The sequence below is a fragment of the Olea europaea genome, chromosome 1 (assembly GCF_002742605.1).
Source record: "Olea europaea var. sylvestris chromosome 1, O_europaea_v1, whole genome shotgun sequence".
In the NCBI taxonomy this organism is placed as follows: Eukaryota; Viridiplantae; Streptophyta; class Magnoliopsida; order Lamiales; family Oleaceae; genus Olea; species Olea europaea.
Genome location: NC_036237.1, coordinates 31,267,492 through 31,318,327, shown reverse-complemented (window position 1 = coordinate 31,318,327; position 50,836 = coordinate 31,267,492). Strand labels below are relative to the sequence as shown.

Sequence of the window (50,836 nt, the reverse complement as noted above, 5' to 3'; positions counted from 1 at the left end):
GGGGGGGTAACGAGTAATAATTTAGAAAATAGTTTAGTAATGTTACCTACTTATCTGAAGTTTGACACGATAATAATTGAAATGGATTCGTGACATGAAAGTAGTCGAGTCCATAGGCATAAAGTCATATGTACAAAAGGATCTGATCCTTCACTCAAAACGGTCCACGTAAAGGAAAAAAAAATTAATATTTTTTTTGACCGACTACAGCAATTGTGAGCAATAATCCAAAGCGACATATTCCACAAGCTGTCATCATGTACCCATTAGCTCATCTCTTGGACTAATGGTGAAGAAACTCTGTATAACATGTGCATGTGTTGGTGGCTCTATCAATCAAATTTCTCCAAGCTAAAAGTAAGGGTTACTTCTAAATATTGAAGAATCGTTTAGCGAATTTACGAGGACGTTGATCGTTCTACCTTAAAAGAGGGGGCAAAGTTAAGGTTTTTAGCTTGTTTGGACACTAGGGTGTTACAACGCGACTGGTGCTATGTTGACCTACGCTGTTTAAAGCAGTCAACAACTAGTGACATCTTGTGTAAAAATTTAGAACTAATTATTTTATTGAAAAACTTTTTTAATATAAGATAAACACAATCAATTTTGCGTTAATCATAAAATTTAAATTTATCTAGATACCAAACAGCAGTATCCATGGGATGGTGCAACCAAGTTAAATTGATTCAATACTAAAGAAATAGCCATCATATAATTATTAAAAGCTAGCAAGAAATTACATGGTGTTCTACCCAGCTTATAAGTCACTTTTTCTAGCTTATTGCACAAAAAAGGGGGAAAAAAAAGGCTTAAGAATCAATAATGAAGCACATAGACATTATACTCAACAGTAGCATCGCCAGTCTTGAGATCAAACGTATGTGTTCTTGCCTCAACATAGCCGCGAGCAAATCGGAAAAGCCCACTTCCTCCGATCACCGGCATCTCCCTCACTTTATTGAGAACTGCGTTCCTCCCCATTACTGTAATCGTACTTCCATTATATTTCCCCTCGTCAAATACAAAATTCATTGTCATCAAGAGCCCTAGTTCTTCTTGCGAAGCCAAAGCATAAAACCCTTGTGCTCTTCCAACCAATTTGGACTTCAATTCCGGGCCTACTGTTAGTGGATTATCAATCATACTCACTATGCCGAAACCACTGGATGCTAGAACACTGGAAGGTGGTTTAACGATTTGGATTGAAGTGGGTTTTTGCCCACTTAAAATATCGTGCCAATAAACTCGGAAATGGGTGAGTTTTTCCTTGCGAAATCCGAGCACCTTAGCATCAATTTCTGCCGCAAAATCATCCTGCAGTTTGCCGGAGACGGAAGAAAATAGAAGGGAGATGGTAAAGATATAGAAAAGTGCAGCCATGGAATTGGTTAGTGCTTTGTGTATCACCAGTAAAGGTAAGGATCAATGTATTGCACTTTCGTATATAAAGAATTTTATGAATTAATTGTTCAAGTGCTCACTGAACTTAGAGTGTGTTTGATTGATATGAAAAATATCACTTAGAAAAGAAAATATTTTCCATCTTTTGTGGAAAATAAAAACAACCTCTACCCAAGGAAAATATTTTCTTAAAAACAAGAAAAATTAGGCATATTTTCAAAAGTTGGAAAGTGTTTTCCACGAAAAAAAATAGCAATCAAACACTCTAAGTAGGAATTTGGGTGAAATACTAATATTTTCCATGGAAAATAAATATAATCAAACACACCCTTAGATTTATACTTTTTATTTAAAATGTCGAGTTTTGATCACTAAACTTAGATCTATATCTTTGATTACTCATTAAAATTTAAAATATCGAGTTTTGACTACTGAACTTTGAAAAATATTGTAAGTTACTCACTAGCATAATCAAAATTCGACATCTTTACTTCAATGAGCAATCGAAGATATAGACCTAAGTTCAATGATCAAAACACAACATTTTAAACTCAGTGACCAGTCAAAGATATGAACATAAATTTAATGACATTGAAACAATTAAGGCCCTGTTTGAGCTCCATTTTTACCTCATTAAAATGAAAAATATAATCGTTATTTATCACATCAAGCTACCATTTTTGAATTTCTATCTTTTGTGTGGGGCCCATAATAACTCTATTTTTCATTCTCATTTTACAAATAATGTGGCTCAAACGGGCTCTAACTCTTATTTTATACTTTTAAATGAAAAATTACACCATTGCATCCCAAACTATTTTTTAAGTACTTCTCCCTCACCATTAATTTGAAGAATGCTATATAGGCCCACTGAGATAGCAATCCCAATTTAGGTGGCATTGAATTATTGATTTAATGAAATGTGAAATTAAATAAGTTATTTAATGCTATCAATAAATTAATGACACATTACCGTCACCTAAACTGGAGTTACAATCACAGTGAAACTAAATAACATTACTCTTTAATTTTGTGGCCTCATTGACTTATTTCGCCACGCATTGGTCCGTATAGGGTAGTCTCTTCCATCATTTTGATCATTAAAATATCAAAGATCATGAAGTTTATCATACTTCTATGTAATATGTATAGAATGACTTATAATTAATTTTCTTATATCACGAACAAATATAAGATATTATCTAAATGACAAATGATTTGGTCGTCTGAAGATATAATCATTCTTGTTCTTGTACGATTATGTATATATAGGATCGGATGGTTTAACATTGTTATAAAATTAAAAAATGATGAAATGATAGTGTAAAAATATAGGTCGAACACTAAGATGTTACATGAATATTAAACTAATGGGTTAATTGTGCAATCTATTAAAAATTGACCAAGACCCACAACTCTTTTTGCTTTAGTGCGGTGGTAGTCATTCTTGATTTTGAATATTAATAAATGTGGGGGAAAAAATGTTAGGTAGTCTTCCGATTTTGTGGACTTTATAGTGTTATTTTTATTGGTTAATTAATGCCTAAAGAGGGAGAAAAAGGATCGTTGTGGGCCCTCCTAAATTTCTGCAATAATTGCAGAAATGGCACGTTTTATCGTTTGAAAAGTAATTTTCTTTTACATGGTCAAAAGATATAAAAATAAATAAATTATGGATGTATATGTAAAATCATTTTATTTAAGAAAATGTATGAATGAAAATAAATTAAATTTTAAAAAATAAAGATGGCGGAATAAAGATAAATCCAGTATCATCCAGGCAATTAACAATACAAAAGGGCACTAATAATTGGTACGAAAAGCCTTTTAATTATGTTGCTTAAGAGCAATACTTTTTTATATTTTATTTAATTCTAGACCAACTTTTTAATTTTAATAGAAATCTTGTCTAAAACAACAAATGGCGTGATCATATAAAAAAGAATAAGGACAAATTGTATTGAAGGTTCCGAATTTTTAAACCTTGTTACCATGAAGTCTTAAATCTTTGATTTTTAGTACTCGTGATTCTAAATATTTCAAACATTTGTGCTTGGTGTCCTTCTGTGACAGAAATTCGACTGTTAAAGGTTAAATTTCCCCAATTTGATTTAAAATAAATAAATTAAGAAATTAAACAATAAAAAACTCGAAAACAAAAACAATAAAGAAAAGGAAAAAAGAAATTGAAATTTTTTACTCAGAAATTGATATTTTAACATTTAAACTGTCAGTTTCCATCATAAAAGGACTTCAGACACAGAGGTTTACAAGATTTGAGACTCCGAGTGCTAGAAACCAAAGATTCAGGACCCATTATCGCAAGGTTCAAAAGTTCGAGACATTCAATGAAATTAGACCCAAAAAAAAAATTGGAAAATTCTCTGCCAAAATGCGCGTTAGCTGAACACCACGTGCTCCGTGTGGGCAACAAAGAGGAATGATTGACCACAACACACTTTTAAAAGTCTTCTTACACGCTTTTAAAACAATCTTGCATTGTACTCAAAACTTATGTGCCAAAAGCCTGTACAGAGCACGTTCAAGTATTCAACCACGCTTAGAGGTGTCCAAACACCATTAATTACTCGAATAAATCCCCGTGTATATGAGAAATATTCACTGGGGAATTACAGACCCCTCAAATGGGTCGGCCCCACTAGGGGTCCGATGCAATAAAAAATGGCAAAAAAAAAAAATAATAATAATAATAAAATAAAATAAAAATCGATCCCACCCATGTGAGACCCCTGTAAAAGGTTTGTAAGAATTGGGCATCCAACTCGGTTTTAATTACTCGGTTATTTATTCTTAAGCACAACTACATCAATCAGGTCGACCCAATTCTCACTTCTTTTTCGCATAAAAATGAGTTTGATAGTTAGAGATCAATAGTGTAATTGTCGATATTGAACTTACAGACTGAACCAATTCACCAATCCAGACAAAAACAACCCAATCCATACTTTTACAGAGCAAGTTCTTTTGACACTTCAACCAGGCTTGAGCATTTGTTTTAACTCTACCACGCAAGGTTAGTTGAGTTCTTCCCTCTTTAGTCCACATTACGGTATGAAGGGAGCTTTGAAAGTTGTATCATGTTGGTTCGTTACTTATGTTTATTTCGTTCTTTATGGCTGTTTATTTAGTGTAATAAATTCTTATATAAAAATCAAAAGATTTGCTTTTATTTATTTGACACTTCAACCAGGCTTGAGCATTTGTTTTAACTCTACCACGCAAGGTTAGTTGAGTTCTTCCCTCTTTAGTCCACATTATGGTATGAAGGTAGCTTTGAAAGTTGTATCATGTTGGTTCGTTACTTATGTTTATTTCGTTCTTTATGGCTGTTTATTTAGTATAATAAATTCTTATATAAAAATCAAAAGATTTGCTTTTATTGAATTTTATAAATAGGAAGATGTACAAAATACACGGTGTATATGCGTTTTATAAATTTATAATTTCCATTCCATATTTTGTATAATAGTTATGAATAGCACTCTGAAAATTATACAAAGATGTCATTATAAACTGATGAATAGATAATAATAATAATAATAATAATAATAATAATAATAATAATAATAATAATAATAATAATAAATAAATAAATAAATAAAATCACTGGAATAACAAATCGCATCTTATACATCTTTCCTTTAAAATATGTTTTTCTTTTTGTGTGAGATTTATAAAATGGAAAATGCTTAATGTACAACATTTGTATACAACAAGTTTCACAATCCTCTCACATGGAGGTGGGGGGGGGGGCCTACGATTAAAACAATCACGGGACCCATCCATGTTAAATGTGAGAGAGCTATGTAAAGTGTTGTAACATAGCACTTCTCTTATAAATCTTAGTAGTGTCATTTCCTAATTTTTTTACATAAAATTAATAAGAAATAAATTTATTTTTAATAACATATTAAAAATAAAGAAAATATTTCATTTGACTCTTTCAACATTGTAAAAATAAATAAATTTTAAATGCTATCTTCTAATTACATTGAATAAAAACTAAAAAACAATCAATTAGAATAGTTTTTTTTTTAGCCCTTATTTTTTTTAGTAAAAATTAATTTCTTATTTATCTTAAGAGCAAAACTAATATTGAGGGTAAAAACCCAAGGGAATCCAAAGGGAAAAAGCTGGGGGTGGGGGCTCAATCTGAAATAACGTTTAGGGGGAAAAGATGAGGAAGGTAGAACATGTAGCCGTTGGAAACAATTTGCCAGCTGTAGTTTTTGTTCTCATGTGAAGGTTGATACCTGTAAATTAGAGTGCAAAATTGACTCCAGTTTTAAAGATTCCATCCCAAAGAATAGAGAAAATATTTGGTGGGACGGTCCAATGTGAAACCATCACCTCATTGGATGGCCCACCTCACTCAATGAGGTATGGCCACCTCGAGACTTGGTGCTGATGGACCACTCAATAACGTGGTAGCCTTCCATTGGACAATCGCACTCATAAGGTGAGAATGGGTCACCCGATGAGATGATGACTCTCCATTGGACGATCGCACCACATCAAAGTTTTTCTCCAAAGAATAGGTTTATTTCCTCATCCCCTCTACATTATTTGAAAAAATGTGAAATAATGATTGCCCTAGACATTTGTTTTGCTCAAGTTTGTTTGATTTAGCAACTTAAAAATTATCAAGAATGCATGCATTATTTTATTGGTATCTATTGCAAATGAATTTTTCTTTCTGCTATGAAGCTTCATAGAAGAGAAGAATATAATAATAATAATAATAATAATAATAATAATAATAATAATAATATATAAATTTGTGCATAAAATAGAAATACAAAAATAAAAAAAAAATTAGTAAACGATGTAATGAAAAGGACTCGATTAAATGTTAATTTATTGAAGGATAAATGACTGAAAATGAAAATATAATAATAATTTACTTAAAATAAAATAATAATCTAATTTTAGAGAATAAAAAATAGTTCCCTAAAATGATATTACATGTTTTTATTTATATGGTAATTGCACAATTAAAACATGCCTTTAATAAATACACCAGAACTAAAAAATATTTTTAATAAATACATAAAAATTTTACAATTATAATTATAATTCAATAGAATATATATTTTTTAAAAAAGAATTATTATCCCTCATCTTCCTTATCTTTCTCCCACCAATTATTCCTGACCAACTTCCTACATCACTGGCTCAATAACAAGCCCGGTATTTTTTACGAGATAGATCCAAAGATGTCGGCAGGAATGACTGACAGTGATGAAATATCGAAGAAAATAATAGTTTTAGATATTCATCGTAAGTTATCTCTTTCAGAGGATTAAATATTTTTTATTAAATAACGTCTAGATGCAACACATAAAGAAGAAGGTTCATTAAAAAGTGGGATCGAAGCTCAAAAATATACTTTCTCGAAGTATCCATTTTCGGATAATTTTGTGTTTGTTTTGAATGGAAATGACACAAGGACCACACTTCAGGTACACGGACCCACCCGCCCCCTCACAAGGGGGTCGGGGCCCACGCGCGGGTCCCGATGTGGGACCTCGCCCCATGTGAGGGGCGAGGTGGGGTCGTGTACATGGGTGTGTACCAATGGCTTTTTCCAATGACACAATGAGCAAAACGTAGGTGCATTGCCCTCGATGTAAGAACCGTTTTGACCAAATTTCATAGTTTATGTCTCCAAAAATACCTTCATTTTTTTGTTGAATAATTTTGTTTAATTTAATAAATTTATGAATTTAATTTCACTTAGAATTAGTTATTATCTTTAATTCTCGTCGTTATCTAATAATTTAGTCATTATTCAAATTTTAATTATTGGTTTAGATATGAATTGTAAGTCTTAACGACGTTAGTGAAACATGATCATAACAAAGAGTCTTGAGAAGTTTCTCGAAATTGTTCCTTTTTTGGCATACACAAAATTATCCTTTCTTTTTTGGCATTCTTTCTCAAACTTGAGAATTTTTTAACAAGTTTCTTATTTTTGAATTTATGTTGTTCCCCGAAAAAATAAATTAGGAACCAGAACCGAGAATCGACTGGGTTCAATTCAGTTCTTGGATCCTGAGCTAGAATCGTGGGTACTCAAATGGAACCGATTTTTAAAAAAAAAGTTATTTACAATTTATAGACTGAGAAAACATATAAAACCTAAAAATCCTAAATTTAGTAATAATTAGTTTAAAACTTTAAATTCTAACCCTAAAAAATAAAATTGGCTCTTACTTTTTCACATCTCGCCTTACATCAGATTGTTGCATTTCAAAGTTTATTATATGTTAATGTTTACAATTTGATCTTTTTATAAATCAAAAATTTCAAACAGGTTGTGGTATAAGTTGATAAATTAAAGCGTTTATTTTTTGCAATTCAAATTTTTTACTTTCTTGTACTTTAGCGCCCGTTTGGCCCCCATTCTCATTCTTTTTTCTCTCTTATTTTCTACCACACAATCTTCTATAAAATAATTTTATACGTAGTTCAAAAACTTTTCATTATTTTTCAATCACATATTCTTAAAAAAAAATACTATTTCAACCATTAAAATTTAGCAAGAATAGAGGCCAAACAGGAGCTTAATAAACTTAAGTGATTTTTAAAATTTTTCATAACGCATGATAATTGAATTTAATATATTAATTGCTTGCACTGCATTGTACATTTTTGTTATCTTGAGTTCGTGGTTTTATATATATATATATATATTAGTCAAACAGAGTGAGTTCAATATATGGACCTTAATTTTTTGATACTATATTAATTATGTATTAATTAGTATTTTATATATTAGTTCGTTTTAAAAGTAGAAGAATTTAAGCATTAATCATAATTAAATTATATGCTTACCATGCATCTCTTATAAATTGAATAAGATTTTTTAAGAAAAATAATTTTTTCCTAAATTATAATTTCATTTTTGATCTTTATTTTATTTTCTCCTATTTTCGTGGTTTTTAGTATCCAATATTTTCCTCCTTGAAGATTTTTTAACTGAATTTTCTCCATTGCACAAATATTTTCGAGGCATCGTATTAGGTATATGTACCAAAAGTGTCCATATGAAATATTTATTAAATAAATGTATATAAAAATGTTATGGGTAGAACCGAAATTGAATCGAAACTAACGGTTCGGGTTCGGGTTTGGGTTTGGTTCCAGTATTTACAAAGACCTGAATGGTTCCATTTGCGAAGTACCTGAAGTATAATGGGTGGTTCCGGGATTTGAAATACCCGGACCAACCCACCCGATGCCCAGGCCTAAATTTTTCCCTAACATTATTTTCCATATTCCCATGTAAAAGGAAATTGATAAAAATAGCAATAAGGCGTAACATAGCTAACAATTTTTAGTACTCTACACTCTTTTAGTTTTAACACTTAGTGTTTGTTTGGTAAAGATTTTGATAATTGATTTTTTGACGATTAAAGATAAAGTAGGTCCTACCTGTGAGAAAATAATTCAAAAACGACAATTGAAATAGTGTAATAAAGGTCAAAAATTGATTTTAATTGGCTTTTATACTGTACCTAACAAGCTCTTATTATCTCATTTCTTGATCTACTAGTGCCTAGTGGACGCACACCCCAATTTCTTCATATATGTACATGAAGGGTGTAATTCTTTTGGTGTAATTCTTTTATTGCTCCAAAAAGTTATAATAATTTTAGTTTTTACTTTCATTATTTTACTCCTAACAGCGGCAATGTACTCTATTTCAATATTTACCCCAAAAAAATGTCAGTATTATGTGATTGACTTTCTATTTCTGTTCTAACCAATATTGAACTAATCATCTGAATATGATCACCTGCTATATAAGTATCTTGTAATACATCAAAAAAAAAAAAAAAAAAAAAAGTTAAACCCCAACCTTAAGGGCCCCCCACCCCCCCTCCNNNAAAAAAAAAAAAAAAAAAATTTTTTTTTTTTTTTTTTTTTTTTTTTTTTTTTTTTTTTTTTTTTTTTTTTTTTTTTTTTTTTTTTAAAAAAAAAAAAAAAAAAAAAAAAAAAAAAAGTTGAACCCCAACCTTAAGGGTCCCCCATCGCCTCTGCCCTGGAGTATCGTGAGGGAGGTAAATCGCAGGTTATGCTTCCAAGAGTATAGGGTGGAAGACTGCTTGTACACTTGCACTTACCCAAGAGTCAAATCCATATCTCAGGATTCGAACCCTTGACGAGGCAGCCTCAAGTAAAGTTGGATTTCTCCACCCTTCTCTTTTACCACTTGAAGATGTGCCTTGGGGGCTTGTGATACATATATATTACGCGTGGGAGAATATAACGAAACGATTTAATTATAGAAACGAGCCAAAATAGGAATGGAGGATAGTATCAAATATATGACATTATCATACATAAATAAAATCACACTAAGGTTAATTATACCATACCCTATTTACAAAAAGAGTTAAAATCTTGTATGTTGTTCACATACTATTATGCCCTATTTGGTCCTAAATTTTTAAAATTCATTGTTTTAAAAGTTATTTTCAATAACACATTTTGTCTTCTCAATAGAATAAATCCGAACATGATTCTATATATTTTCCTAATATTCAATGACACATTTATTTTACAAAACTTATCCCTGTTCGACAGAGATTAAAATATAGATTTTTATCAAAATCAAAGTTAACAATTAATTTTAACCACATATTTCATAGGACTCGCAACTTTTTCAGCAATATATTTTATTAACTTTTATCAAAATATGCTAAAGTTCTGATTTTAATATCTACGAAACGGGCTAAATTCTTAAAAAAAAAAAAAAAAAAAGTTCAACAAAATGGGGATATATACTGAAGCCCCGTTGTTTCCCATTATTTGGCTATTAAAATGAAAAATATGACTGTTATCCATCACATCAAGCCATCATATTTGAATTTTTATCTCTTGTGTGGAACCGTAACGACTATATTTTTCATTTTCATTCTTACATTAATGAGAAACAAATTGGCCCGAATAAATTTTGCTATATTTACACCATGATTGACAGTTTTCTTTACACTTTTCGACGTGACACGCAATTCTATTTTTTATTTTAACAACACTTATTCAAATCAATAGCCTCGATTTAAACAACTCAAATGGTTTCAAACTAGCTTAATTCATATCGAATATGACACGGTTGGTATGGATTAAAATCTAAAATTTTGATCTAAGACAAAGTTAACAATTAATTTCAACCATATATTTTACCTATTTCTATCGAAATATACTAAAAAATTAATTTTATTCCCGGCTTAAATGGAATTTCTGTCTTATAAATAGGCGCATCCATCACAAAATGAATATTGTGAGAGTTTCGACACAGTCGTTGCTGACAAGGTTCTCACCCTAGGTTTGGAAAATTCTACAAGTACAGGCAAAGTTTCACAAGGTAGGTACAGAATTTAAAAAAGTTGAGCTGGAGAGATGAAATGGCAGTGTAAAGTAAGAAAAGTATAAAAAAAAATGGAAAGGTCAATAACTGGGGCTAAAAGGCGGGCAACCCACACCATTTTCCCCCAAATAATCCCCAACCACTCCGTCGGCACCAGTCGTCTTCACTTCATCTCTGACCAACTTCCCGTCGCCTAGTGGTGGCAATGGGCCCGAGTAGTTCGCGGGCTCGTGGACTCGGCTCGCCTAAAACGAGCCACGAGCAGCTCGGGCTCGTAAAAAATGAGCCTGAGCAACGAGCCGAACCTATGAATTGATTGACGAGCCGCTCGCCGAGCAGCTACGAGCTCGGGCTCGTAGCTCGTCTTTTGACGAGCCCCAAGCCGGCTCGTGGCTCGTCCCAAAAAAAATTTTTTTTATTTCAGTGACCAGAACGATCACTGACAAAGTTCAGTGACCGTTCGGGCACTTTTGACCGAACGATCACTAAACTTTGTCAGCGACCGTTTTGGTCCTTGATATATTTTTTTTTTCAAATTTCATTTTCTTCCTATAAATACCCATCAATTACAACATTTTTTTCTTACCAAACTTACTATCAATCTCTTATTCTCTACTATACTCTCTACAACTCAATTATTATCAATATTATTCATTCATTCATTCTCATTTCTATACTCTTCTACATTTTATATTCATATCATTAAATTATAATCTTGATTTTACAATATAGTTTCTACACTACTACATAATCTTCATTCATTTCTCAATTCTACTTCACTTCTTTTTCTTCAACATTCAATTTCAATTAATCATAAAATGGATTCACGCTCATTTATTGAAAACTTGCTCGATGTCGGAGTCGGAAATGAAGCAAATGTGTCCCATAATCAATATGGGAATCAATATGCGAAAGAGTTCGCCGGTCTAAATGAAGTACCCATTCCAGAAAATATTAAAGATTACAATGTTCATGAAAGTAGTCATCAAATTAATTTGGATGACGTTGATGCTGAGGCTCCAATTGATTTGGAACAGGATGATGAACTTGTTATTGAAATTCTCGATGCAAGAGGGAAGAGAAAGGTAAAGAAGCATGCAAAATGTTGGGATCATTTTAGATTGGTTCAAACTGGTCGTATGGTCGATGGAATTCAAGAAACCAAAGCAGTATGTAAATACTGTCAACAACGATTGGCTCATCAAAAAGGCATTGGAACCACCCACCTCAACCGTCACTACAAAGCATGTACGGCCAAACATGGTCTCCTTCCTGCTGGTCAAACGCAGCTACAATTTGGTACTTTAGGCAGCGGTGCTACTACTACTACACCACTTAATACGTGGATGTATTCGGAGGAAAGAACTCGAACAGGAATGGTGAAGTACATTGCCGGATCTGAGTTGCCACTAGCACAAATGAACAACCAACATTTCGTTACATTTGTCAAAGAATGTCTTCAACCGAGGTACGCTGGGGTAAATCGAAATACTCTTCGTTCTGATACAATAGAATATTTTTTAAATGCAAAGAAAACATTGATTGTCGATTTAGAAAAATATGGGGGTGTAATATCTTTAACTTCGGATTTATGGGAAGGGATTAATAAAAGAGGTTATATGGCTGCAACTGCACACTATATAGACCCACTTTGGATCATACATAAAAAAATAATTGCTTTTAAAATTATTGAGTACCCACACAATGCTCCCAATATATTTGGTGCTATTATGAACGTTATTAGAGAATATAAATGCGAGAGTAAAATTCGTTCTTTTACGTTCGACAACGCTAATGTAAATAAGCCTGTTATCGAGAAATTGCAAAGAGTACTTCATCCTGAATTTGGTGATTTTTTATTTCATATTCGATGTGTATGTCATATTTTAAATTTAATAGTACAAAATGGTTTAAAACATGTTAAGGATGAAATTCAACGAATTAGGGATGCACTAATTTATATTACTATTTCACCTAGTAGAAAACAAGCATTTGAGGACTTTTGTGCCGAACATGGGATGTCGCATTCAAAAACTTTTATTAGTGACGTAGCGCATAGATGGAACTCCACATATTTATTGTTAAAATCATGTGAAGGTTTCGAACATTTAATTATTGAATTTTATAACAGTAGGCATTTTAGAGACGACGAGGAAACTGTTTTGATTGAGTCCGATTGGATTTTAGTTACTAAAATTAAACATTTTTTGAAAAGTTTTTATGATGCTACAAATATTTTGTCTGGTGTTTATTATCCTACTAGTTGTATGGTCCTTCAACGTCTTTATCTAGTTGCTAGGGCTTTTGATAGATGATAAGTATGTTTTTACACACTTATTTGGTTCACAAACATGACTTAAACATGGATAAAATGGTTGAATTGTGGCTTAATCCTATTAAATTCATGCAATGTAGGTATTTCAATGGAAATTGTGGAATTCAGCAGAAAAGAGTCGAAGAAGGACCAAAACGCAACAAATTAATAGTTCGAGGACCAAAGGTGCAAATATTGAGAAGTTGAGCTAAATGCAAAACGAGAGTAACAACATGTCGAGTATGAGCTTAAGGACAAAGCAAAACAATTGGAGGGAGAAAGTATTGAAGAGGGACTGAAATGAAGACAATTGAAAGTTGGAGGACTAAAGCGCAAATACTCGAAAGATGAGCCGAATGAGTGGCATGAGATTTGATGGTGCCAATCATCAATTGGAGGATAAAATTTGTTGAAAAGATGAAGAAATCGAAGAAAGAAGTCAAGAGAAGCAACAAGAGAGTTCAGGGACCAAAATGTAAGGACTGCATAGTTGGTTATATCTATGCGACCGCATAGTGTAACCATCTATGCGGTCGCATAGAAGGTTGCAGTGTACCATCTATGCGGTCGCATAGAAGGTTGCAGGGAATTCTAGAGGAAATTTTATTGTTCTATGCGACCGCATAGAAACCTTCTATGCGGTCGCATAGTTATACTTCGGGGCGTTTCTACAGTTTCCTTTTTTTCGAATCCAACTCTTTTTTAACCTAATTTGGACACGCTATACATACCCTAAAACACGTCCAGAATTAGGGTAGACGATTTTGGGAGCAAAGAGGCACACAATAACATCAAGATCCAAGAAATTATGCAAGAAGAATGAGGATTTCATGAAGATTGAAGATTTCAAGCATCAATTATAATAGGGTGATGTCTTCTCCTTTATTCAATTTTTGTAATTTTCTTCAAAACATGATAGGCTAATTTTTTATTTCATTGGGAGTCGATGAACCTTTGATTTTCTTATAAATTCCTATATTTCATGAGTTTAATATAAATTGTCTTTGGAACAAATTGTTTGATTTATATTATTTTGATTGAATCCATGATTTATTCGCCATTTATTATGTGATTGTGATGGTTTATTCTTTACATTCGAAAGAAGTAGAATAGACTCGATATATATAAATTGACATAGGGTCCGATAGGGGATAGAAATATACCCCTATACTTTATGCAGTTCGGTAATTGTTCATAGAATTTCATGCGTTTTTGTATGTTACATCATCCATAGAAATATAGGCTGATGATATGCAGAAATATATCTAATATATATCGAGAGAGTATATTAGATAGGCGTAGAAACATTGAATTGGCAATTTTCCATTGATTAATTGGATTTGTGAAATTAGGGTTTATAGAAATCAAATGGGGATTCGATATCCCAATGATTGCATTTCAATTTATTTCTATACATTAACTTCCAAAATTGCGTATTTACATTTTAATTGAGTTTTTGAGTCATTCAATTAGTGAAATTTCGAAATTAGGGCTTCCAATTTCGAAATTAGGGTTTTCTTCAAAATTAGGGTTTCAAATTGGGGGTTTCTTCCAAAATTAGGGCTTTTCACACTTAGACCAAATTTTCATTCAATTGGATTCGGTTAAGGTCACATTAGTTTAATTAGAGCTAATTCAATTCTTGTGGGAACGATACTTGGACTCATAGTCCATTTTACTACTTGTTAACGAACCGTACACTTTCAGTGGGTTTTAAAATTGAAAGAAATATTTGCGAACAATAGATTTAAAAATGACCCCGATTTTAGTTCAGTTATAAATGCCATGGAATTAAAGTTTAGAAAATATTGGGAAGACTTGCCCATGTTATTTCCATTAGCATGCATCATGGACCCCCAATATAATTTATCTGGTACTAAATTTATAATTGAGCGAATGTCAGAATCTTTAACTTTTAAAATACCTATTACCTATAGGAATTTGAAAGCAACTTTATCTGAAATGCATGTAATATATGCTTCACGAATGAGTACACAAGTTACTCGTGTACCCTTCGGCTCTACAAGTACTCCTCCCACTAATTTAGGAGATGAGGACGCTGAAATTTTAAATTTATTTGAAGGTATGAACTCATATAGATATGGTCAAATTGGAAATGCATATGATTCCTCCAGTCATAGTAGTTTGTCTTCTACTGCATGTACTAGACAAAATGCGTTGCCTGCTGAATTACTTGATTACTTTAATCATAATTGGCCTAGTAACAATGCACTAAGGAAAAATTCAGAAGAAGTAGTTGACTTCTGGCGAAAGTATGAACGCCGATGACCAATAGTTTTTGCAATGGCAAAAGATCTACTAACACCTCCGGTTAGCACTGTAGTTTCGGAATCTGCTTTTAGTGCAGAGTCTAGGTATCTCTCTGATGTTAGGAATCGACTAAAAGAAGATGTTTTGGAAGCATTAATGTGCGTGAAGGACTGGCAAGACGCTCATTTTCGACTGCAAAATAAATATGCCGAAATTGCATGTAGTCAAGTAAGTGATATTTAGTTTAATCATATTTATGACGAAATTTTATTTTAATACCTTTATAATTTAAAAAAAAAAAATTGTACATGTAATAAGTTGTTCGTGTACAATTTTTAACTCCGCCTATTCGAAATAAGAACTATTGAAGTAGCCGATCCCAAACCCGGATAAAGGAGGAGTGTTTATATTTTATTATTTTTATTATTTTAAAAATGAAAAATATTTGGAAAAATCATTTTACAATTTCTCATATCATATTTAATTTTATCATTTATAAAATAATGATTTTCAATCAATATGTTTTCTTCAAAATAAACTTGAAAATTAAAATATATTAAAATATATTAACTAAAAATTATTTATAACTTATAAGTAAAAAATTAAATTATAATTAAAAAAACTTATAAGTTATAAGTAAGTATTATTTATAAGATAAAATCATAAAAAAATACATTATAATTAAAATTACTTATAAATTATAACTTATAAGTTATTAGTAAAACATACTTTATCTAAATAAATTGTTTACGAAATAAAAATACTTATAAGATAAAAATTTATCAAAATTGTATTTTTTTAAAAAATATTTAGAAAGAAAACGTGTATAAAAAATTAAAAATTAAAAAAGGAGCTCATGGGCCGAGCTCGGCCCCACCCACGAGCCACGAGCTCGTGGGCCGAGCCGAGCTCGTTTTTTTTTGACGAGCCGAGCTCGGCTCGGGCTCGTTGCCCACGAGCTCGTTGGGCAACGAGCCCGAGCACGAGCCGAGCTCGTAGGGTAACAAGCCGAGCCGGCTCGGCCCATTGACATCGCTACCGTCGCCGATTGACTCAATAATCTTTGTCCTTTGCCATACTCTGTAACATCTATGTTTCTTTCGTTCCCACTGTTTTGCCTTAAATTCATCTCAAGTGTGGAGACCAACTCAATCCTTCATCAACCAACTACTTCAAATTGTCGAATTCCATAAACCCAAACAATAAAACCCAGATTTCTTAGTTACAACAAAATTAGAAGCATTAAAGATAGTGATTTTCCAAGTGGGTTACTCTTTGAATTTGACTTGCATTAAATGAAACAAACATGCCCAGATGGAGTAAATTTCCACAATTGCTTAAGTATTCAATGATTGAATTGCATTTAAGAAGTCATCAGGCAAATAAAAACCCCAGAGAAATGAAAATATCCACTTGGAATGAATCAATGAACTGCAACCTCCACTAAGAGGAACTCTGTCGTGGAAATTGGTAATAGGGACTGTTCCTAGACGTCCAAAGTCTTATGGCACTGTGAAGTTAGCACCATACTCAGTAAGACTGAAGTTTGACCAGAAAATCATCAAAAGTCAGGAACTGAAAGTGTTTTGAGCTGGACTTCATGTGAAAAATCGTGACCCAGAAACAGAAATCAAAGGGGATTTTGATTTTAGCTAAGTAAAAAGGATGTTATAATCACACATGCCGGCAATGGTGACTGCGGCATCCAGTTTTGAGTTCAAGTCGGAGGTTATGGGCCAAGGATGGAGATTATTGGGTCGATCGGTAGCCGGATGTTGGCCGAAGATGAAGTGAAGATGATTGGCGCCGACAGAACGACTGGCGATTATTTGGGGGAAATGGTTGAAAAATGCCAAATGTACAGGGCATTTTCTCACAAAGCATTTATAGGGACACATGAGAGTGGGCCCCATGTGAATATTTTATTGAGGTGGGCCACACTAATGTGTGTATTCTGTGAAGTACCTGTATGTTTTTTCTCTGTAAGTGTAGCACAATTTGAAATGGTTTGGGTTGCCAGCCTTTTAGCCCCAATTATTGTCCTTTCCATTTCTTTATTCTTTTCTTATTTTACACTGTAATTTCATCAATCCAGCTCAGCTTTTTAAAAATTTGTACCTACCTTGTGAAACTTTGCATGTACTTACAGTATTTTTTGATTTATTATTAGGGAAATGCTATGTGTACATATTGTACACAATGTATTACACCCTTTCACATGGATGGAGGGGGTGAGAGGGGTCGCTAATATTTTATTATGTGTGGGCCCTTCCGTGTGAGGGTTGCTTTAACCATCGTGTACCCCTAGCATTTTTCTTATTATTATTACTGCAAATCCACCACTCAAACAAACAAGTTGAACAAGGAATTCAATTTAACTCAAACAAAGAAGTTAAACAAGGAATTCAACGGTTCGAATTATTATACACACCCTGATTATCAATACAGGGAAGAAGATACTTTTGGATTTGGCGTAAATGGAAACATCAACAGAAGAGCCACGGCAAAAGCGCTCGCACCTCTACTACCAGGAATACTTATTCAATGGCTTGCAACTCTTCGTCTTTGTCTAACGACAACGAACCCAAAAAAAATCATGAATTCTATTTTTGTCTCCCTCCCTATATTTATTTTAATATATAATTTGCTTAGTTGTGCACATTAGCTACATGCAATTACTGTATTATTTTTCTTGATTTCATAAAATAGATTTTGTTAAATCGTTTGGTGAGGGGTGTTAATTGAATTTAGTGAGGCCTAGGGTTTTAGAAATGGGTTGATTGTGGTTACCTTGAATAAACTTTTTAATATAATTAATTTGGCTGTTCTTTTAATCGAAAATGGAGCAAAATTAGGTGTTTGATTACGTTTTATGAGTATTGAAATGAAATTTATGGTCTAAGTTTAGTGGTACGATAAAGACCAAAAAATGTTCAGTTTGTTTGGGTTATTTTTATTTTGGAAATTGGGTCAAATAACCCTTTCATAATACACTTTGCTATTTTAGCCTTTGACCAGAGTAAAAATTTTAACATAAACATTTTAAATTAAAATTAATAAACTATCTAAATTACCATTATTCAACACTACAGAATTTCCTCTCCCATTCCAAAATCGATTCAAACCCTAGATTGGCATTCAGTTCTTCTCTCTTGAGCGCCACAATCGGTTCCTCCCATTCGAATCGCCGACGCGAAATCAATATATTCAGCCCCATCCCTTCTTGTCTTCTTCCTTCACGGATTACGGAGTTCATACAGTATAGCGAATCATTATTGCCATTTTCGCGAGTTGGAGTCGCCCCTGCATAAGAGTTATTCACCAATTCAGTTCTAGGAACCAATATCTTACTGGGCTATCCATAGGTATGAAATTTCTAACGATATTTAGAGTTATTGACCCATAATTGCATAGGAAAACCATGGTATATAGTTTTTTTAGAATGTAATGAGTACTTGAGCAAAATCTTAATGTACTGCATTTATCATCAATATGTTGATTTATTAATATTACATTTTGAATTCCAGGGTCTCATTTCTTCTTTTGCCTCTCTATGACCCAAATTACTAGTCTCTGCTAACCTGGTTTTCAGAAAGGGTCTACTTAGATTAGATGAAAGGAGATTGAGGTAGGTTAGTTGCTTTGAAGATGGCAATTTCAGAAGAGGATGTCAAAAAAAAGCAGTAACAGAATTAGCAGAAAAAATTATGAAGACTAAGATAATCAAGACGTGGAAGATCATGGTAACTAATGTAGGTGTAAGAGCGCTAGTTAAATATGCCTCGAATGTCTAACTATAATATATATTTACTGCCAGTCTCTCCCTTCAATTTGTGCTATCAATATAATATCAATTTAGCTTCTGTCAAAGTGAACAGGAGACTCCAGTTGGACCTTTTTAGTAGGTTTTAAATGTTTGATAGCACATTATTATGGCCCCCTATTGGACCATGTTTCTCTATATATAACATCTGCAATGCTCATGAACTATTAATTCCAATTCAAAATAAGAAAATCCTTATGTTCCATAAACACTCAATGCACAAACTAGAAAGAGTTATTTTTAAGAAAATGTTATTCACAAATGGCAACATAGATTCATCTTGTTCGATATTCACAAATAGAATGTCATATTGGTTAGAAAATTTCGACCTATCCTATGATCGAGTGATTTATTAATGCAGCTCGCAAAAGGTGAAAATTTTGTATTTAGTAATATTAACTTTTGAATTCAAGTAAAATGGAATGCTTTAAAATTTTATATGTTTTGGGATTCAAAATGGTTCAATTACCTAAAGTTGCATCCAATTACTCGTAGCTCCTCTGTTTTCCCTAACTCTTGCCAAGCCTATTTATCTCGTTGAATGGAAAAATGGCTTCTTTGTATTGTTAGTGACAACTATTAATACATTGAAAAAGATTCTTATTCTACAATATGGACATTAGCTTTTTACGGGATGTCTCTTTAGACCTCAATCAAAAATCAAGTGGAAATTCATATTTGAAAGACCCCTACAGAATGGGTTTGAGACTTGCAGGTTCATAAATTTCTAATCACGCTTATAACTAGAAAGAATTTTAATGACAATTTCTTGTATTAAACCAATCAAAACCAAAGGTTAAACAATAAAGTGCAAAATCATCTTGAAAAAGGAAAGACTATCTTATACCTAAGTGTACCTTTTTGTACTTGGCATAGAATCATCATTGAGTTTATACCTAAGTGTACCTATTAATTTTTAGGGGGATTTGTTTCACTTAATATCTTATTTTTAATAAAATGTTTTCAAGTTTAATGTGAGTATGAAAATCCATACATTTCTATTGTTCACTTTCATTCTGAAATGCACTTATCATGAGTTTAGTAGTTATTTGGTTGGAGTATAGTTGGTTGAAAATTTGAAAGGAACAATAGTAATTCATAAACTATGCCATTTTAATGCTGTCATAATACTAGTTTATATTTTTACCATCATTGAATTCATGATCGAAAATAAAGTCCGGCCTTGATGAAATTTCACTCACACTGGAATATTATTCCTGGTTTCTCCCCTTCTATTTAGCTTTTTTTTTTTCTTTGAGTGCCAGGGGAAATGTGGATTTTCAATATGTTAATTATTAGGTAATTTCATTAATCTGTTTTAGAGTTTTCTATAGTTTATTGATCCAAATGTTCAGAAACTAAAATCTATGCGGAAACTTGAACATGGTTTTAGCGGAAACTTTTGATTGCAGCAAAATGATGGTGGTCAACTGAAATCTTCACGTCTTCTTTAGGAATTTTGAAAATGTCACCCTGCTATTTATGTAATTCTGAAAATGTCACCCTGCGTTTATGTAATTCTAAAAATGTCACCCTGTTGTTTATGTAATTTTGACAACTTAACATGATCATTTTATTTTTTCATTACAAAAATGGAACGCTCATTTGACTATGTGATTTCCATTGAACATAGAATTAAAGGCAGGCCTTCGTAAAAGTCTTCCCTTCAAAAACTTGACTATGTTCGGGAAATGTTAGATGATGTTCATCAAGAAATGTTGATGGAATCTTGTTTCGGACAACTTTATTGAATGAAGCGCATACCTCTTTCAGCATAGCTAGTCCACCAACTTGTAATGAGAATGATTGTAACAAAAAAAAATGAGATCTGGTTTTCAATTGGAGGTAAGCTAACACGATTTTCATTATACAAGTTCTCGTTGATAACGGGGTTGAGAGCAAGTGAGGAGCCTTCGTTGGAGCCCCATATTGTGACTAATGATAGATTGGTGAAGAAACACTTTAAAAAGTGCAAGAAAGGCATAACGGTGTACAATTTGAAGAAAGCTATTGAAAGTCACAAAGTGCGTACGGAAGACAAGTACAGGATTGAGCTTGTATATATTTTGGAAACGGTACTACTGCCCTAAGAAAACTACACATACAAAAATTTAGAACACTTGTCAATGATTGATGACCTAGAGGCTTTTAATAGTTATCCTTGGGGGAGAAAGGTGTTTGGGCGTACAATAGATGTATTCACGAGAGACTGGAGATCGTTGGTGAAATCATATTTGATAAATAATGAGAAATATCCATATTCAATTTATGGATTTCCACTCGCCTTGCAAGTAATGCTTTTAAAATTACAATTGATTATTCATTTTATTTAGATTGTAATATTTTGCATCTTATGCAGATTTGGGCCTATGAAATCATACCATCCATTGGACAAAGATATGGTGAGAATCTAGAGGAGGCTGACCTCCCCAGAATATGTCGATAGAATTCTTCTGAAATGACTAACTCCAAGGATATTGGTGCAAGTATAGGTGAGCCAATTGTAAGTAAATTTTAAATGTATATCAAAATATATAGTGTATTTTACGACAACTAAGTGAGCCTCTCATTTTTCATATAGATTGTTGTTCATTACACACTGAAACCTACGCCGGAAGAGGCGTCTAAAGCATTTTGGAGGGAGATTCAAGGATGAAGTAGAGGATCCAACAGTTGATGTCTTTGTGGATAAGGAAAATGTAGCATATTCGTCCATTCGTGTTGATTTTCCTTAGCAAACTTGCCAGTCTCCTAATGCCTCTACATATACTCGGGATCCATCTTCCTTTCATAGGCCACCTATTTCTCCATATGCTCATACATTTCATCTGGGGCCATCTACATCATATCCATTTCTTTATCCATCTAGAGATGAGTTTGCTTAGGAATTGAGAATGCAATTACTGCAAATGGTAGAGATTTTAGAAAGGAAAAATGAAGGGCGGATAAATGAGATGCGTTCTTACATAGACCAAAGGTTTGATTGTGTTACATCTTTGTGTAGACAAATTGATGAGAAGATACCATCTGTTGCAAAGTGGATTAAGAATTCTAACCCGTCAACAACACCTTACATATATCACTCTCCTCTTCGTAGTGGATTTATGAATGCTGGAGAGGCATGTGATGTAAATGAGGATCCACTTGTACATGTAGATGCTCAAAATGATGAGAAGGAAGATGACAATGAGCAGAGACAAGTGGAAGATTATGTGTTGCCAAATGAACCAGTTTTTGTTAAAGAAATAACGTCGCCCATAGATGGCATGGACCACAACAAGCAACTGATATGAATAACTGTCTAAATCCCGTTTAAGTGGAAAATGAGTAAAGAGAAGTAACAGATTTGTCAAATGATGATCAAACTCGTGTGGAAGAGAGAGATACCTGTGTACCGATGGATTCTGTATCTCATGGTGATGCAATGGAGTCCATCCCTACAGTGATGGAAGATGAGTCTCATGACTCAAGTCAGAATGGGCGCGGAATGAGAATCAAGAAAATGAAACTCATTCTTCAATCTTCGTTCACAAATCCGGAGAAGAGGAGGAAGCTTCACAATGTAAACGCATTTGACCCATTTCAAGAGCTAGATCCGACTAAGGCAGATGACTTAGAGAATTGGTTGGTTAATGCACCTGACAGGTAACTATTCTTACATTAATTATTTTTGTGAAGTTGAAATGCCCAGCTACCGTTTTGGGCTAAACAAACAGTGCTGCTGTCATTTTTATCATAAACTGACTTACAAATCTATTAGAATTGATCAAAATATCATCACAATGTAAATATTAAATTAACGATTGAAATTCATCCATCCATAACAAACATGAATGAACAAAAATGAACACGAAATGAGTAGACATAGTACCCATACATTTAAAACGACCAGATGCCGTTTTGGTCTAAACAAGCAATGCTGCTGTCTTTTTTAACCAGAAATTGACTTACAAATCAATCAAAATTTTTCAAAAAATATCACAATATAAAAATTAAATTAACAATTAACATCCATCCATCCATAACAAATGTGAATGAACAAAAATGAACAAAAAATAAGTAGAAATAGCACTCTTATATTTAAAACGACCAGATGTCGTTTTGGTCTGAACAAACAGTGATACTGTCATATTTATTAAAAATTTGTCTGAAGTGGCTATCATACTTTGTCAAACAACTATCACAATATATCAAAAATCATCATAATCTATTATAATTTCAAGATTAAGGTTAAACAAAAAATGTTCTATGCATTTGTCAACTAGTGTAGAGCATTTTTGCAAGTCAGACGATTATGGTCCCTTTGGCCACACCTGCTACATTTACGAGTCTTTTTTTCTCTCCTCTTGATGGAATTCGACGGTTTTTTAGATGTCCACTTTGTCGTCGATTCGAAAGGGGTGATAACACCTTTGGCTGATTGGAGATTTCCTATTCAGCCTCATTTGCCGCAGATATATACATTCAGCATATGCTTGTTTCCAACTAGCACTGGTATAATAAGGTGAGCACAAATTGTAATAAGATATTTCCTTAAATTTCACTGCTGCAAGTGCATGTTTACAAGGAAGTTTTTCCAAATCAAATTCCCTACAACTACATGTTCTTGCCTCCAAGTTCGCGATATGCATTTTATTTTCAACACCGACGTGCAATTCATACTCATTTATTGGTACCACTATCAGTCCCTTTGCATCATCATACTTTTTATGCATTTTATTTTCAATGGGCGGGGTTAGAGTAGTTGCACATTTTTCAGCGTCATTGTGTCTCTTATAAAACCATTTCTGTAAAGTTTTTCTTATTTGCTCAACCATAGCAAGTACTGAAAACTCTCGAGCATTCTTGAATAACGAGTTCAAAAATTCTGCATTATTAGTTGTCATAATATTGTAACAAATTCCTTTGAAATGTGCTTGGGACCAAAATTCATACACAACTTTCTTTTCTAGGTATTGTCCAACTACTAGACTTTTACGATATAGATTTGCAATTAATTTTTCAAAATTAATCAAACTATACTCCTTTGTAGTTGTCATAAACAATTGTAAAATATCGATCTTATGATAATTGGACTTTATGTTTAGTTGTAGATGCCACATGCAACATCCATGATGTGCATAAAGATAAACAATCTTTATAATGTTACCAATGATATCCTTGCGATCAAGAATGAAAACAAGCCCTTCCAACATATCCGTTAACTGAAATAACTTATACGAAGAATCAAATCCATGATGCATCGTTTTCAGAATCAATAATGCCAAATGCAAGATGATATATCTGAAGATTTGCATCTTGACACGTGGCAACAAGTAACGTACCTCAAAATTTGGATTTCATAAATGTTTCGTCTACAAAAATGACATGTCTCATTGACGAGTGAAAACCACGTATGCTTGGTCCTAGAGCCATGAAAAAGTATTTGAACCGATTCTTATTATCAACCTCAATGAACGTCACTGTACAGGGATTATTCTTCTTCAAAATATTGTAATACTTTGCCAATCTATCATAACTAAGATCAGGTGAACCTCTTAATAGCTCTATAGCACATTCTCTAGCCATTCATGCCTTATAATGATTTATATTTATGCCAAACTCCCGACGAATATCATTTTGAATGTTCGAAGGTCTGTATATAATGTTGGGTTCCTCAAACTTCGACATGATGTGTTTTCCAATCATCCAACAACTAGCCTGTCTATGATCTTTGTGGCGAACATCCAATGAACAATTATGATAACATGAATACTTTCGAATTTCAAATTCGTCACTTTTCGTCAATCGTGTTGCCCGCAAACGCCATTTGCAAATTTCCTCAACACAAGCACATGTACTCATATTTGACTTAGTGACCCTAAATTCAAAAGAGTTTCTTACAGCAAGTATTTGTAGTGTGCCTGAAGATCATTCTTGTTGCGAAAAATTTGGCTAACGTGCACATAATCGATGTCAGGAATCTTAACTGATGTTCCACAAGGATTCAGATATGCCAATGATCTCACCTACCAATGTAAAAGGTGCATTATGAGTAACATTGTCTTCATTTATCATATGAGAATTATCTATGTAGTTGCCATGCACTACTTCTACCCCATCCCAATAATCATCACTTGTAAAGTTCACACAATCGTTTTCACAATTTTGATTACATGGAGACAACTGTCACATATAATTGTCATCAGACTAATCTTTTTGCATATTCAATTTATCCATGTCCACCGCATTGTCCACAACAACATTTTAATTGTATTCATGATTCTCCTTAACATTTACAATATCAACATCCATGTCTTGTTGATCTACATAACCCTTTTCTACAAGGGTTACACAAATTGAAACTTTGTCATGCAAAGAAAGAAACTAACTAACATCCATATCACAAGTAATCTTCATTGGCGGAACCGATAATTTTGCCATGCTGGGAACGAGAAATTTCATCTTGATGTCATACATATTGGGATCAACCTTAACTGCTTTTCGAACTTTGTCATACAACTCTGCATATGAGATTGTTTTTTATACAATAATATTTGTTGCGGTGTCTTTTTCATTCCCTATCCATTTTCAAATCCATCCACCTTCATCACTCTCTGCAAATTTAACAAAATAAGAAATAACAATCATTGCACTAGAGTCCATATCTGCAATTCAACAAAAAAACAAGTATAATATATTACTCCATTAATTATCAAAACTGAACACTATGAATCATAGCTACAATAACAAACAAAAGGCCACTCATATTGTTACATAATAGATTTAAGCAGAACAAAAAGGCATTCTGTAGTTTAAAATGTGTATGCGCCGTTTAAATTTATTTATGATAATAATGCTATAAAAGGATGGAGAAACAACTAATTTGCCAATAAGTATATCAATACCACCATTGTCGTATTAAAACGGCAGCCAGTTGGGAAAAAAGAGCACCCAACTACTGAGAAACGGCACCATTCCGTTTTAATATTTTATAGCAAATTTTAATTACTCAATGGATTTTTCTCATATTATATGATAAGTATATTTTATACACTTATTTAGAACATTAAAATTGAGTATTTGTTAAAGAATTTGATGGAATATGACTTAATCCTATTTATATATTGTGTGTAAGTTACAATCAATGGAAGATACGAGAATAAAGAAAATAAGCAGGAAAAACGACTCAATTACATCAAGGCAAAGTTTGGGGACTAGAATGCAATAATCTAAAATTTTAATTTGATCAAAGAACGATGAGTTGAGAGCACCAAGAGTCAATTGGAGTTGAAGAGAAGATAATGGGACAAGAAATTTTGGAAAATGACCAAAACACACACTTCAAAAAGTTTAGGGACCAAATTGCAAATTGGCCCCTAAAATAGTTAAACTGTGCGTACGCATAGGCTTGTAGGTCGTGCATACGCACGATTGGAAAATTGAACTTCCGAAACTAAATTGATGATACTATGCGTTTGAATGGTTCAATTCCGACAAAAAATTCTGTTTCCTTATTTTATTTTGGAAAGTTTTGGTTTACAATTCTTTGCACGATATTTATACCAAAAGTCGACGAAACCACAAAAAAACCTAATTTTTATGGGATTGGAAGCCGACAAAGAGGAAAAGAGAGCGGGATATACATTGAAGAACAAGACTTCATCACTTAGATCCGAAATAGAAAGCATAAAGTAGAGGATTTCAGATTCTTTTCATACTTTAATGATTCGGGTGATGTCGTTCCTTTATTTTTCCTATTTTTCATACATTAATATGCTAGGCTAAACATCTTTGTATTGGATGGATGACAAAACTGATTGACTCCTAGTTTTTAATTCAAAACCTTATATTTTTATCTTAATTCTTGCGTTGTGGTTTCTTTAATATGCATATCTATATTGTTTTAATGTTTGCGTACTATTAGGACAATAAGTTGCTTATTCGTAATGTTAAAACTCACGGTAGGTAGAACACTGTTATTGGAACATATGGACATTGAATGTTTGGAATAATATTTGTGACGTGTGCGATCATGTGTGATAATCCTATACATCAATGCGTGTTTTCCATATGAATTCGGACTAGGAATATGATCGTTTCGTGGTAATCATAGGTTTATTATATCTTGGGAAAGAATAATAAATAAATGTGGAATTATCGATTGTCACAATTGCATGAGTTGAGATAATTGTCATAGGTCGATAATTAGAACTAAGAGTTGATCAGTGGTGTCGAAAATCCAATACATTCACTCATCTGAATTCTAAAACAAATTCTTATAAATTTTGCAAATTTTTAGTTATAGAACTTAATTAGCTATTCAAACAAACGTCAACGTTTAGTTAATCTCACGAATTTAATTATATCGAATACACTGGAATTAGACTTTATTCATTGTGGGACGATAACTCTTTCATCACAATTATTACTTGTGCAATGAACTCGTACGATTGCGGAATTTTAACGAACAGTATACAACTAAAAAATAACAACAAATTGATAATTTTCAATTTATAAAGCTCACCTTCAGCTATGTGAAATCGATTCTTGCTAATCTACCTCCAAAATTTGCACTATTTGATTTGTTCTTGGTTCGGGAAAGGGAACTTCAACATGTAATCATTCATTGTAAGAAAGAATAATGCATATGAAGAAGAATAAAGTTGGATTTTAAGGTGGGTTTAATATGGTGAAAATGGAGTTGGAAACGAGAGAAATGAAGGGGATTTAGGGATTTATATTTGGGGATTTGGGTAATATTGATCTCCAAATTGGACATTTTAGTGATTTCAATTTAACGGTATTTAAGACTTTTAATATATAATCAAATAAACTATAGACTACTTAACCAAAAGTATTGATATAAGCTATTTTACCAAACATTATGATTGACTAGGCTTCTTAAACAAATCCCCCTTTTTTATTTTTAGTATTATCATTTTTTTCCGAGTCTTGTAGTTTCTAGAGATCTCAGTTAAGTAAAGAAATGTGCACGTCTTCATTTTGAGTTTGGTGAGTTGCATGGAAACGCAATGGCATTAATGATCTCATGTTGAACCTACTTTTACTGAATAAGAAATTTGTGATTTTTGTTTCCATTGACAGTCAGTGTTATCTAAGGGGAGCTTTATGTTCCTACATTGGAATGGTGTTAGGTTTACATGGAAGCTTAAATGTCTGAAATGGTTTCGCACTTCCATTGATTTGCTAAATTTTGAAGAGTTTTCTTATAGAGTCGGCGTAAAATACTCTTGTCATTTATGTGGTATTTATGGAAGTGCGGCTTAAAGGCAACCGCCTATCTTTTCTCACTGGAATCATGACACCCATTTTTCGTTCTTTGAAGTGATTCTCACGCCACAAGTTCCTATTCTCCCTTCAAAATGGACAAAATAAGAAATTTATTTCTAAACTCACACTGTAGTTACATAAGTGCCTGTTATATATTGTTACCTAAAGTTCTCTGATTTTTGTTATTACATACACTTGCAATTACACAGTTGAAATTTGGTTACCCGGTATGGAAACTAAATATTTATATTTGTTTGTTTTTTGTTTTTCTGACCACTTTACAGTTAACAACTAACCTAAACTGTAACTTTTTGTGGTTATTACCTGAAAATCATTCACAGTTTCTGTCTGATGTTGTAAGAGGCCCGCTTGGTTATTAATATTTGGATCATATTGTTTTCTATGTAGTGGCCCAGTATTCTGGAAACGAGTCGACATCATGAGGCATTTGGATTTTATACCCTGCTCCTAAGCCCTGTGGACTTGAGGCCTGACAATAGGTGATTTCAAATTACTTTATTTTAGCCTTCTTTTTCCAATTTTGATATTGTACATTCAAAAAAAGTCCTGTCGGCCCTATTTCTCAACTTGATGATCTGTTCTCTTTCCCTCGCTCAATCTCTCGGTCTCTTGCACTCTCTTTCGCTCGCACGTACATTTCTCACATTATGCATAATGCTTCCTTCCTGGTAGGGACCTGCCAGCGTTCAACAATCCCTTAACTTTTATTGATCATTTATGATCTCTCTAGAGTGAGGTGGATGAGCTAAAAACCAGCCCTCCTAGAGCTTGAAATTGGGTAGAATTTCTAAACTTCGTACAGTTTGATATTCTGATCTTGGTATGTCTGCTCAATATCATTTTTTTAATTTGCCCTGTAAGTTATATTACTTTAACTTAGGCATAGATTTTGATTTTGTGAAGGTCCTTTTTATCCCCTCAATGGATCTCATGAATCTAGCATTTCTTGATCTTTGCATCTTCAGTCCTTAGATCTGGATCATTTTCCGGATTTAGGTTCCCCAATCCAATTGGATGCTACTGAATTTCCTATTCAAGTTGAAATGAAGTAATACTCTTAACGTTTATTGTGAAGATTAAATTATAGTTTGGCATTCATTCTTTGTAATCTATATTTTTTTCCAGCTGGCCATTTTATTTTGTATGAGAATATATGGAAAATCTTTAAAAAATTTTATTGGCTTTTGGATTATTTTGTATTTTTATGTTCATAGCGATTAGAGAGCTTGAAGCCACCTAGAGTCCAGAGTATATGTTCATTGAAATCATTTTTGACAGTCTTACTTTTTCCCTTTTTGACAAGGTATCTTTCCAGCTATGACAACTTACATTTTATAAGCATATATTGTTTAATTTGATGCAGCCTGTACATTTGTGATGTGTTAATTGTAGGAAACAATCGAAGTTTCTTGAACTATGAAATTTTAAGTTGCATATGAGATGATTTTTTCATGTGGGATACATGTATATGCATTCAAACTTTTACAAGCACATTTATAGTTCATATACTTGTTTATAATTGTTAAGCACATGGCTGTGATTGATCAAGGTGAGTAAGGGTAAGACGAGAGAATAATTACTGTTTTTTTTTTTTTTTTTTTTTTTTTAAAAAATTTTTTTTTTTTTTTTTTTTTTTTTTTCTGTTGGAAAGAAAACAAATTCCTTTACAGGGAAGAACCATTTATTTTATATCCTTTTCTTGCTTTTCCTGCATAATGTAATATCTTCTCGCCTTATCATTGTTTACTTAAGCACATAAAAAAGGCACGAGTCCCTGCATTTGATTGTGTAATTACGGTTTCTCTTAAAAAGTCAGTCCTCGTGCACGATTTATATATGTACATATGCACAGGTTGGTCCATTAAGGTCTTGCCATAATTTGAAGGAAGGAGAGTAGGAGGACAATTTGCATATTGTAAAATTCATTCTTTGACAGGTCGATGCTGCAGTTCTTCAGTACCAGAACCAGGTTGATGCTACAGTTCTTCAGTACCAGAACCAGAAACTTGGTCAGCAATCAGAAGTACAGAAGCAATAGTTATATATGTGATCTTGAAGCCAAAATTATGGAATTAAAGTGAATCAACTTTGGAATCCAGTAATTCACATACAGGACCTCTTGTATAATCTCTCTCTGTTTGACTACTTGTGTTATGTTATAAGATTTTCATTCTTTAGCGGCTTATTTTATTGACTTAGTGTAGTTATTCGAAGATTTAATTTTACTTGGTGTGCGAGCTGGGGCAGGCAAAAGTGCCTTACAACACCTAGATCATGTTGATTCTTCTTGAGGTAGCGTGTATTCCCGTTAAGATTACTTTCAGTTTTGAAGTAATGAACATTATTTAACTCTTTATGTTATGTATTATAGATACCGACTCTGTCCGTAGGTTCAATTCCATCATGTCCTTTGGAGGATATATTCCTCTGTAGACTACTACAAAGAAATTCCATTCCAAGGGATGGAGCTAATGGATCAATTAATTACATTAAAAAAGCTCTTGCATCACGTCAGGCTTCTACACGGGGATTAATGAAATTACTGGAAGATGCTATTGATGCTTTAAGAGATAAACTTGAGGACATCGCTCAGGCTTTGCAGGGAAACCAATCTGCAGAAGGTCGGGAGAGACCTTGAGTAGAAGGCCAATTTCTTCTTCATTCCTTTTGTACTCATGCGCTCACATATTTATAGTTATATGTTATCTTACAAGAAACTTCTTGCAACAATTTGGAATTGACAGATGTTATCTTCCAATTACATAAGCTGAATGATTTAATGAAAGAGGAGGCTGGTCATTTGCACGAGGGAATTGATGTTCTTCATTTGAAGCATAAAAATTCAGACTTGCTTCAATAACCATTCAGTGGATCAATCTGAGATAAAGCGTCTTGCAGGTATTCATTTCCCCACCCCCTCCCTAATGGACATGCAAGGTTTATGCTCACCAAGTCATACTGGTGGCAAATTTTCATTCCTAATGAAGTTACCGATATCTGTCTGCATGAATGTATTGTTTGCTTTATGTGTGTTTCTGCAAATGAAAATGTTTATGATTGGGTTCTGACTCTGCATATTTTTTCCATTCCCAAAGGTGAGCTAAAAGAAAGCATAGCAGAGCTTGAAGAAAGCAGAAGAAAGTTGATTAATCAGAAAATGCAGAAAATCAGGGCATCTGGGGTACAGGTTCCACCAGTTCCTGTTTTAGGTGTAGCGAATGGACTATGTCTCCTGAAAAGCCTTCAGATACGTTTAAGCGGTTAAGGGAATTAAAAAATTCTATTGAGGAAGTAAAGGTGTATCTTGTGACTGCCTCCTCTTAACTTCTTTGCTTGTTTTTTTCCCTCTCTCCACATATATTTATAATGTATATTTTTGCAAGTATGAATTATTAAAGTTAAATCCAATATATGTTTGATAGGTTAGGTGAGGTGGTGTAAAAAGAGTGCTAAAGTTGGAGAAACAAGTGATGTTGGAATAAGTCAAAGAAGAAAACGAGGCTGGCACCCAGGCACCATCTAAAGAACAAGTTTATAGGAAGATGGAGCCCCAAAACACCCTATACTGGCCAGGAAGAAGCAAAATATAAATGGGCGCCACCCATTATCAATCGTGGTGCCTAGGCACCACCCACCACTAAGCCTGCGCTACGCTGTGAATGTTAGGGTTTTAAAGTTTTGACCCATTTCCTTCGGCCGTCCCCTTCCACCTATTCACTCGGCTTTCCATCATTCCCATTTCCTTCGACAAAGCAGATGCCATTACATTGAACTCCTCTTTAACATCTTTTTTCAGAAAGATAATAATTTAGCAAGGCAAACCATGATATTGCAATTTAGTAGCGGATTTAGTAGGTCGCCAGCTAGGGCGGCCGCCCTAGCTGGATTCGCCATAGAGATTTTTTTTTTTTTTTTAATATAATAGATAAAAATTTTAGGTTATATAACTAGTAGTTCATTTTATTTTTAAACCTCTCTTCTACTTAGTTGGTTAGAGCTTTATTTTTTATATTGTAAGTCTTGGGTTCGATTCTTTCTCCTCCATTTCATTGTGCAAAATTTGTAATTCTACAATATTTACCCAAATTAATTCCTTAAGGAAAGGATTTGAACCTATAACTTCTAGAACTAGGATAATTGGAAGCTTAACCATTATGACAATGGTTGAATTTTAAATCTAAATTTAACAAAATAATATATGTTAAGACTTTAGGAGAGTGTTTTTTTTTTTTTTTTTTTAAATGCTTCAATAATTTATAATACATGACTTATGAGTATTGAGTTTTAATTTATATGTTATTTGAGAATTTGTTCACTATGAATTGTGATATTAAAAATTAATTTGAGTATCGTGATATGTGAATATGTGATTCATAAAAATTGAAAATGAAAAATTGGGGAATTTATAATTTATGATGAATTGGTGTTGAGAATTGGAAATTGAAACTTTAATTATATTTTAAAATTAATTTTAATTACGTTTAATCTTTGATTAACGTTCAATTCTCATACTAATTATGAAATGATTTTTTCAACTAAATTTCAATCTAATTCTTGTAGTGGTGTATCTAAACTTTCAACTACTTTTAGTCGAGTAAACGATTTGTTAAGTATTGATAACACAAAGAAGTTTTATGTATCATGTAATTTATATTATTTCGAATTGTATGGAAATATAATATGATATAAATATACGATTTTTACGTTTTACTATATTTACCTATAGATCGAAGAATTTTTAATATTATTTAATTTAATATTAATAAAAGTATCGCTCTACGGCCGTTGACTATCGACAGTCAACGGCCAACGATCGCCCTAGCTGAGTCAAAATCCTGGATTCACCCCTTATTGCATATGAAATGATATATGCGTAAATACTAAATGGGTATGCGATATGCTATATTGACCTGAATCTTGTATAGCTTCTTCCATTTTTATCTCCATTTCATTTTTCACAATTACACACTTTTGCAGTTGATGCTCTAGTTCAATCTTTGACATAGATATATACAGTTTGTCCTGTCTAGCATCTACAAACTCTGCATTTACATTCAATTCCTTTTTCCTTTGTATGATTAAAGACCTATCAGCCCAATATGTCACTTTTAATAAAGAACAGCTTCTGGGAAATAACGTATTATAAAGTAACTTACCTGCATAAGACTCTGCCTCCACTTTATAACGTTCTGCCTCAGCATTCCATTGCTGGAGATGATCGCTCATTAAGATGTAAGGACGAGATGAATTGTGTTATTTGATTTATAGAATGAACTGAGGTAGAAGAAACGCAACAAGTTTTTGTGGCTTAATTTCGGTAGTAAAATTGTGTTATTTGATTTGTTGAATGAACTGAAAGAAGACAAGTATGTATACTCATCTCGTCCATACACCTTAACGAGTGATCATATCCAGCAGTGAAATGCTGAGGTAGAACCAGATTGTTATATAGTGGAGATATAGCCTCTGTACGTAAACTACTTTATATTATGTTTTTCTAAGGATTTTCCTAAAGTCTGTTTTTTTATTAAAAGTGAAATATCAGACTGATAAGTCTTTTATCATATGAAAGGAAAAAAGAACTGAATTATAGACAGTCTGTAGATGCTGCATATGACAAACTTAATATACCTACGTTAAAGATTGAAGAACTAGAGCGTCAACTGCAGAAGTGAGTAATTGAGAAAAATGAAATGGAGACAAAAATGGAAGAAGTTATACAAGACTCGGATCAATATGGCATGACATAAACTTGTCTATACATATCGTTTAGTATGCAATATCATGGTTTGCCTTGCTAAATTATTATCATTCTTCAGGGAGAAAAGATGTTAATGAGTTGTTCAAGGTAATGGCATCTGCTTTGTTGAAGGAAATGGGAATGATGGAAGGCCGGGTGAATCGGTGAAAGGGGACAGCTGAAGAGGTCGTGTCCTTGCACGATAAAGCCCAGTCATTGAATTCTTTACCGGACAGAAAGGTTTACTCCTATATCTAAAGCAGCATGCTTTACTCTGCCTACCTTTTCTGAAGTAACTGCAATTAACTTTTCATCCCTTAAGATAATGACTATTGACAAACTTTTATGCACATAAAAGTGTTTCCAGTCATCCTAAATTATTGAACACCACGTAATTGATTTTGCCATCCCTAACTCCTTGTTGCCACCACCAGTTTTTAGTCTACCGTCAGATACATAATTACCATGCACCCTCAAATCAATAGTTATATGAAGAAAACTTAAAGGAAGACACTTTACTGTGTGTTTGCCAGAACTTGTCAAGGCATGTGTAGTGAAGGTTCATGAACTGTACGAGAACTGCTTTCAAAAGTTCAGCTGAACAAGTATCATCGCATATTTGTCTAGAAGCTATCGAGTGGTGATTTACCTGGATTCCCGTGCCTTGTACTGGTAAATTAACTAATTGTATTTTCCCGATCATGCTATCAAGTTTATTTTCTTTTCTTTCATCTCATAAGTACTTTAAAGCATATTGCTTCAAATTCTTGAGGATTATTTGATGAAAGAAATCATATCGGTGATTGTGATGGTTGAACTTCTGCAGATTGAGAAAATTCAGAAGGAAAAACAAGAGCTTGAAGTTTTTATGAACATGCTGGGTCAACAAATATATGATAATAGGTAAGCTATCGATTTCATCCACGAAGTTGATGAATTACAGTTATCAGTTAAATTTTATGACATTGCACTCGCACTCTTATCTGAAGAAGGCCGTCTTATATGTATTTCATTTTTGACAATGTGTACAACTGAATACGTACATTTGTATATATAGACGCATGTATTTCTAAATTTATGTGTATTCACATATAATATATATTAGGCCTCCTCTTTGACGACCATTATTTTTAAACACCTTTTTCTACGTACTCATTTTCTACCACATTCACACAATAAAATATTCTAAACGTGAATTCAAAATTTTTCCCTACTTTTTAACCACCATTATCCTAAAATTCACTATTCAAAACTGTATTTTCTCCAAGTAATGGTTGTCAAACAGGGGCTAAATGAGTACAGATGCTCTGTATATGTGTGCGTGTGTGTGGACTTTAGCTAGATTTAACTTTGATACTGATCCTGGATGGAAAAATTAGGGGGAAGGAAATGAATTAGTTTTGGTAGATGGGTTCAAGTTAGTATAAAAGCGCAAGTCACAAACCAACTGAAAATATTACCATTTTTGAGGGTTGATAATTGTTAGCTATTGTGTCTACTGGAATGATTCATCTCTAACGACAATAAAATTTCCGTAACAGCGGACTGTTATTAGGTTATTTGCTTCTAGTAAGTCTATAGTTGATGATCGTATTTGCATGGATTTGTTCAAGCTTGCTGAACACAAGACTGTGTACTTGTTTCAGAGTCTCATGTGTTGCAACTATACTGTTTAAACAGAAAGAGGCTACGGAAAGAAGAAAATTTGTCAGCAAATGACATCCAACAACAAAGGGTACCATTAGGCGCAACTACAGGGTCCCGTCCAAGTCCGAAGAGGCTCGTCTTCATAAGTCCATTGCTTCTCTACTGTCAGATGATGAACACTTCAGAGATGCTACATCCCACAAGGTAATAGTAGTCACTCAATGCATGTTTGGTACACATCACTGAATATGATTGATGTTATAATAACGAAAATGTTATGTGTACACACAGCATTACATCCCTCTCACATGGAAGGGGGCTCACACACTATAAAATATTCGTGGACCCCCCTCCATGTGAAAGGAGTGTAATGCATTGTGTACACCATAAAGTGTACGCATAACATTTCCCTTCCCTTGTAATAAATAAGATTTTAACTTCTTTTATTATTCAGTCCTCCCTATAGAAACATGTCATCAATGTTATACAGCCTTTATGTTTGTTCCATTTTCATTTGTCTTGTTCTTTGCTATAGAATAATTGGGAAACCAATTTATTACTGAGTAGTACTATTCATGATCAATGATTGCAATAATCGTAGTATCTTATGTGGCACAATATTATTAGAAGTTATTTTTTAAAAAAATTATTAAAATTATGCCACATAATATGACTATCGCAATCGATGACTATAAATAGCATTATTGTTTGTTACTGGTACTTGCATAAACTTCATATTATTTTTCTAGGGCTGTCAAATTAGGAGGGAAAATGCTCGTGGAGAAAGTGCATGTTGCAACAATGTCAGAGCTTTGTGCGATGAGCTCCCAACACCACACTTGATAATCGAAATCTCACCTTTTCCAGCTGGTCCTCTTAGTGACAACGATTATGCAAAGGCTGAGAAGCTTGAGAGTTCTCAGATCCAGTCCTACTGTTTGAGCGTATTTTGGATAGCAACTGTATGTATGTGTCTTCTGAACGAGAACGATTATTCGAAGGCTGAGAAACTCGAGAGGATGTTCACATCTGGCCCTGAATGAATTTGACTTGAACTGCTACTGTATCAGATCTCATGTACATGTTACAATGAATGGAACTTTGCTGCAATAATCTTGGATCATCTGCGCATCAAATGCCTAAGAGTTTTAACCTCTCAAGAACTTGAATTTGTATAATTGCAAAAAGGTAGAATACATTTGAGCTAAAATTTTACATGCACCCACAAATGAAATCTCAAGAACCAACGCACCTTTGTCTGATTGTCTCAACTTTATCGACAAATATTGACAGAGAGAATTTATGAATCATGCGTTGGTACTATAATCAAGGCAAGAATCGTGATTTACTAAGTTGTAACAGTAAGAAATGTATTCTACTTCATCGTACATATAGCAGCCTGTTTACATGGCAGCCCATACATGCAACATCGAACACTTCTTTCGAGGCTTACTGTCTTTCATTCACTATATAGTGAGTGTTAACATACATTCAACAATTAGTAGAAAAGGCGAAGATCAATACATTATCTCGTGTGATATACTAAGACAGGGCAATATAATCTATACGACAGAAAAAATAGTCAGTTTCACTACCAACTCTGCAAGTTTATACACTAGTGCACCTGTCTGTAAATCATTTAACTCCTACAGAGGCCATCAGGTCCTCGTATTCTGGATCACTCTCCTGTTGAATTTTTGCTGTATCACTACCCATATGAGGGTTGAAAGAAACTGAAGTTGGCGAGAAGGGATCATACGATTGCTGCACTCCAGAAGCACTAAAAGGTGGCCGACCAGGATCGTTACTAAAATGTTGAGGGGGAGCCTTAAATCTTTGTGGCTGAGTTGCTCCAGACGGATAATTTTGGCGATGGAGGATTGGGTTTCCTGCTCTGGGAGGAAATGGACCAACAGAATTGACAATTGGATTAGCAGGACTAAAATTTCTTGGTGTTTGAGGGGTTATAGAAGGTGAAATGGCACCTGGAGAAGGAAATGTTGGATGTCTAAGTGGAAACGCAGGGACAGTTGAACTTCTGGCAAAGTTCATAGGTATTTCCGGTCTTGGTTGACTTATTGGATGGCTGACCTGAGGTCTCAGGAAACCCTGAACAGGATGATTCAAGTTATTTACTAATGGTCTGATCAATGGAGACTGAGGTGTTAGAGGTGCCCGCATTGTTTCATTTGGGGGTGTCATAATCTGGAGTGCAGGTTGAATACCCGGCCGAGAGGCTAGATTTTGAGGGCCCCGAGGCTGAAAAGTGAAGTTACTGGAATTGGGTTGCTGTGGTCTTGGTGCAACAAGAGAAGGGGGTTTCATTGTCTCAAAATTTGGGGTAGTTCCAGAAACAGAGTTTGAATTCCCATGTTGCAAAAGATGTGGTGTTGAAGATGTCACTGCAAAGGGTACAGCTGATATATTTACTGGTGAAGCTCCAGACACAACAATGGGATGTGAAGCCAAAGGCTGTCTTTGAAAGGGAACAGTTGATGGAGCCATTGGCAACATGTTTTGACCTTGAGATGCTGAACTGCTCAATGGTGATTGGGGCAATGGGGACAAGACAGGTCTCACCATTTGGGGAGGCCCTGTTGGTGTAGGTAAAGCAGTTAATTGTAAGCTTGACGAGGGAAAATTTCTTGGAATGCCAAACTGACCAGGAGAGAGTGCCTGATGCGTGTATGGTGGCTGTAAAACATGGGGTAGTTGTGGTCTTGAAGGAAAGAGAGAAGGATTTTGAGGTAAACTTGATGCCAAAACTGGTTGAGGACCAAATTGTGAAGGCATATTCGAGGTACTGGAAGATGAATATATTAGGGATACGTTATTTTGAAAAGGTGCAGAAGAATCTGGTGCAGAGCGTGGATGTATTGGAATCTGAGTTGGACCTGCAGGAAACCATGGCTGTGGATATTGTCGAAAGTGACCTTGCATAAGGGGCGGTACAGGTCTTACCACTCCATGGTTCATTTGTGCAGGTGGCATGTAGGAGCTAGGTGCGCCTTCAGTCGGAGGATCAGATTTACCAACATTATCACCAGAAGCAGTTGCCAATGTTTCTGAAGCAGGTGCCAGATTCATCTAAAAATGAAGCAAAACTAATTGAATTAATTAGCAGAAAAATGCAAAGCAAAGAGCTGAATAAAAACAAGTAAACTTCCAATTAAAACTGTAGAACAATAAACATGTATATATTTCGGTTTGTTTAGAATTCGAACATACTGAAACTGGGTTGACTAACAGTTCGATCAAAGACACTGCAGCATCAACTTTCTCATACGTATCAGCTGATACATGAATATGCAACTCATCATAGGCACCAGGTGTTTCCTTCCCGTCACTAGAAGCGACTTCAATCTGAGATTGAAGCAATATGAAAATTATAATCAGCTTGAATATGATGCCATAGACGGAAACAGAACCTAAGAAAAGTTCTTTACTGTGTGTGGTCTAATGAAGGTGAGACCACAAGGTTGCCCTAGTGGGTAATGTATCAAACCACCTACAAGTTGTCACATCTAATGTGGAGGAAATATTGGATAGGACATGCTACCCATAACTTTAGCCTATTAAACACACACACACACACACAAAAATGAAAAATCCAAAATAAGATAGTGAAAAATAATATTATTTTTAAAAGCCATGTTACCTTTCCTCCTGTATCAGCTCTTGTGCCATATAATCGTATTTTTGCTCCTGTTTCCTGATTTTTACGTTCATATATATTATTGCATGCGCTGATTATTGAATATTAACAAATCAAGAATTGAAATCCAAAGCTTTGGTAATGATGGACGTGTACCTTTTCCAGTTGCTTTTGAGTATCACTTGCAGGGCCAAACACTAAACTGATAAAATTGTAGCCAGGATATTCTTTAATCTACAAAGACGGAATTATAGAGGCTCATGAGGCGACTACTACTTGCATACAAAAATCAAGCTTGTTGATGCTAATAAGAATGATCTTACTATATCCATTAGATGAACATTTAAAAGTAACAGTACGAGCTAATAAAAAGTCATAAAAATCTACCACATAATGAGACGTTTAAATGTTTTGTTATCTCTGAAATACAGAAACCAAAGTCTCATTAGAACTCCAAGCCATAATACCCTCTCTAAAACGTCTAGTCATTCTTTTGGCCTTCCTCTTCTCATTAAATCAACTACACATTAGATACAGTCTCATTATTTCTACTTCAGGCATAGAGTTTCCATTTTTACCTATATTACATACACTTCCATGTTTCTTAAGTTGGCCACCATCTTAACTTGTACTCAGCAAGATGGTGGTTACATAGTTCTATCGAAATACTTATTAACGTAAAGCAAACTAACAAAGAGTTCCCTATTTTCATTCAGACGCTTATTACTGTAAAATAAAATCATGATTTTCCATAAACACCGTAAAATCTTGTTCAGAGATTGAGAAAACACGAACAACTATGTAGACCTTTACTATAATTATAAAATTACAAAACAGAGAGCAAAGAGCAAATAATTAAATGCTAGAAAAATGTTCACTCACTGGAATTGGAACATTTGCCTCTTTGAGCAGAGGTTTGTAATCTGCAGGAGCCTTAAAGCTTGGATTTAACTTTAGTATCTCGCCTAAAAATTGACAAACAAACAGAATAAAATTAACCATAAAACTAAGGAGAGCACAAAAATCCAAGGAGTAGTCATCAATGTACATACCAATAGCTTCGCGCCTTTCAAGTTCCAATAACTCAGATTTCTAAATCCCATATCATAGAGTAAGTTCATTGAATGTTAAAGACAGTTGAAAGACCAAGGTAGAAGAATCTTAATGTCAATTCACCTCATTATTGTGCCGACGAGTTAAAGACTTCCTATCCTGAAATTGTGATGCTGACAATGAGTCCTCACTGTCCTCAGTCTCCAACATCCCCAAACTTAGCTGTTGTGTTATTTGATCAACCCGAGTCTGCCAAAAATTTGTAATACCACAAAAGCAGCACTATCATCACTTAGTAGCCCCTTTGATACGAAGTTGATGCAAACCATTCAAATAGAAGATGCTGACATATTTTGCACTCAACACAAGAGAAAAAATTCTTCAATTGCCACCAAGCAATAAATTATTCCTCGCACATGATGGATACAAGAGCACTCAACTTATTTCTATGAACTTGAACTCATACTAGATAAGTAAATCCTCAAACTAACATAACCAGGTTAAAGAAATATAATGACACCAACAAAAAAATACCCACATATCTTGGATTGTGATTGGAGGTGGGGGAATCTAGACAGAAATTGATTAAATATGAAGAAAAATAATATTAAACTCCAAGCACCTGATATGCCAATGCTCTTCCTTTCCTAACAGAAGTATCCATGGTTAGATCAGGACCCCACTTGGTTTTTCTTTGAACTGGTTTAGTGCCTTCTGAATTTACTGCATCACTATCTCCCTTTTTACCACCTCGGAACACAGGAACCAATGAACCTGACAACTTGTTTTTGGGTATAACAAATCCAGATTTTCTTGAAAACATAGAAACCTTTGGGCCACTCGTTGATGCTGCAGATGGAGTTGTTACAGTAGTCTGAATATGGCCAGTAGCCTGCTCAACCTCTGTGCCCATCTTGGCCTCCAAGCAAGCTCTACTAATTTAATTTTGTAAAGATTACTAGAACTGACAATCAACCTTAATTTGCATCACATACTCACAGTTATCTAAATAGAAACATTTCCAAATGAAGGATAAAAAATTTGTATCATGTTGTGTACAGATCTTTGATGCAGATTCAATAATAACATGAACATTCAAGAAAAAGTGCTCAGTGAGAGTATCATATAAGAAGTATTTATATTGTAAAACCCATGAAGTACGTACACAAATACAAATTAGCCATAAAAAGTTGAAAGAATGAAGAGCTTCAGGTATAATAATTCTTTAAGGTTCAGTGATGTGTAAATCATGTCAACAGTTTTAATCAAAATGTTATTTTCCTTTCCCTGCCAAAAGTTAGAAAGTTAAACAGATATACAAGCAGAATGCTAAACATTCCAAATCCTCTATTTCGCCATCAGCCCAAAAATTCCCTTGGCTCCCATTTCCAAATTCACCAACAAAAAAAGTAAATATTTACCTTTTCCCCTCACACGAGCTACCTGAAGGAGATGAGTTGAGGCCTGTGGATGCGTGTATACGTATCTAAATTGTGAATTTATATTAACGTATGAGTGGAAATCGGCGAGAAGAGATCGTGATAAGTGAAGTCGGAGGAACGACTGCGAGAAGGGTTTCGTCTGGGTACTATGGAACAGAAAAGGTACAAGCCCACAAAGCAGGGCTTACCCCTTCTTTTGGGGAAAATATAAGCCTTGTTTGCTCCCATTCTTACTCTTTCTTTTTCCCTCTCTTATTTTTAACTCCACAATCTTCGATAAAATAATATTCCATGCAAATAAAAAAAAAATCATTCTTTTCCAATCATACATTTTTCAAAAAACAATATTCCAACCATTAAATTTGAAAAGAATGGTATATATATATAATTGGCTAAGAAAACCTACTCATTTATGAATAATCTTATACATTATTAAATTTTAATGGTTATGCACCTTGGTTGGTGGAGATTAATATTAAAATTTTAGTATATTTTAATAAAAATCGATGAAGTCTGTGGTTTAAATATGAAAATTAAATTGTTGATTTTGATTTAAATTAAAATTTTAATTTTAATTTCTACCAACAAAGGACTTAGTCTATGCTTGACTCATATTTGTAAATTATTTATCACTCCAAATCATTTTATATCCATACATTTTAAGATATCCAGAAGTATTATCGACTTATCTATCATTTATTTCTATCTACTAGTCAAAGTTGAACGAGCATTGCACGTTATTCTAAAATACTTTATAAGAGAAGTAAAAGTAATATTTGATACCAATTTATTGAAGGATTTGATGAGTTTCAGATGAATTTAAAAAATTAAATTTAGTATAGAAATTTAAGAGAAGAAAATTGTCCTCAAATTGTACACTCACAACTCAATTTCAATGATTCAATTTTTTTTATAATGATAAAATACTATAAATGAATAGTCTTTTTATATTACATTTGATACATAAAAACTAATTGTTAATACATAAATTTAAACACCCATTAAAATTTTCAGATACATGAATATGAATAAATTAATCTATAATAACTCCAGATTTATGTAATTTAAGATTCATCAGTGAAAATTTATTGAATCTAGATTAATGTGAATGTTATTTAATTGAGAATTAATAACACAAATTTCATAAATGACAATAATTTTGTAGTATTTATTATATATAAAAAAATAAAAAGTAAAGTATTATTGAAATAGTTGAATTATAGGGAGTTAAAATCATCCAAAAAATGATTCTCTCTTCATGTGATATTTTAATAGATTATAGATTTATAATATAAATTGTTTATAAACACTTCCCAAACATACTCTTATATGCATAATGAAATAAAAATTTCATTTTGATATTTTGTTTAAATTTTTGTTCAAAGCGTCAATATGACATGTTAAAATAGGAAGGCATAAATTTATACATGTTATTTTTATACAATCTAATTATATACTGAATCTTCAAAATTGAAAATAGTATTAAGCTATGCATTGAAGGTTAGAAGAGTAACTAAATTCAATACATATTATGAATGTAACCCAGAAGGAATCAAGGTTCATTCGAATTCATTTGTGTCTCCCCTAGTAACTCGTTCCCATCAAAATTATGCGTATTCTTGCCGATAGTATTAGACAAGGCTAGACTCTAGGACAAGCATGCCATCAATACTTGACACTTCCAAAGCTGGCATGTTTTCTGGTCAAGGAAAATAAAGAAGGGATCAAGTATATTTAAACAAACAAGGAGCTCTCGACTTGAGAAGAGGAGACTCCAATCAAGTGTTTTAAGTGGCGTAGAAGTTTGAGAATAGCAAGCTGTCCAAAAAGATGCAAGCTGCACATACACCCATATGAAACAGCCCCGTCTTTTGCCACTACTAGAAGATCCCACGATATGGGACGCGAACCAGAACAGAGTAGACTAGCAGATAAATGTTGTCTTTAACAATAATCATGCTAAGAAACAAGAATCACAATTCTAAATTAATAGTTTAAGAATCATACATGCAGAAGACATCTTGAATGCAAATATTAGCGATAGATCTTCCTTTCCTTAATTCTCACAAAATACTAGCCGTCAGTGGCGTAAGCCAATAAAAACATATGGAAAGGAGAGGGAACCTAACCTTTATATAGAAATTTATTGAGTCGTCTCATTAACGACTCCAACCCTTATTAGGGTTTCATATTTCTGGCTCACATACTTAAATTACCACATTATATAAGATATAACCTATGGAACGATCCCAGATGATCACTTAACAAATTAGGCTTAATCACAGTATTATTATGAGATATACATTTAGCCCATAAAATTTGCAATCCAATGAAAAGCCCATATTTTAGAATTATTTTAACATTCTTCTACTTAGGCAAACATTTGATTGCTATTAAGTAATAAAACAATTTTTTTGACTACTGTGTTAGACTACATAGGTGGCAACACAAGTATAGTTCCAATAATAACACCTTACACAACATGATCCAATCCAACAAGAATGTCAACATCGAACATGAAAATCGTTATACCATTTAAATGATGTAAGACTACTCCACAACTACAAATGTCAACACCCTTATTGACATGGATCTCCATCTTTCAACTAATGTGATAATATGAACTTAGCACCAAATGTGATAAAAAAAAATTGTGCTAATTCATATCATCCTCATAATGCTTCAAAACAAAATAAAGTCACATGTCTTTAAAAGAGACTCATCTTATATTTTTATTCGTTATATCTCAAGATCATAATGATATCAAAACAAAAGGACATAATCCAAATGCATGCTCAAAATAATTTATGGTGGGGAAAAATATGTTTTATTCTTGGAAGGGGCTGTACCCGAAAAACATATGGGTTGCCTACGTACTCCGTGAAGGGATCAAGCCAAAATATAGTTCTTTTATATAAGTAACTCTCACTAACCAAAAAATCAAGGGTTTTCACAATATCCATATTAGCAACATGTGTTTTAAAAACTTTCGAAGCGAGTTCCTTAGTTAAAGGATCTGCAATCATTGCCTCTTTTTTGATATGCTCTACTTTCATCTGTCATTCCTTAACTCTATCTCTAACCACCAAATATTTGATGTCAATGTGCTTTAACCTACCAGAACTTTTATTATTCTTTGAAAAGAATACTGCTGTGCTATTATCATAATAAATAGTGATTGGCCTCGAGATGGAAACAACAAACTTTCAACTCAGAAATAAAATTCCCTAACCAAACGACTTAGACTGTAGTCATAACATGCCATAAATTCAGCTTTCATAGTAGAAGATGCCACTCGAGTCTACTTAACACTTCCAAGAAATAGCACCACTAGCTAGCATGAAAATATAACTTAAGGTTGATTTCAAATCATCTTGACATCTAGTAGAATCAAAATCTGAGTAGCCTAACACCTAAAGGTAATTTGAACGCTGGAAAGTAAGCATGTAACTTTTAGTTTTCTTCAAGTATCTCATAACTTTCTTAGCTGCTTTCCAATGCTTTTGCCTTGATTCGACTGAAACCCACTAAGAACACTGATTGCATAGACTATATTCGATCTAATGCAAACTTGAGCATACATCAAACTCTCTACAACACTAGCATATGACATCATCTTCATAGATTTTCTTTCTACCTCATTCATTGGACATTAAGCTTTGTTAAACTTATCCCCTTTCATAATTGGTACATCACCAGTGTCCAATTCTGTATATTGAACATTTCTAGAACACATCGTATGTAAGCCTTCTACGAAAGTTCCAACAAGTCACGATTTCTATCATGATGTATTTCAATTCCAAACACATAAGTAGCTTTTCCAAGATCTTTCATCTCAAAATTAGCAGACAACATTTTTTTGTCTCATGAAGCAACCCCAAGTCACTGCTAGCAAGCAAAATGTCATTAACATACAAGACAAGAAAAATAAATTTTCTTCTACTGGATTTGAAATAAATGCATCGATCAACTGTATTTTCGATCAATCTAGGAGAAGTTACAACTTCGTCAAACTTTAAATACCACTATCGAGATGCTTGTTTGAAGCGACCATATAAGGATTTGTTTAATTTGCATACAAAGTTTTCTTTTCCATTCACAACAAAACTTTCAAGTTGTCTCATGTAAACCTTTTCAGAAAGATCTCAATTCAAAAAAATTGTCTTAATATTCATCTGATGAAACTCCAAATTATAGTGTGCCACAAGTGCTATGATAATTCGAAAAGAATCTTTGAACGAAACAAGTGAGAATGTTTCATTATAGTCAATGCCCTCTCGCTGAGTAAACCCTTTTACAACCAATCTTGCCTTTTTTTGTTCAACATTCCTTTTTGAATCCAATTTGTTTTTGAAGATCCACTTGTTATCTATAACGTCAGTATCCGGAGGAAGTTCAACAAGTTCTCTAACTCTATTCATTTTATCTTCCATAGCATTTATCCATTTATATGACTTCGGGACTTGTCAGTGCTTGATCATAAGTGACAGGATCAACAATATGCCCAATTTTAAAATCACTCTTATAAATAGGTAATGTAATCATTTGGTAATGCAAACCGTCTTTCCCTTTGTGATCTTTTAACTTGTGGCTCAGCAACTTACTAAATCGTTGTTGGAGGAAGAATTGGAAGTTCTTCTTGGTTCCTTAATTCTTCATTAACAATTTCAACTGGTTGAAAACCAATTGATTCTTGTATAACATGAATTGGAACAACAACTTGATATAGTTCAACAAAAAGTTCTTTCAATGTAGAACACCTACAATCACCAAAATCATTCTCCGAAAATTTAGCAGTGATGGACTAAACAATTCTAATGCCATGATTTGGACAGTAGAACTTATATCCTTTTGATGTCTGGGTACCCAATAAAGTAACCCTTGAAATATGACCCAACTACTTATTCCACAACATAGAAGATGATTCACAAATTAAAGACCTTTTCTTTGACACATTGGTAACATAAGAGACTTTACCAAAATGAGCTAAAGACAATTTATATAAACCATCATATAAAAGGCCATTTCCAATTAGACGAGAATCATAAAACAATTCAACCATTCCATTACCAAAATTAAAGGAAAAATCAAAAGTTTCAAGTTTCGATATAGAAATTAAATTATGTCTCATTATTGCTACAAAAAATGTATTCTCTAAAACAATAGAGAAATCAGACTCTAAAGACAACTTTACTACTCCTACGAACTCAACATTCACTTGAACTCCATTTCCAATGCACAAGCTCACTTCATTTTCATTTGGCTTCCGTTTACTTGTAAACCCCTGCAAAAGAATTCGCAGTATGAATACTAGCTCCCGAGTCTAACCACCAATAATTCTAAGGCACATATACAAAGGAAGACTCAAAACAAACTAAAGCCAAGGAGATACCTGCAGAACTCTTCTTCACTAACCAAATCTTAAACTTAAAACAATCTTTATGCCAATGATCTTTCCTTTTGCAGACCCTGCATTGATCATTTTTTGTATTGTTCCTTTAGGACCACCAGAAGTCTGACTTCCAAAATTTTTATTCTGCTGATTGGGGTGTAACTTATTGCCCTTACGGAACTTAGACTTATGGTTATGAGAAGACAATTTTTCTGTGGTGGCTAAAAAGATAATTGCACAGTTTCAACAGTCTCATGTCGCATCCTATACTCCTTTTGAGCACATACTGCAATAAAGTCATTTAAATCCCATTTATCTTGCTGAGCATTATGTACCTGGGATCTCAAGAGCCTTTAGTTAGGTGATATATTTATCATCTTCATAATGTGCTCCCTAATTCCATTTGTACCATCATATCTCATATTCATCAGTTTGTCCATCAAATCTCCAGTTTCAGCTTTTTCAGACTCAACAAATCTCTCTTCTATGACATCCATACAACTTTTGGCATTTTCATTGTCTGAAATAGCACCCACAATGAAATCAAATATAGCGCTCTTAATAATTTTCAAACAAAGTTTGTTGGTCATTTACCATTTTTCATAATCAACCACACATTCAAGAGTGCTCTTATTTGTGGGTTTTGAAAGTTGCTTCTACATTACAAAATTCAAGCCTAAAAGACCAAGTGCTATTTTTACGTCTCGTTTCCATCTCACATAATTATTCATAGTCAAGGTTTCAATAGCAAACAATTGACTTGAAAGAGATAAGGTATTTAAAGCTGTGGAAACATAAAATATCATATTTAATATCATCCAAACATAATGTATGCAGTCAATGGATGATAACATATTCATCTAATTAACATGAGCTATTAATCAGATAATCCGTACTTAAAGTCAAAATTATATGAATCTTATTACAATAAGAGTTTAGATGCATCATTATAAAGTCACATTTGAGCTAACAATACAATAAGCTGTAAAAACTCTTAAAACACATCTTGAAACTAATTAACAAAATCACATTAGTTTTCGAAATACCAACACCTTTAGGCAAAAGGAGATTTCTAGACCAATGTAAACTAGTTAACTGCCTTATGGCATTATTCAAAACATTACATATAATAACACATTTGGACAAGATAATATATGCAATAATTCAAAACTGTGACGCTAAGGCTTTTAATTTTTTTTTTTTAGAGAAAATCGAATAAATAACAATGAATGTGCCACTTTGACAGTTACCACTCATTTTTATTTCAAAATAGTTCTCTTAATGGGAAAACAAGGATGTCTTAAAACCCATGAAAAATTCAATCACAAAATAATATTTATGCAATAAATCATAATCACCAACCGATGAAAGGCAAAATTCATATGTAATTGAGAGACAATATTGGCAACAAAATTTCAATATATGTAAAAAGTGAAATTTAAATGGAAAAATAATAACAATATTTAAATATATAAACATTTTAATGAAAATAGAAAGGTTGTCAATTTTAGATTTTTAATTTTAAATGGATCAAAATTAAAATGTAGGTCAAATCCATTTAATATATAATTTTAAAACCCTTTTATAAAAATTTAAATTTAATACCTCCTTTCAAAAATCGCATTTTGACCCTGGATATCAAATTAAAAACAGGTCTTTCAATTTCGAAAATTGCATGGCAAGTCCTTGCTTCAAAATTGCAATATGACCTTAATATCTAAATTGCAGACAGAGGACTCCAATTTCGTAAATTGCAATAGAGGTCCCGTTCCCAAATCCATCACACCCGATCGAATTGAACCCTAAAATCCACCATCTTTTCTCTTAGGCCGCGCCACCAGTCACCAACTCCCGCATCGCCATCTTTATCAAAATTCACCACCAACCTCTGCTAGGAACCTTGTAGTCCTTCCACCTCTAAAGGACCCTCGTGAGCCTCTACCACGTCGAGGGTTGCCTCATCCTCTGCCTCTATCACTATTGCGCATGCTCTTTATCATATCATCAAGAGACATATCTAGAGAAGCCATTAATTAAGAAAACCCTCTACTAAACAAGGAAAATCTACATCAAATTTGAAAATTTCCATGACCAAATTTTCTAAAGAAAAAAATAGCCATAAATAAAGATGAAAAATGAGTGGCGAGTATGAGATCATACAGAGATGAGAACGTTGATTGCACAAAGCAGCTTCGGAAGACCTAGGGTTAGAAGGGAGATAGGATACTGAAACATTGACTTTTGACCCTTTTTTTTACGATTTCATTCTCAAGAAATTGACGAAAGCTTCCATTAAAAAGGTAGAATTGGGCTTCGCTATGATTGATTTTCGCAGAACGGATGATAAAGAATAGGATTTAGTGGGTTTGGCATTGGAGAAATTGCCAAAAAAGAAAAAGAAAAAAAGAAGGGGCATTAATTTAAAAAGCCTAGTCAAACAAAACATTAGTTTAAAAAATCTACAAACTAAGTTCTTTGGGTAAAAGGCCTAAAGATATGGAAAATGAAAAATATAATTTGTAAATGACTAAAATGACCTTACATACAAAAAAGACATTGCTGCCCTAATTCCCATTTCAATTCCCATTTGACCCTAATTAAATTCTACCTTCCTTTCATTTGCTCTTCAAAATCGGCTGTAGAGGTATGTAATTTCTTTCTTTGTCATCATCATTTTTCTCCACTTAATGAAACCTTAAACTCTACATTTCATTTTCCTTGAACACTCATTTGGTTGAAGTGAGTAATAAAATCTTGCAATATTATTGTTAGGCATTTGGAGAAGAAGGGGGTGTTGTAATTTTCAATTTTTTGGTTAGTTTCTTTGTCCATTTTTTGAATAATTTCTTCATGTTGTTGTATATATGTTTATGATTTTTATTTGAAAACAATGATTTTGAATTAATTTTATCATTAGATTAGAGTTTTAATATAGGTTACTCTCAAACCCTTTTTCTCATTTCTCATCATCTGTATTAGTTAGAGTAAAATGTAAGTTTGTAAAGGCATGTTTGGCTATTCTTTTTATTAACATACATTTAATTTTCGTCTGTACATAACGACTTACATGTTGTTTTCTGCAATCCATAACGAGTTACATATCGTTATCAGTACTGTACAATGTTTGAAATGTGATGAAATTTTTATATTGAATTACAGTTATGGACACCGCGAATATGGTATGGAGATCAGTTTGTTTTCCAGTTGAATATGAATAGTTGATTGAATGTGTTTTAAAATGAAAATATGCAGGGAATGACAAATAAAAACAACTCCTATTCTTGTTGCAAAAATTATTTCTTATATGGAATTATATGATAAAGTCAAAGAGGTGTTGAACATCAATTCACAACTTTTTCGGAATTTAATTGGAAAAATCGAATGATTAAATAATCTATTCACAACTT

At 33.3% G+C, this 50,836-nt stretch overlaps 4 protein-coding genes across 14 annotated transcripts; 2 read left to right on the top strand and 2 right to left on the bottom strand.

Annotated features, from left to right (window-relative positions):
• Positions 1 to 654: 654 nt before the first annotated feature.
• On the bottom strand, positions 655 to 1,450 carry LOC111401156 (dirigent protein 19-like). The gene has a single exon (XM_023028766.1). It carries the CDS (start codon positions 1,378 to 1,380, stop codon positions 817 to 819), a length of 564 nt encoding a protein of 187 aa, XP_022884534.1. The 5' UTR covers positions 1,381 to 1,450; the 3' UTR covers positions 655 to 816.
• Positions 1,451 to 22,523: 21,073 nt separating this feature from the next.
• Positions 22,524 to 26,656, top strand: LOC111401150. Its single transcript, XM_023028753.1, has 2 exons — positions 22,524 to 22,851; positions 26,323 to 26,656. The coding sequence occupies exons 1-2, from the start codon at positions 22,604 to 22,606 to the stop codon at positions 26,414 to 26,416; spliced, it is 342 nt and encodes a 113-aa protein (XP_022884521.1). The 5' UTR covers positions 22,524 to 22,603; the 3' UTR covers positions 26,417 to 26,656.
• A 1,007-nt stretch (positions 26,657 to 27,663) lies between these two features.
• Positions 27,664 to 37,147, top strand: LOC111401126. 10 transcript variants are annotated; one of them, XR_002703937.1, is made up of 12 exons: positions 27,667 to 28,979; positions 29,173 to 29,278; positions 30,353 to 30,621; positions 30,705 to 30,792; positions 30,872 to 31,121; positions 31,245 to 31,398; positions 31,596 to 31,797; positions 34,320 to 34,480; positions 34,774 to 34,912; positions 35,067 to 35,143; positions 35,921 to 36,091; positions 36,637 to 37,147. XR_002703937.1 is itself a non-coding variant. In XM_023028707.1 (5 exons), exons 3-5 carry the CDS (start codon positions 35,134 to 35,136, stop codon positions 36,928 to 36,930), a joined length of 495 nt encoding a protein of 164 aa, XP_022884475.1. In that variant the 5' UTR covers positions 32,945 to 34,480; positions 34,774 to 34,912; positions 35,067 to 35,133; the 3' UTR covers positions 36,931 to 37,147. The 10 variants fall into 10 exon arrangements, 1 of the variants encoding a protein (XP_022884475.1); XR_002703939.1 differs by having other exon boundaries at positions 29,173 to 29,320; positions 30,437 to 30,621; XR_002703941.1 differs by having other exon boundaries at positions 27,668 to 28,979; positions 30,437 to 30,598.
• A 101-nt stretch (positions 37,148 to 37,248) lies between these two features.
• LOC111401114 (splicing factor 1-like) lies at positions 37,249 to 42,232 on the bottom strand. 2 transcript variants are annotated; one of them, XM_023028697.1, is made up of 9 exons: positions 42,017 to 42,232; positions 41,218 to 41,530; positions 40,719 to 40,844; positions 40,595 to 40,634; positions 40,425 to 40,507; positions 39,699 to 39,776; positions 39,546 to 39,599; positions 39,116 to 39,250; positions 37,249 to 38,974 (listed from the first exon to the last, which is right to left on the bottom strand). In XM_023028697.1, the coding sequence occupies exons 2-9, from the start codon at positions 41,506 to 41,508 to the stop codon at positions 37,523 to 37,525; spliced, it is 2,259 nt and encodes a 752-aa protein (XP_022884465.1). In that variant the 5' UTR covers positions 41,509 to 41,530; positions 42,017 to 42,232; the 3' UTR covers positions 37,249 to 37,522. The 2 variants fall into 2 exon arrangements, with proteins under 2 accessions (XP_022884465.1, XP_022884457.1); XM_023028689.1 differs by having other exon boundaries at positions 41,218 to 41,527.
• Positions 42,233 to 50,836: the final 8,604 nt, after the last annotated feature.

Excerpts from the sequence above, each read along its gene's own strand:
- LOC111401156 (XM_023028766.1), bottom strand. The coding sequence starts at position 1,380 with ATGGCTGCACTTTTCTATATCTTTACCATCTCCCTTCTATTTTCTTCC.
- LOC111401126 (XM_023028707.1), top strand. Across the intron at positions 36,092-36,650 it reads GAGATGCTACATCCCACAAG|GAGGGAAAATGCTCGTGGAG; the intron begins GTAATAGTAGTC and ends CTGTCAAATTAG.
- LOC111401114 (XM_023028697.1), bottom strand. The coding sequence starts at position 41,508 with ATGGGCACAGAGGTTGAGCAGGCTACTGGCCATATTCAGACTACTGTA. Across the intron at positions 40,508-40,594 it reads TGAAAGGCGCGAAGCTATTG|GCGAGATACTAAAGTTAAAT; the intron begins GTATGTACATTG and ends GTCAATTTTTAG. Across the intron at positions 39,600-39,698 it reads CTCAAAAGCAACTGGAAAAG|GAAACAGGAGCAAAAATACG; the intron begins GTACACGTCCAT and ends CGTAAAAATCAG.
- LOC111401150 (XM_023028753.1), top strand. The coding sequence starts at position 22,604 with ATGGATTCTGTATCTCATGGTGATGCAATGGAGTCCATCCCTACAGTG. Across the intron at positions 22,852-26,322 it reads TTGGTTAATGCACCTGACAG|GTTACAATCAATGGAAGATA; the intron begins GTAACTATTCTT and ends TATTGTGTGTAA.